Source organism: Dipodomys merriami, unplaced genomic scaffold, assembly GCF_024711535.1.
Source record: "Dipodomys merriami isolate MVZ:Mamm:240054 unplaced genomic scaffold, mDipMer1.0.p SCAF_37, whole genome shotgun sequence".
NCBI classification, from domain to species: Eukaryota; Metazoa; Chordata; class Mammalia; order Rodentia; family Heteromyidae; genus Dipodomys; species Dipodomys merriami.
In genome coordinates this window covers 6,592,873-6,664,961 of record NW_027205270.1, presented here as the reverse complement: position 1 = coordinate 6,664,961, position 72,089 = coordinate 6,592,873, and positions in this window count along the sequence as shown.

The window sequence follows — 72,089 nt, the reverse complement described above, 5'->3', positions numbered from 1 at the left end:
ATGTTTAGTACAAGGGAGTGGAGCTTCCACTCCCTTGCAGATCCATAATTATATGAGATATAAAGTAAGATATTGAGGCCTGTGATACATTGATAGTCACTACACACATACATATGGGTAATCTTCATTACTCATAAACATTTTATTTACAAATTTGTTTACTTTCTAGAATTTGCCACTCTAAAGTTAACACTCACAGTATGTTCACAGACATTTGTATATTTACATAGAGCTGTAAAATTAAGGAGCTGGCTTAAAGCCATGTTTCATGCTGGGGATGAATAGAGCAACATTCTAGCTTTTCTGTTTAAATATTATATAATCAACCAGCCATGTCTTTTACAAGGCTTATTTAATAACTCCATATGGCTCTTGAATATTTTTGGTAATTTTACTGTTGAAGAGTGCCTCCTAGTGTAGTGCTCAAGTATTGTTCTGTATTCTACTGTGTGAGAGGCTTATGATGTGATTAGCTGCTTGTGTTAGATCAGCTTTGTCGACACATGAGTAATACAACTAATGTGCAAAAGTTCAATGTTAGTTAACAATGTACTTTCTGTTGTCTTGATACAGATAAATACAGAAAATAAGATTGTATATTGATAAATTAGCAAATTGTCAATAAATCTGAGTAACAGAATGTCTTGGGAGACCCATGCTCTGCTTTACCAAGAAGCAATGGTTTAATCTTCACTCACTGACAAGGCACCTTCCCCGAAAATAAAGTGCCGATGGTGAAAAGAGACTGACCAGCACAAGCCAAATCTACATCAGTTGTGAATTCATTATATTCAGACCTCAAGTTAATAGAAGAAAATGCTTTCCGACTTAATAATACTAATAATCTGGTACTTTTATGTATGATTTCTATAACTAAAATGGAAATAAATAAACAATACCTGCAACAGAATATAACCAATTAGGAAAAATGGACACAATCATTTAGTAATTGAATTACTAAATTAACAGAGAGATGGAATAAATGTTCTATAAGAATATAGCACACATACACAGACAAAAGACAACCAAAACCTATGATAGGTCTATTAAAGGATATGAGGACAGAAAGCAATGTATTAGAGAGATTTAATTGATTTCTAAGGTATAAAAAGTGAAATTGAAGTCCTAAACAAAAAAAATTGCTGTCAAATGAAGAATTTTCTTGGAGTTTTTAATTATCAAAATAGTGAAGGCAATGGCAAAGCACTAAGTTAACCTGAAGAAAAATCAATATGCACTATTAAAACTTAAACATAAAGAAAGAACTGATCATCTGGAAGAATACAAATGCTTTGAATAATTAAGGTGTAAAGATGGCATTGTAAAGGAAAAGGAAAGAAGGTGATACAAGTAGAGAGAAGAAAAGAGTGGAAAGGAAGGAGAAAAAGAGAGAGCAAAAGAGAAAAGAGAACTGATTTAAATAATGATTGTAATTTTTTTCAAATTCAATTTGAAGGTAAATAAGTATATATTCCAGTAGCTCAGAGAAATCCCAGTTGGATAAAATGAAACTAAAGATACAACACTACACTGTGAAAATCCAAAATAAAATGAAAACCTTGTAAGCAGCTAATTAGAAAAGAAATTACTGAAAACTACAAATGACAAGAGACTAGTCTTCAGATATGAAATTGCATGATTACTTGCAAATAGAAGGAGGGAGGAAAAAAACCTGTAAAACTAGATATACATTATAAACTAAAATATATTACAGATTAAGACTTTTTTAGATGAACAAATAAAATATATTCTAGCGGCATATAAACATAATAAGGACTATTCAAGGTAATTCATCAGAAAGAAATTTACATTTTTAAATTCAGAATGATACCTCTCATATATATATATATAAATAGTGAAATTTTAGTCATCAATTATGAAGACTGACATTATATTATTTGTAAAGATGTGAAAAAACATGGAAAAATTATGTTAAGTGAAGTAAGTCAGACTCAGAGACAAAATATTCATGTTTCTCTTATATGTGGAAGCGAGACTTAGCTTATAAACTTTCAAGGAAATGCATTGGGTCCTACGTAAGTGTTCATAAATGTATTAACTGAAATATTATAGATTCAGAAAGGAACTCAAGTAGTGTAATTCCTTAAAAAGCAAAGATAAAAGTTCAAAATAAAATGCCTGGAATCAGGTACTTTAAAGAGGTATGGTGGAGTCAAGGGGAAAGTGGTTGATGAATGAAGAGAAGAGGAGGAGAATGTATTCAAGAAATTTAATGTATGTCCCACAAAATTAAGAAAAGTGAGAGAAAGGTTTGGTAGGGGAGGGATGGATAAGAATATTGGAAGAGGGGGCTGGGAAGATGGCTCAGTGGTAGAGTGCTTGCCTTGCATGCATGAGGCCCTGGGTTTGATTCCTCAGCACCACATAAGCAAAATGAAGAAAAAAAAAAGCCAGAAGTGGCGCTGTGGCTCAAGTGGCAGAGCGCTAGCCTTGAGCTAAAGAGCTCAGGGACAGCGCCCAGGCCCAGAGTTCAGGCCCCACGACCGGACCCCCCCAAAAAAAAGAAAAAGAAAAAAGAAAAAAAAGAATATTGGAAGAGGTAACATTTACCAAGATGCACTGTATCCAAAAACTGCTTTGTTAAATGGTAACTCCTTTGTCCAACAATGTAAGATAATAAAAATCATTAAAAAAAAAAAAAAAAAAAAAAAGCATGTAGGCACTGGTGTCGCATGCCTGTAATCCTTGCTACTCAGGAGGCTGAGATCTGAGGATGACAGTTCAAAGCCAGCCTGGGCAAGAAAGTCCCTGAGACTCTTATCTCCAGAAAACCAGAAAGAAGTGACACTATGGCTAAAAGTGGTAATGTGCTAGCCTTGATCAAAAGAGCTCTTGGACAGAGCCCACACTCTCAGTTCAACCCTCAAGATGAACAGAAAAGAAGAAGAAGGAGGAGGAGGAAGAGGAGGAGGAGGAGGAGGAGGAGGAGGAGGAAGAGATGACAATTAAACTATGTGTTATTATAACCCAACAAAATAAAATCAAATTGAATGATATTTTTATGCATTTACCATTTTGCTATTTCCTAAATCAAATTTATTTCCTACATTAAAATATTTATAAAATTATAACTAATATAAAACTTGAGTATTAAAGAAGGTACAATCCATACCTAGGACCCAAGGACAACATTGGAATTACTGAAACAGAGTCTAGTAATCATAGTGGTCAATTGAAGCAAAACTATAAATATGTTTTGAATATTCAAATAAAATGCTACATATGTAAAAGTTAAAGATGCATTATATTTTTCTGACATAAATGGATAAGTACCAGGGAAATACACATAAACACACACATGCATACATATACACACTAAATACTTAAGGAAATATAAATTGAGCCAATGGTCTATATTCATCAAAACTTCCAATATATGTAATATAATATAAAGTGCAGGGATAGTTCTTACCATAAAATTCTTACCATGAATTTCTTATCATGAAATTGCTTAAATAAAATAAATGTGAAACTCTCCTAAGAATTTATTAGAAAACAAGATTCAGAAAACAACAAAAGAAGAGATCATGAAATAATCATGGTAAATATGAAATGCAACTTATTTACATGATTTTACAAAGTAATAGCTGTCAGAAGGCAGTTCTATGCAGAGTTAATAAGGGTACCTTGAACCTTAAAAAACATTAACTGCCTGGAGTTGGTAGTTCAAGTCTAGCTACTCAGTAGGCTCCTATTCACTCAATAAACATGAGGGTTTAAAAATTGAGAGACTTAAAAAAATGCATTGTGTGTCAGCCATCATCCCAGAAAACAAAAATACAAAATAGAGATGATAATCTCAAAGATGTATGGATGTGATTTCCCTCAAATAGACTAAGTCCACCTGACCTTGACAGAGAACCTACAAAGTTCTTGAGAATTGCACATCAGCACAGATTTAGCCAACTTGGATGAAAACATAATGAGTGTAAAACAAAGAGGCGTCTGGACCTCCATAATTCAACTGGAAGAAAAGTTGGCTAATGAAAAACATGCAGCTGCCAAATTGTACTATGCTTCGTGAAATATTAATTAAGGTTTGGATGATTTAACAAATATGTTTATTTTATATAACATGCAAAGTCTAAGTAGCAATTATAACATATCTTTGAGAAATAGCTTAGGTCTTGGCCAAAATCTATCTGTAATCTCAGCTCTGAGCTTAGGCAATTACAGAGATTTTATATAGCAAACTTCAGGGGAAATCCTGCCCTGTCTTAGAAGATGTGATGTACAGCCAATAGCCAATAAATTGTAATTTCTAAAGATATTTGTAATCCAGTTTCAGTCTTTCTTGCCTACCAAGCTCCTGTGTATGGCTGCATTTAGAACCTATTTGCCTCCATTTAGAGGCATCCCTACTCAGAATACTGACTGTAGGCTTCTGACCTGGATCCTTTCAAGTGCTTATAGACAGCTCTCAAAATGTGGTGGAGACAAACATGCAAACAAGTTTAAAATTTCATCTTCTCCTCTTCCTTCTTCCTTCCCCCTCCTCCCTTCTCCCTCCTCTTCCTATTCTTCTTCCTTTACTTCCTCCTCCTCTTTCTCCTTCCTCCTTCTCCATTTTTTCCCTTCTCTATTACTCATATAAAGGGGTTTCATTTGACACGTCTATATATGAAAAACAGAACGATCAAACTCAGCCTTTTTGTCACTCTTGCTCTTCAAACTCTTCTTTGCAATTAAATTAAATGAGAATTACTGTTCAATTTTCCACACATGTACAAAAAATATTTTGGCCATGTTTTCTCTCCTTTATACTCTCCGTTCATTCTCTCCCCTGCCACTCATACCAACACCCCAGAAAGGACATTTTATTTTCTAATATTTATTTATTAGTTTGAAATAGTTCCACCTTGGAATTTCGCTCAAGCATATGCCATATCTTAATCAGATTGACAATGCATGTATTTATTACCCTGTGTGTTTTATGTGTATGCTTATCTTGTAGTACTAACATCAACATATGAGACTGTTGAAGAAAACTCAGTCATGAGAAACAAGAGAAGCCACCACTTAAGAGGTCAAAATATGAGTCTTGATTGGAGAGCCAGAGAACATCTGGTGGACTCTCTTCTCAAAAAGTGGCAGCCCCAAATGCAGCTAACACAAAGCCTATATAGGCCAAAACCACATAAGATGTGTGGAAATCTAACAAAAGTGTTACACAGGGGCTGGGAAGGTGGTTCAGTGGTAGAGTGCTAGCCTTGTATGCATGAGGCCCTGGGTTCGATTCCTCAGCACCACATAAGCAGAAAAAGCCAGAAGTGGCGCTGTGGCTCAAGTGGTAGAGCACTAGCCTTGAGCTGAAGAGCTGAGGGACAGCGCCCAGGCCCAGAGTTCAGGCCCCACGACCGGACCAAAAAAAAAAAAAAGAGTCTCATAGGGACTTTTCTGCTCTTCTGGCTTCAAAACATAATCCTCAGATCTCATCCTCTTGAGTAACTAGGATTACAGATATGAACCACCAGCATCTGGCTATATTCATTATGTATGAATAATACTTTATTCTCAACGCTGCTATGAGAGTCTTTTTCAGCATTAAAAAATTCGCCATTATGTAGAAGCAGTAAAATACCATTGACAAACTCAGCAGATACTAAGCAGTAAAATATGATTTGTAGCATTACCTACACAATGAATCATGTTAGCTTTTCAGGGGACTAGTGTTCTTAATGGCAATTTGTGTAGATTTGTGTAGGAGTTACAAATTATGTGTTAAGAACCAAGAACCTGAGGGAACAGATAGGAAAGGAGGAAGATGGGAATAAGGGAGTCTGTATGATGACCACAGGCACACAAAATACTACTATGTAAGCATATAAATTAAAGTAGGCTGATATCCTCAGGGATTACAAAGAGATAGAGAAGTTAAGACTAGGAAAGAAGAAATAGAGACAGTGGTTTGTGAGAAGAAAATTGAACAGAAGAAAAATAAAATGAGATAAAAGTATGCTACTTCTATTGAAATTTGGCAATTGATATGAAATCCTTTTAAAAAACACTTATTGTGTCTTTATTGTATTTCTATAAATTATTCTAAAGAAGTTATCATGATCATTCCTGTGCTTCCTATGATCTTATAAAATTTAGATGGACTATTTTATATAACTATAAATTAATGTGAGTATAATTCCTGTCACATGTAAGTATATAAAATCCTCAAGAAGTTTTATCTTAAAGATACATAAGCAAATAGATAGAAAGATATAGCTGGGTAATTGTACAGTTCTAAACACACCCATTAAAATATTTTTAGCTCTGCATTGTTGAGCATATTTCTAAAGTTATCTACTCCTAATTATCTGCTTCTAGTTTATATTGATAATTACCTAAAATTAACAATATGTCTTTGTTTTAGGAAAAAAGCCTTTTAAAACAACATAATTAGAATCCAAACGGCCCAGATATCCAACATATATATGTATGTATATTACATAAACATTTTCATAATCAAATCTACATGTTGACTTACATGAGAAAGACTTTTATGCTCAGAGATCATGTTACACAAAAGTTTGCAATACTGTTATAAATTGGAAAACTTTAATAAAAATTCAAAAAATCAAGTTTTGTTTTAAATTCACATAATGGAATACATTAGCCAAAAATTTACGTGGCTACTTTCACATTGAGTTTTCTTTTCTAGGGAATGAGATGTTTACGCATAGGAACATTACAAAGTTATAGTTTTATGAACTCAAACAAATGAATTGAGTCTTCATCTTACATTCCTAAGACTTTTACTTTACAAATCTCTATATTTACTCACCATTCAGGCATCATTCCAATTTTATGCAAATTTAACCAATAATATTAGAATGATGAAAAACTGGAATTTTTTTCTTTCCTTAAATAAGAATTCAGAAGCAAATTTATTTTTATCTTTAAAATGTGCATAACCCATTTATGAACATATTTGGCTGAAGTACAGGGAAAAAATCTGATTACCCTGACCACGAATGATAGCTTCCATTCAGCAATTGTGAAGGTTGAATCCCTGTGCATTAAGAAAGATGATTAACTTACAAATTTCTTTTTTATACCAACTAGACTTTAAAAACAAATCAAAAGACTTCCAGGAACAATACCATATTCTCATAAATGTCTCCTATCATCATATAAAAATTGTAATAACAAAGAATCATTGAGTTCAACAAGTAAAAATATTTAGGGTTCTATTTCAGAGTTATAAGATAAAATTTAGACATATTAAAAGATTAAAATTAAAATACTAATATTATAATATTGTTCTATAGTTTCTCTTGCTTTATGGGAAGTAGGAGAAAAATCTAAATTTCACATAGAAAGCTATTTCCATGATGAAAAATAAAATGCCTAAGTTTGTATAAAAATTACATTTTCTGCAAAAAAAATTACTAGGAATAAATACAATAAATTAATGCTCCAAACTCTTTTCCAACTGTTAATATAGAATTTATTAACCAAAAGACAAAAAAAAATGGTTTTTTTTTTGGTCGGCCATGGGGCTTGAACTCTGGGCCTGGGCGCTGTCCCTCAGCTCTTCAGCTCAAGGCAAGCTCTCGACGACTTGAGCTACAGCGCCACTTCCGGATTTTGTGGTGGTTATTGGAGATAGGAGTCTCACGGTCTCTCTTGCCCGGGGCTGGCGTTGAACCGAGATCCTTAGATCTCAGCCTCCTGAGTAGCTAGGATTATAGGCGTGAGCCACCAGCGCCCGACGCCAAAAGACAAAATTTATCAAAGACAGAGTAAGAACATCAACTTACTTATACTTTATACAGCCACCATCTTTGCACAATCACCACAGTTGTAGATTCTTTCCCAATTTCTTTGTTGTGAAGTGATTTCTAATGGGTGCATTGACCTCAGCCTAGAAAAATCAAGAAGCTAATTTTATCAAGTGGATTAATCATTCAAGGTATGTGAAATGAAAAACAAGCGGAGAGAATTCTAAAACACATACATGAAATAAGTTTTAGTATATAATGTGACTGGGTCTTTTCTTCTTCTAAAGATGCTGTACAGAGGGGTTACAGTTACATGAGAAAAGTTATGAGTACATTTCTTGTTGAGCATTGTTACCACCTTCTTTGTTTTTCTCATGACTGAGTTATTAAAATCATATTTATTATAGTTTTGTTTTTTCAAATGATGTATGTATGAAATTACTGTCCAAACAAAGATATAGAATATGTTTCCAAACATATGTGAATTTTACATATGTGAACATACATATTATGAAATATAGAATAAATAGTGGATTTCATGAACTAGTGCTTTCATGTTGACATAAAGTCAGTATTGGTGTTTATATTTAATGTGATAAAGGTCATTTGTGCAAGTTATGAGTAAAAATTTGGTATTATTTTTGATTAAAATATGCCACCCAAAAAGTCTGTTTATATGTCCTTTAATTTAAAAGGTGACTGATTTTTAACAAAACAATGAGGTCTTCAAAATAACAAGTCTTCGTGTGAACAGTGACCAAGAAGAATTATTACAAATTGCATAATAATTACATAATTACATTGGAAAATAATAATTACATAATTACATTGGAAGATAAACATATATATTAAATATTAAACATTAAGTAATAAATATTCAGAATTTTATTCATATTTAAGTATAAATAAATATAAAAAGTGATAAGATCTAAGTCTGGGTTTTTGGAGGAAGGGAAGAAAAAAAATCCAGATTCACAGCTTTTATGCCAATAGCAAGGTTAGCTGACCCAAGCAAAAAGAAAGTGCAATTCCCACAAATCTTGAACAAGATATGCTCTCTTTTTCTTGTTACACTATATTTTAGCAGACTTTTCAAAACTGAATTTTCAGGAAACCTAAATATACATATGCAGTTTTCTGATGTGTGGTTAGCACACATCAGAAGGTTTGAATAGTTTAAAGTTAAAAACAATTTTTCAAACATCTTGGCTAAGTCTCACTTGTTATTTTGAAAGCAACAAAGACTTTTTCGGTAGTATCCATATCATCTAATTTTTTTTCATCTAAGATCAAATATTTTACTGAATGAGTGAATCTAACACATACCATTCATGATGTCAAGATGTCTACTCCAAGTTAATGCAATCTATAAAACATTTTCTTTTGAGATGCTTTACCGGTGAAAAGCTTTGCAATGTATGTAAACAAATCTAAAGAACATTTTGCCTTAAAAAATTTTGTTGCTTTGCAGTTTCTGTGTACAATGCATCTTGATCTCTGTCACCACTTCAATATTTTCACCCCACCTCGACCCACCCCTTCCTTTGTGTTTCTTAATTCTGTGGTATATACAATGAATGCTTCTCTGTATTCTCTCCCTTCATTCTACCATCTTTCTCCTCTTAGCCTCACCCTCCCTTCTTGCCAGTACCCATTTTTTTATATTCTGTTGGACTTTTTATTTGTTTGTTTGTTTGTTTTTGTCAGTCGTGGGGCTTAAACTCTGGGGCTTGGGTGCTATACCTGTGCTCTTCAGCTCAAAGCCAGTGCTCTGCGACAGTGAAACAGTGCCACTTCCAATTTTTTAATGGTTTATTGGAGAAAAGAGTCTCATGGACTTTCCTGCCCATTCTGGCTTTGAAGTGTGATCCTCAGATCTCATCCTGCTGAGTAGCTAGGATTACAGGCATGAGACACTGGCACTCCACTTTCTGTTGTACTTTGAGTTAGTTTTCTTAAATAATTATAATATTTGTGCTCTCCATAGAGAATATGACACTTCAGGTAATTCATTTATAACTCCATGCTTACCACCCAATTCAATTACTAGTAGATTTCTAGGGACATTTTAGCTACCACAAAAGAGGGAAACCACATTCTATATTTCTCTGTTTCTGGACTTACTTCATTCAATATAATTTCCAAGTCTTTTCATTTCCTTATGAATGGGACAATATCTTTGTTAAATGGCAGACATTTCAATAAATAATCTAAAATTAAGTAAAGGAAGGGGTGGGTTGGGAAGGGTAAGTAATAATGTTACAAGATTGATCAAGATGAACTGTACTCATAAACTGCTTCACTGATTGTCAACCCCTTTGTACAACTACTTAAAAATAATAAAAACATTCCAAAAAGAAGTTTGTTATTTGGGAAATAATGAAGCCTTTTTGTAGACAACTATTCATGCAAACATGAACCAATAATACAAATGTTAGCTATGAAATAATCACCTTAATTTTATCTGACTAAACTGATGAAATTGGTTCAGAAAGCTAAAACAACAAACTATATATATATATATATATATATATATATATATATATATATATATATATATATATATATATATACCACTGTGTGTTAAAGTTAATTGGCCATAATATGCAGTTCAGCTAGGTAATGTCTTATAAAGAGAATAAATAAAAGATGGAAAATTGGCTCGATGTCTAGAATTATTTTACTTCCTAACTCTGAGCTAAAGCAGTGAAAACAACTCTCTGGCCATCAACCAACCAATAACTTGGTCTGTTTTCAAGGAGAAAACTGAACTCAATGACTATCTTCTCATTCCTATGACAGATAAGTGAAAGGTAGTATGTATTTATAGCTAAGTGGGCTCTTTGGGTAGTCTTTTGAAAAGAAGCACATGACTTGCTGCTAGTTACAGATAATCTAGAATGTGTCTAATAATGTGATAAGTGCTTATGTAACTTGGGAACACAAAAATAACAATACATTCTGCTCAAAATGCAGAGGGATATTTTGCTAATAATCAGTGAACTAGAATCAAATGGAGAGAATCTTGCCAGACATGGGATAGGAAGCATTCTAATTAAGAGAAAGGTATTTTATTTTTTTTATTTTTGTGGGGCTATTACAAATGGAGTTGCTTTCCTAATTTCAGCCACACTTTTCTCATTGTTGGCATACAGAAAAGCCATTGATTTTGGGGGGTTAATTTTATAACCTGCTACTTTGCCAAAGTTTTGAATCAGCTTGAGTAATTTGGGAGTGGAGTCTAAGGGATTCTTTAAATACAAGATCATGTCATCTGCAAAGAGGGAGAGTTTTATTTCTTCTTTCCCTATTTGGATCCCCTTTATGTCTGCATCTTGTCTTATTGCTGTAGCTAGGCATTCTAATACTAGATTGAAGAGAAGTGGAGAGAGTGGGCATCCTTGTCAAAAAAAAAAAAAAAAAGAAAGGGTATACAGTATACTTCGTGAAGGATCATAACATTTGTTGTATGAATACGTCACCTCTTTTGTGCAGACCCAGTTTTAGAGGTCTGAAGTCTTATACAAATTCTCTTAGTGAATTAGGATTTTAAACAAGGGGGTAATGCAGTCTAATGGCAACATTGCCAATTTCTTCCATTGTTCATGTAATAACTTTTACGGCCAACTACAAATAGATATGAAAGACAGAAGGTAGATTCAATAAATACTTATTCCCATAGAGATGGAATGGCTCTGAGCAAGCAACGCAGCATGACAAAACTGTGTCAAGCACATGAGAGCTTCAGAACTCTGGGGATTAAAATGTCTGGGATCAAATAAGGAGGGAGCCAAGATATATTCATTTGCTGCTGAAAAAAAAAATTTTAAACCATGAAATTTTAAAAAACCATGCATAAATTGACAGAGAATCACAAAGGACCACATTCTTAATCCACCAGTAAGAAAAAGCCCAGGACGAGAAGATATTATTGTGACACTTACTAAAGATTTAAGCTGAAACCAATACTTCTTAAAATTCACATACTAGAGAAATTGACACATATCCGGAAGCCAGTGAAATAAAGACATTAGGAGAAAATACCATTTACTAATAAAGATGAGTGCTATGATTTAAAAGCTAGCAAACAAAATTCAGGAAAAAATAAATGAATTATACAATATGTCAAGGAGCATTTGTCTTAGAGATAGAAGAATAATATGCATAAGAATTTTTGTTAAAGTACAATACCACATTTGAATTAAATGCAAATAACAATACACTGTAAAGAATGTGACAAAGTCCAAGATATTTCATGATAAAGAAGCGTTGATAACCCGGCATAGTTCCAATTTTCCTCAATAAGAAAATGTCCCTATTAAAAAACTCTTTTAACCAATATCATGCTCTAGGATGAAATACTAAAGTCTTTTTCTACAAGGTTAAGAAAGGTCAAGAAAAAAAATAATCATCTCATTCACCACTTGTTGGAGGCATCAGTCTGTGTAACCCCATCTGAGCATCTGTGTGCCCAGTGCCATGAGGATGCTTGCTGGCATGCATTCCTCTGGGGGACAAAGGGGAACGTCCCTTCCTCCAGGCAGGGTAAGAGTCCTGCACCCAGCGCCAGACTTAGGTGATGGTGTGCAGGTAGTGTCATTCGTTCTTCTCCTAGTTAACTTCGTAGAACCAATGGCTCGAGACCTCCCTTGTGTACTCACTTGTGCATTATCTACTTTTACAACCTTGATTACTGGAACCAGCCCACATTTGTTGACAAGGATTAACATTTCTTGCTTAAGGACTTAAAGTTAAACTCTTAATTGTCTGTTCTCCTGTAAAACTGTTTAAGATGAACTCTCTACCTCCTGACTGAAGATTTGCTTCTCCAGCTTGTGTGCTGTTTATAGGCATGTGATGTTTCAATAAACTTTGTTTATACCAGCATGGTGTAGTCCCTTCTTGCCTAAGCCAGACATCTCGTTCCCAGATCCCACTGTGGAAACAGCAACAACCACTCTTATTCGATATTGTATTGAAAAACTTGGCAAGGAAAATTAGATGAGAAAAATTAATGACAAAAAATTTGACAAGAACAAGTAAAACAAAGTTTATAAAATAGATAAATTTTTCCATATGGTTAAATTTTTTTAAAAATTCCACAAGAATACTAGTAGACTTAATAAATAAATATATATACATTAAATATATGCACTAAATTGCATTATATAAAATCAACACATGCTAATTAGGCAGATTCATACTTATTTGAAGTGAACAATCATCATGAAAATTAAATAACATTTAAAATAACATCAAAATGAACAAAATACCTAAGAATAACCTTAGCCAAATAGGTTAAAATAGTTGTAATCTGAAAACTACAAAATTTTCTTGAAAGAAGTTAAGGAAAACAGCTTTACCTGGCAAGGCAGCTCATGTTCATTTGGTGTAAAACAATATTTTAAAGATAAAATACCCACAAAAGTAATCAATTACAAAACACACAACAAGACAAAAAATGTTGATGGACTCACTACATGTCACTACATAGTTTATACAAAAGTCAAAAATAGAACAGCTTCAAATATATAGCTAAAATAATAAAATTCTTAGAAAAAAATTGAATAAGTGTCTTTGACCTTGAATTTGGCAATATGACATTATTTGATATGTTCCCAAATAAGCAAACAATAGATAAATCAAGCATCATCAAAATGCAAGACTTTGATGCATCCAAGAATACATGATGATGAACATTTATAAATTGCATAAATCACAACTACTAAGGGTTTACCATTTATTTCTATAATCCAATAACAAAAAGAAAATCCAATAAAATTATTAACAAAGAGGGTCTTGTATGACTGGAAAAATATTTAATTAAACAAATCTTTAAAGCATTTGTTCTAATATTTATATATTAAATTTTAGTGCTTTTATTTTGAAGGATCTCAGAATCATTGTGAAAAATTCATGAAATTATTAAAATATAAAATTCTCTCCATCTGTGGTTACTTATCAATTCCATTCTCATAATTCTAAACAAGCTTCAATATGAGGATAATATTCATGTAATCAAATTCATAAAGAAATTGTTACATTGACAGAATCAGTTACTGAACTCGGTTTAAATTGGAAAAAGTAGCCTATATTGTGTTTGTCAGTTATATCTAGAGAATAAACCCTAAGAATAATTACTGTGAGTTACAATGAATCTATCCACATATCACATTGGAACTAAAGGTTTCCAGCTGTAATGACACTATGATGTTTTAACTGATGTCCCATATATTACATGGAATCCATTCTTTGTGATAAATTGTTGATTTGAAATAGTTACATGTTAAAAATGCCTTTTCCAAAGCCACTGACAGCTAGAATATAGCAGAACAAACCCAAAGGAAGGAAGAGAGATTCTTACTCAATATATGGATCAATGGACTTCATTGGCAGGGACAAAAAATGTATAAGTGGCACCCAGTAAAAGTAATAATTTTAAGTTTGACATTGGTGTCTCACATCTGTAATCCAGCTACTCAGAAAGCTGAGATCTGAAGATCACAGTTTGAAGCCAGCCAGAGCAAGAAAGTCTGTGAAACTCATTTCCAATTAACCTGAAAGAAAGAGTCAGAAATGGAGCTGTGGATGAAGTTTTAGAGCACTAGCCTTGAGTGAATAAAGCTGAGACAGGGCCCATGCCATGAGTGCCAGCCCCAATACCACCACAAAATAAATAAATAAATAAATAATACGCTACAAAATATAGATATTCAAAGGAAGTAGTTCGTTTACTCACTAGCAGTGGTCTTGCCAGGCAAAAGCAAGAATAAAACAGAAATTATAGTAGTTTTCAACAAATCTTGTGATACCCCTTGATACTAATGATATCTAACAGGATGGTACAGGGGTCAATTTGAAGTAGAAATGTGGAGTGACATAATGCAAACTGATCTCCCTGGATCTAATGCTGAGGATTAGAAAGATAGACAACTGTCCCATTACACTAAATAACAAAGGTATACTTATGAACTTATGTGACATCTACATCTGGCTAGCTGTTTAATTGGCGTCTCTCTGCCTACAAGAACAGCCTAGAGAAATATTTCTTGCAGATTGACTTTGTAGGCAAAACAAAATAATTGTATAGTACTGCTATGAAAATGAGGGTGGGGGAGTAGTTCTTTATATTGTTAAGCCTGATTACTGTCTTTACTTGTTGTCTTTTTTATTTTTTGATCAGGCTACTGTTCTACTACTTGAGCCACAGATCCACTTCTTCTTTTTTTTTTCTTGCTTGCTTTAAATGGTTAATTAGATATAAGAACTTCAAAGACATTACTAGTTGAGCTGGTTTCTAAACTGGATCCTCATATCTCAGCTCCCTGAGTAGCTAGAACTACAAGTGTGAGCCACTGATGTCCAGCAACCTGATCACTTTTTCCAATATACTCATACATGTATGAGGCATTATTCATTTTTAACTAGTGTAAGCTTTGAAATTGATTCTACTTGCTCACTTAATCAATATTTCCAATAATGTTATTTAGTATCATAGTAAGACATAAAAATTAATAGCACATGCTTTTTTTCAGAAATTAGGCAAGTAAAAAATCACAGGTCATATTATTAACAAATTTTGTGGTATTTTCTGATATAATCTAAAGGAAATTAGTTTTTTTATGAAAAGATGCATAAGTTGTACTTTTTAAATCTTAATCTCACATATAATGAACACACAATCTTATGCATTCTGAAAAACTGTACAATTAAAAAGGTTGAGAAATTTAAACATGAACCTTAAGAGTATCATATACATATATACATACATTGGCATATGTACTGCATATATACACATGTGCCTATATGTATATATATATGTGATACATATATGTATATATGTATATAAGTATATATGTATATATACATTTATGTACATAGTTTATTAATGTACATATAACAATATATACATATATAAACAATACATATAACATATATAGAAACAATATACATTATATATATGTAATGATAAATAAGTCACTATTGGTGGGGTTAAGCAAATGACAGAACTTCTCTACATATAATTTAAAGGGATTACCCTGGGTGATCTTTTTAAATAACTGAGACAAGTGCAGAAGTAGATACCTGTTAAGAAACAAGTGCAGACATAGGCACGTGTTAGATGTCTATGTCTATTCCAGATGACAGGTGAGGGCAATGTGAAGCACCGTAGGAAAGAGGTTCACCTAAGTTCTTGGAATGTTTGAGAGGCTGAGCTGACAAAAAGAAAGGAGTCATGTTGAACTGGAAGGTACATGGGTTGACACTATAGAAGCCTGGTATATACTCATAGACACTTGGGAAAGATTCTCGAAGGAGAAAGACTAGAAGTAAAAATGATACATTTTTCAATGTGTGTTTTTCAAATAGGTTTGAATGTTATATTATAACAGAGAAGAGTTTGGTGAAAAGTGAAGATGTAAAAAGTGTTAAAAGTCTAATACAGCCGGGTAGTAGTGGCTCATGCCTGTAATCCTAGCTACATAGGACAGGAGATCTGAGCAACCGGTAAGAAGCTAGCATAGGAAAGAAAGTCCCTGAGACTCTCATCTCCATGTGATCACCAATAAAACATAAAACTCCCCCCACTAAAAAAAAAACACAAAAATACAAAAGCCAGGACTGAAGCTGTGGCGCAAGTGATAAAGAGTGTGAGCCTTGTACAAACAGCATCTAGGCAAAATAAAATAAAATGAAATAGTTAAATAGAAGTTATGTGAGAGAGCAGAGAGAAAACAGGGTGAAAGAAAATAAAACAAATATTGCAGCATCTATAGAACCAGGGAAAACAACAAGAATAGTAGAGTAGACTTACCAGCGTAGTCACAAGACATAAAAATAATCTTTGTTGTTGTTTTTATTATTTTAATGATGATGTTTAAAGCAAAAATTGAAGACACAATAATTTCTCACTGACAGATTAATTTTCAGAAAAGGATGTAGTTAGTCATCTATATTTAAACATCTTAGAAAACAACCATAATTGGAGTCTTTGGCATATGGATCCCAGATAACTCAATATAACATTAGTCAGTTGATTTTGATGAGTGTATGAAGATAACCTACTGGATAAAAATAGTCTCTGCAATGAATACTACTTGAAAAATGATATTCTATGAAATAAGAATGATGTTTGATCCACAATATTTCCATTCAGTCAGTTCCAGTGGCTCACCCCTGTAGCCCAATCTAGTCAAGAGGCTGAGATCTGAGGATCATGGTTTAAAGTCAGCCTGGGCAGGAAAGTCTGTGAGACACTTATCTCCAATTAACCACCAGAAAACCGGAAGTGGTGCTGTGGCTCAAGTGTTAGAGTGCTCGTCGTGAGCTGAAGAGCTGAGGGAGAACACCCAGACCCAGAGTTCAAGCCCTATGACCAAAACCTACCAAACAAACAAACAAAAAAACCCATCACCACCAACAAAAAACCAACTATATATATATACATATACATATGCATATATATGTTTAACTAAATTATGAATTTAGAGGATTCGTATTTACATAGTTTCAAACATACTACTATGTAAATATGAGTTCTCCAAATTTACTTTTTTCATATCTCTTTTGGCTTTTTTTTTCATTTATAACAAATAAGAGCTTAGGAGTTCTAAGAGAAATTTTGATGACTGTGCAGAGCACTTTGGAGGTGGTGAACAATTAATAATGTTTTCCAGCACATTTGCTAATATTCTTTTAAATTTCATGTCTTTTCTTCCAATATTTTGTATTTCAACATTTAATCCTTGACATAAAAATTGATTATTAAATATTTTAAATAAAATTATTTTCTTAATATGTGCTCTGATTGTCCACTGCTACAACTAAGAAATGCAATGGATTTGTGTGATGAATGTACCTTGAAATTTTGCTGAATTTGTTTTTTCAAACTAACAGGTGTGTGCACATGTAAACAGGGTGCTTTGTGTGTTTTCTTTTATGTTTGTATATATACATACACATATATAAGTTCATATAAATGTACACATATAGGTATATATATTTATATATGTACTTGTTTCTTTTATATAAGAATGAATTTTATTTTGTTTTCTTGTTTAATTGCTCTTGTTGGCATTTCAAATATGATGACCAACAATAGTAAAAAATGGCCTGTTGAAGATATTCTCAGACAATATTAGTCTTTCATCATTGAGTAAGATAGCTCTGGTCTTTCATAAACACATTAGACTGAGGAGGATCCATATATTTCAATTAGCTGAATATGTTTGTCATGAAATTCTATACTCTCATTTGATAATGGAGATTTTTATGGTAATGATGTGTTCATTGTATCAATGAGCTTTCGTATTTTGACACAAAATATATTGCATATGTACAATTAATAATCTATTTGATATATTGTTAGTATCAGTTGGAGAGTTTATGAGATATTTATATATCTGCATTTTTGGTGGAGATATATAAAAGGGATTATATGTTAGTCATCTTCTGTTTTGTGGTAAGAGTTTGAGAAGAATTTTGTTAAATCTTGCCTTAAAGCATTTATTAGAATTGATTAGTGATTATATTTCTTGTGTTTCTCTTTAACTCTTCTCTTTCTAACAGATTTGGGTTAGTTTATATATTTAAAAACATGTATTCATTTGATTTTCACACTGGCAGTCAAATTGCTATAATAAATTATAATAAACATTCTTTAATTTTGTAAAGCCTAATAATTTTCCAACTTATTTCTAAAGTCATTATTTGAGTCTTTTCTCTTTTCTACATAATCTCAGTAGATTAAAGCTGAGAAATTTCACTGAATATTTCAATGGACCAATTTTTGTGTATTGCTTTTGTCTATTTTTTATTAGTTAATGCCAATCTCATTGATACAAAAAAATTCAAACCTTGGACCAGGAACTTTGACTCTATCTCAGGTCTTAAAGAATGAAGCCATACAATCCAAAGATTCATATGGAACAATAAAAGACCCCGAATAGCAAAAACGCTCCTCAACGGAAAGAACACTGCGGGAGGAATATCAATACCAAATTTCAAACTCTACTATAAAGCCATAGTAATCAAAACAGCTTGGTATTGCATAAGAACAGACTTCAGGACCAATGGAATAGAATTGAAAATCCAGAAATGAACCTACAGAACTATAGCCATCTAATCTTTGATAAGGGAGCTAAAAGAATAGAATGGAAGAAAGACAGCCTCTTCAGTAAATGGTGCTGGCAAAATTGATTAACTACATGTAGAAAACTAAAGCTAGATCCTTATATATCACCCTGCACCAAAATCAACTCCAAATGGATCAAAGACCTTGAACTCAAAGCAGACACTCTGAAAACATTACAGGATGGCATAGGAGAAACCCTAAGTCTCCTTGGCTCAGGCCGAAATTTTCTGAATAGAGACTTGGAAACACAACAAATCAAAGAATGGTTGGACAAATGGGATTGCATAAAGTTGCAGAGCTTCTGCATGGCAAACGACATAGCTAGCAAGATCAATAGAAATCCGACGGATTGAGAGAAGATCTTCACCAGCCACACAACAGACAAGGGTCTCATATCTAAAATATACTTGGAACTCAAAAAATTAAATCCCCCAACAACAAATCCTCAAAGGAACAACTGCCCAATAAATAAGTGGGCGAAAGACTTAAAGAGAAACTTCTCTGGAGAAGAAAGAAGGATGGCCAATAGACACATGAAGAAATGCTCAACATCCCTAGCCATAAAAGAAATGCAAATCAAAACAACATTGAGATACCACATCACTCCAGTTAGAATGGCAAAAATCAAGAACTCTAACAACAACAGATGCTGGAGGGGATGTGGACAGAAGGGAACCTTACTTCATTGTTGGTGGGAATGTAAACTTGTTCAACCACTTTGGAAAGTAGTATGGAGGTTCCTCAAAAGACTCCACATAGAGCTCCCCTATGACCCAGCAATCCCACTTTTGGGCATTTACCCAAACAATCACAAACAAGGTCGTACCAAAGCTACCAGCACAACTATGTTTATTGCAGCATTATTTACCATAGCTAAGATATGGAGCCAAGCCAGATGCCCCTCAGTAGATGAATGGATCAAGAAAATGTGGTATATATACACAATGGAATTCTATGCCTCCATCAGAAAGAATGACATTTCCCCATTTGTTAGGAAATGGAAAGACTTGGAAAAAATTATATTAAGTGCAGTAAGCCAAGCCCAAAGAAACGTAGGTCCCATGATTTCCCTTATTTGCAATATCTAGTATATATGTGAGTCAAGCGGAAAAGGTCAGATAATGTGATGTTAAGAGAATGAACCCTTAAATATGTATTTTAATGTTTTTTTTTCTTTCATGCATGTGTTTCTAACGCATTTATAAGATTACTTCCTTGTTGCCTTGTATGTCCCTCCCCCACAGTATAACCCCTGCTTTCACTATATTTGATGTCAGTATAACTTGTGGAGGAGATGGGGAAAAACAATTTGTTTAAGGATACAGGTGGACCTGTTGCAACAATGAGAAATACAAGTTGTCATGTCCAAAACAAGCTTTACAATGTCTGTGCGGGGGTGGGGGTGGGATGGGGGGAGGGGAAGGATTGGGATTGGGATTGGGATTGGGATAGGGAGGGGGGAGTCTGGGAAGGGATGTGAAGGGTAAACAAAGGAGGAGGCAGCAATGCTTGGTAAGAAATGTACGCATTATCCTGCCCATGTAATTGTAACCCCTCTGTACTGTATGTTCACAAATAAAATAAAATTTAAAAAAAAAGAATGAACCCATAGATAACAGGAGAAGAAAACAACAACAGCTATTAGAAAAGAAGCACAAATTAATCCAACTAGACAGGGTTTTCAAGGGAGGAAATTAATGGGGCATGGATTGCTCGGATTTAATAAGATGCATTTTAGGACAGAGACCTCTGAGATCATTTAGAGCAAAGTGGGGCATATCTATCTATATGAGACTCACTTAGAGACTTCCTGAAACCTTAAAGTGGTCTTCATGGTTGCATAGACTTTCTGACTGGGATTATAATCAGTCCACTGTTTACATTCTTGTCTTTAAGGTTAATAGGCCATGACAAACTAGAGGCCCATCATGGTCAAGGCCATGGTGAGGGATGCAGCTCTTTGCAAATGGGGTAGTCATGTGATGGTGGTAGTGATGATGGTTGGTAATGTCTTTGACCTGATTGCCTAGGCAGACTTTATTTTTTCTCTATTACTTTCTTCATTCAAGTAGAGCTATATTGAGTTTGTCCTTTTTTCTAAGGTGATTCATTAGAGACCTTTTTAATTTCAATGGAGACATTTAAAGCTGTAAATTGCTTCTGATGTCTACATTCTCAACATTGTGTAAGTTTTGCGGTGTTGTTTTTGTTTGTATTTGCATCAAAGTACTTAGAAAATGATTGTTATACTCTTTTTTGCTTGATAATTGTTCTTTAATTTTCTCATATTTGAACATTTGACAGTTCCACATTTGCAGTTCCACTGCATGTTGGGATAAGTGAGAACAGGACATCAATGAGATGTATATCTTTAAAATATGAAAAGAAAAATGAGACACCTCTCTTTCCATTTTTCTTCTCTACGTTCTGCCTGCAGGTACACATGGGAATACATATTTTCTACAGAATTTAGAAGAGGTAACTTGTTTTGAGTTCTCTTAGTGGTATTTTAATTATTGCTTGCAGAATTTCCTTGTGGGAATTAAAGAGAGCATAATCACTTGAACAATGAAACCAGTTGAAATTGTTTTAGGAGGTGGGACAGGAGCAGGCTGATGACAGAGGTGGTGGTATAATTGATTAGAAGACATTGCAAACCTGTGTGAAAATGTATCAATCCCCTGTATAAGCTAACAGAAACTAATAAATAAAGAGAAAGAGTGTGAACAACCCTTGTTTTCATATAAATATACAGAATGGTAGAAAGTATGTAAATACCTATAAATATAAACAAATATTCTTAAAGTCATGGGGGAATTAAGATGGCTGGCAAACGAACATAGGGAAGATAAAATATGGGAAAGACAATAAGTGTTGAACTTAAAATATTGTTGTGAATATTAGAGACTAGAAGATTTCAGGAAGAAGGTGATAATTTTACCTAAAGCACATGCATTTAGTGTCTTTTTGTTGTGTTTTGAGTTTTGGTACCTTTTCCATTGATTTCTCAAAAGAAATAAGAATAAACTGGCAACTTTTTCCTTCTTTACCCTACCCTCAGAGCAAGCAACTTATTTAAATTACTATCATGCTAATACATTAATACATTGTGTGTGCATGTGTGTGTGTGTTTGTGTGTGTGTGTGTGTGTGTGTCTGCACGTGGGTGCGTGTGTATGTGTGGGTATGCTGGTCCTGTGGCCTTGAGCACAGGTCCTGTTCATTTCCCTAGGATATTGTGCAGAAAACTTGAGGGCACACCCTAGCACTTGAGACCACAGCTCCATTCCTAGCTTTTTGCTGGTTGGCTGGAGGTAAGAGAGTCCCATGGTCTTACCCACCAGGGCTTTCTTTGAACCGTCATCTTACTCCTTCTCAGGACATAGGTAACTTGTGACCAGATAATCTGAACTTTTAATATTTCTTAGCATTAAAAGAAGAGTGATAAAGTCAAAGGATTGGCTTTGACCTCAAAGCATAAATCTCTTAAATTAATGAATTTTCCTTCTAGATATGTTGGGGACCAGCCAGATCAAGTACTGGCAATTTTTCTTTTCTAGTTGCTCCCACAATCTGTTTACATTTTCCTCTAAGCAGCAAGAAGAAACAAGATCACACCTCAACTCAGTGTTTACAGTACTTTTGGTCTTAATATCCAGACTTGCTTCTTAAAAATTCTGTTTTCTATTTAACTGCAGGGCATATTTATATTACACTTTCCCCCAAGTTTCACTGAAAAATTTCATACCCTCTTCTGAGGGACATCTTTACAGCATATGCTTTTTGGTCTATTCATGATGACACCTACATTTCCTTAAGGCAATCAAGTTTCCTGTGCTTTGCTACTTTCTTTTGATCCTTTAATAGCAGAATTGCTATTAGTACTAACAGTTTGCCAAAGAAATCTAGGGTTTTCATGTTCCTCAGAATTCTTTTAGGCTCTGTCCATTTTGCTGATTTCCCATTGTTAACAGATACTACAAATTCTTGTAGCAAAATAGAAGTTACTGTTCTGATTTTTGTCTTAAATATTACTAATTAGAAGGTTGTAATAATGAAGCTTAGTCTCACAGTGCTATTTAACTACAGAATTCAGGGTGATCTCAAATTTGACATTGAGTTAGGTACTCAGCAAGCATAAGTTCTTACCTGAAGACTGTGGGGGTAATATCCATGCCAAAGTTTATTCAATGTATTGCCACAATTCTTATGCTTGTATAATTCAGACCCTTATTTTTTTGTACTAATTATTAGTCAAGAACTTCTATCATCTCCTTTTGCTATATCTTTATGCTTTCTTCTTCAAAAGAGCAATGGTAAATTAGTCTTTTCCAATCTTCAAACTCTGTAATATTTCCCTTCTTCTGTCCTCACACATTGAAAGTTCTGTGTGTTTAAGAGGCTCATGTGATTGAAATGGGTTCACACAGATTATTGAGAATAGTCTCCTTATCTTAGTGTCAACAAGCATATTTATATAGGCAAGCTTCTTTTTAAGATGTGACCTAACAGAAATAAATTTTGTGGATTATTGTATTGTGATCTTTTGGAGTGCATTTTTCTGTGTATATATTGGAAAATCTAACCTCTCTCTCTCTCTCTCTCTCTCTCTCTCTCTCTCTCTCTCTCTCTCTCTCTCTCTCTCTCTCTCTCTCTCTCTGGCTCTCTCTCTCTCTTTCTCACCTATCCATTATCTATCATCTATCATCTATCTATCCTCTGGTTTCTGCCTTCATGACAAAGGACAGCTGTACTTAGGTGGTGAGTACAATTAGCAATTAATTTTTAAATCTATCTCAATATGACCAAACTGAGGCACAATGATTGGTTTCATTTTTTCCCCTTGGCATGATATTTCACTTTAAGACTTATCACCATCAGTATTATTTTCACTTATTCTCTCCTAATGATTTAATCGTAGACAGCATACCACCTCAAGCCCATTCTACTACTGACCTGTTGTCATGATCTCTTAACTGAAGGATACATGATAGGAAATTTGTAAAATAGTGAACTCAGAAAAAAAATAAAAACCCACCAAAAATAACTAGTGGCTCATGCTGGTTTTCCTATCCGTTCAAGAAGGGGAGGTCAGAGGATCAGAAGTTGAAGTAAGCAAGCCTGGGCAGACAAGTCCACTGAGAGTATATCTCCAAATAACTAGCAAAAATCTAAGCTGGAAGCATGGTTCAAATGGTAAAGCACCACCCATGTACAAGACAGTTAAACAAGAGCATGAGTCTCTCATTTCAAGCCTCGGAATAGACAAAATGAAAGACAGTAAACTAAATGAAACAGCACACAAAACTTTAATTATACACAGATGGAGATGTAAAAAGTAATTCTGAGATTATTTGACAAACCATAAGACTGGGATGACGGTGATGTATGAAGAGGAAGCTCTGTACTATGCTACAGTATAAACTTACTTTTTCACACATTAGAATTTAGTCATGTCAGCTTGTAGTTACAAAACAGATTTCCATTATGGTGCTTAAGTAAGTGTGGGAATATCTCTCATATTTTCTCAGAAGATTTTGCAGTTGTTTAGTTTTCAATATATAATTAATAAAAAGGACACAACTTTGGTTATTAAGTGTGTTTCATTTGGTTGGTACTGTTGAAAAAAGTTTATAAAATATATGGTTTGTATGTACCATATTTTATGTCCCATAAAACACATATATGCTTAACTGCAACTTAAATGAGATAAATTTAATCTTTTAAAAATCAGTTTACCTAGAGTCATACAAATACCATTACATAGAACTTGAGCCCCAGATTTCCAAAATTCACATAACTAATTCTTAAATTTTGTGATTCAGCTGGGGGGTAGTGACTTATGCCTATAATCCTAACTACTCAGGAGGCTGAGATCTGAGGATCACAGTTCAAAGCCAGCACAGGCAGGAAAGTCTTATCTCCAGTAAACCACTAGAAAACCAGAAGTTGTGATGTGGCTTAAGTGGTAGAGCCCTTGCCTTGAGTGGTAGAGCCCTTGCCTTGAGCTGGACAGCTTATGGACAGCACCCAGGCCCAGAGTTCAATCCCACCACTGACCAGAAAGAAAGACAGAAAGACAGAAAGGAAGGAATGAAGAAAGGAAAGAAGGAAAGAAGGAAGGAAGGAAAGAAGGAAGGAAGGAAGGAAGGAAGGAAGGAAGAAAAAGAAGGGAGGAAGGAAAGAAAGAAAAAGGGAAAGAGAGAGGAAGAAGAAAGTATTGTGACTCACAGATATTATGTTTTATTTCTTTCTAACTTGTGCTTATTACAGATTTTTTAAAAAGTGTATATAACGGGCTTCTAGACAGAGATCACCTTGAGCCTGAGGAAAAGTTGCTAATAAAAAATAAAAATGAAAATCTTGCTAAACAAAAAAAATTCTATGTTCTCACTTACTCGAATAGTCTACCACAATAATGAAGACATGATAAATTTTGGGGCTCAAATCTATAATCTTATCTACTTGACGATTGGGGATAAAATGCAGGCAAGCTGAATAAATAAGTTTGTGAGAGACTAATTCAACCAATGGTTTGCTGCTGGGGTGACTATCTGCTATTCCAACTGCAAGGAAAGCACAATGACTATTTCAAGGGAGATGGGCTACATGCCTTTTCACCCCAGCAACATGAAACACACACAGACACACACAGACACACAGACACACAGACACACACACAGACACAGACACACACACACAGACACACACACAGACACACACACACACACACACACACACACACACACACACACACACACACACACACACACACACACCTAGGAGGATTGCAGTCCAGAATTGCTCAGGAATAACACAAGACTTTAACTCAAAGCTAACCAATGCAAAAAAAAAAGCCAATATAGGGCCCCAAGTGGTTCAGCACATGCCTGAGTTCATTTCACCAACTGAAGAAGGAAGAAGAACCTGGAGTTAATACAGGCTACAAAACTTTTGTGATCCAACAGTCAGTGTGCAGAGAGCTATGGGAAATCAGAAGAAAAAAAAGGTGTAATAAATGAGATGCAGACAGGGAGGATGTTATATATGGAAGGATTTCAGAACATTTTTACTAACTACAAATAATAATTTTGAACCCCCAGAAATTCTCTACATTTTCAACATTATATTTCATTATCTTCAAGTAGTTGTTACAATCCAACATATCAATTTATGAGTATAATGCATATTGATCTATATCACACTTTTCATTGTTTGACCAATCCCTCCCAAACACACCTACCGATTTTCCTAGTTTTGTAGGATATACATTTAATATTATGACTGCATAATTTACTTTTAACGTTTTGTGCCATAGGTTTAGCAGCTTAATTAGAGCACTTTATGGAAGCAAAAGCTATTTATTATCTACAAAAGTGTTTGTAAACTACAAAACCCTTTCCATCACCTACCTAAAGTTTATCAGAGTCAAACTGTCATGGAATTGGACAATAATACCTACCTACTCAAGAATATTTTCTTTATAAATGTACAGTAGAGTGTGAGAACCACACAGTACAACTATTTGCTTGCAATTGTTGTAATTATGATTAATGCTACCTAGCATTAAATATAAATTCAAAAACATTATTTTAGTTATTTTGCAGGTGTTAGACCCTAAAAACCATTTTCAAAGAATAATGAATATATTAAAGTCACAAAATTGACAGACTGGATAACTTTTCATCACTTGAATACTGACATGCCCATTGCATTTTTAATACACATGAGGTGTGGAATTCATTTTCTTTCTTTGACTTCACCTGTGGTAAGCCCATGAGAATTTCTGAATTATCAGCTCCCCAGAGAAACACTGAATTCTGCCACTGGCAGAATAAAATATCTCAGTCCTCCTGAGAAAAATAATTGACAGAGTATGGTATTTATAGTTGGAAGTATCTTTTATACCATTGTAGTTTGGGTAAATTATTATTGTAAGTCAATTAGATTATATTCCAAAAAGATTCTAGCTCTACTCATAGAGTTGACATGAACACTCATATGGAGCTACTCCAAAACAACTCTACTGAGAAATGTAGTTTTCTACTGAACTCTGCATTTGGTGAAGATGGAGGCTGGGATAATGAGTCATAAGTGAAACTAAATGTTGCTTCATGTAATAGTCCCTATCTTATGATTCTCCTGCATGAACCTCACTCTGGAGACTGTATCTTGGTAAGGGGAAAGCCATTCTTAACTACACGACATGTTTCCTGTAGAGGTGAAACCATGCATCTCTTCTATTCCTCGTGCTCAGACATTCTAATCTATTCAGAAGAAACAAAATTCATGGCCTAAGACAGGAAAGAGTATATCAAAGTAGAATATTGAACACTCTATTGGAAGACTGCAATATAAAACTCGAAGCAGCCAGGCACTGGTGGTTCATGCCTATAAGCCTAGCAACTCAGGAGGTTGAAATCTGAGGATCATGGTTCAAAGCAAGCCCAGGCAGGAAAGTCCATGAAACTCTTTTTTTTTTTTTTTTTGGAGAAATAGGTTGACTTTATTTTTTTTTCTTTTTTCTTTTTTGCCAGTTGTGGGGCTTGAACTCAGGGCCTGGGCGCTGTCCCTGAGCTGCTTTTTGCTCAAGGCTAGCGCTCTACCATTTGAGCACAGCACCACTTCTGGCATTTTGTGCTTATGTGGTGCTGAGGAATCGAACCCAGGGCCTTGTGCATGCTAAGGCAAGCGCTCTACCACTGAGCCACCTTCCCAGCCCTTATTTTTTTTTCTTATCTCCAATAAACCATCAGAAAACTGGTAGTGATTCTGTGGCTCGTGGTACAGCGTTAGCCTTGAGCTAAAGAGCTGAGGGACAGCTCTCGAAGCAAAGACAACTACAGCAAGTGTCCTTCATTGTAATACTGAAAGCTACAATACTGAGTACATTCATATAGTATAGCTACAATCCAATGTTAGGGTTAGAAGTTACCTTTCAATGAAAAAGCTTCGCATTGAAACACATAAAGAAAATTGTTAAACAAGGCCAACAGCTATGCTCATTAACCAGGCCCACAACTTATTTTTGAGAGAGAAATTCCAGAATCAACTAGTAGACAATAAGGAACACCACAACCCTTAAATTTAGGAAATGCCCACATCTAGAAAACTATTTTCATATTCTTTATGAAGAAAATAGCAACTATGTCTACTAGTTCACATTCCTTTAGTATCCGGTTAAGTATGTAGACAGTATTTGCATGTCTTAAACTTCAGCCAAATTCAATATGTATCTTCTCTCAACTTAACTGGTACAAGTAGACTGCTGACTTACAAGTCATTTCCATTAAAGGGATTTTTCCAAATTATGATTTCATTTCATATGAGAATAAAGCAGTAAGGAAAAATCTTTTTCTATTTATCTTGTCCAGATTTCTAGAGCTGTATCCTATTTCTTAACTTGAAAATACTTCAGTATATATGAAACAAGTCATATGTTGGCATTTGCTAATATTACCTATTACAACACTGATGTTTGTTACTTTGTACACACATGCTTCCTAGCTCAGAGCATGTTTAAGCTGTAATGAACTTCACTGATTGCACTAGAATCAACTTTCTCCTTTCCTCTAAAGCAGATTTTCATCCTCATCCTGACTAACTAGTTGTTGAATTCATCTACAGCACTCACTTTCTGGGTTGTTATATATCCTTTTATCATGTTGAAGATAAACCAATATTCCTAGCTAATTCTAAATGTTTGTGGCAAACAAATAGGAACTTTCCTAGTTTCTACATTTTTTAATCACTAAAGCTATGACCCATGTTTTTACTATTTTTTTGGTGAACATTAAAGCTAGAATTAACTAATTTGAGAGTCAGTTCTTAAAATCAGTTTGTATTGTGATAACTTCTTCATTTTCCTACCTCTGTCTCTACCTACCACCTTTTCTTTTATTTTCAAGAAGCATATAAGTATTTCCAATATATATATCAATATTTTAGTTGGAAAATTCAGGGAGTTCTTGTATCCTCATGATCACTAACATATTTCCATTAACTATCAGAGCCAGGTCATGCTTTAGACATGGTTAGCTCCCTGGCAGCACCTCTTCATCTTCCAGATACAAGGGAGGAGGATGAATCAATCAAGAAAGAATTTAGGTCATGACAGTTGACCAGATGTTTTCAATTTTGTGGCAATGCCAGCACTCTACTTGGATTTGTCTGAAGTAATCGACTCAATGAACTTTCAAAACTGGTTCCAATTTATCATCTTATTGCTTAGAGCTAGCATACTTGTCACATAGGCCGAAGATTCCCACTCACTGGTGGAGAAGCTTTGTATAATTCATGAGTATAGGGGAGGACCTGCAAGTATTGTTGGGATTGTCGCTCTGAGGATCAGGTTACATTACAGTAGAGTTCATTTCAGCAGATTGGAAAGCCAAGCTCATATTAATTTTGAAGAAGCAAACCTTAGTTTGTTAGAAGACCACTGGAGTTTTATGAGCAATGGGCACTTTACTGGGGCTGAGAGGTAGACCCTCACTTGATGAAAAGGAAGAGAGTGTCACACCAAAGGCACATAATTCTATTAGAAATAATGTAAGCTCCAGATATGTAAGTGGTTGATGGCAAGACCCTGAGCAGAGGACTCTTTTATGCTACGCCCATATGCTCAACTTGGAAAAACTGAAAAACCTATGCCTAAACTACATAAGGTATTAGCAAAAATATATGTATTATTTCAAGCCTCTGCAATTGTTACAGTATTTTATACAGTAATACAAAATACTTACTGCATTTTTCAAATACCAAATTATTAGATCAATTTCTGCCTCTGCAGTCTGAATGAAGTACTCCATCCCACACAGTCAAGTCACCATTGGTTTGTTTGGAATATTTCTCTATATATGGCATTACCATCTGTAATTATAATTTTCTGGTTGAGCAATAAGAAAACTAATGATAGCTGATAATGATTAGATTTTGTTAGTTTTTAATGCATTACTCATTTAAACCTATTTCTTACCTATTAGAAGGCAGAATGATTTATGTTTTACAGATGTTTTCTGGAACGTTGATAAATTAAACAATGTGATTATGCAATTATTGATAGAAAGATTGGATTCTAATTCAACTTTTCCTTATTTTTAGTAGCTCTCACTTTATTATGCTTTAAATATTTCACATTTTATAATATTATAAGCTGCTGGCAACTTAATATTTTGATTTTTACTGTAACCTTTTTGCATTTTCACATGTACAAAAGAAAATAACAGGGACTGGGAAGGTGGCTCAGTGGTAGAGCGCTTGCCTTGCATGCATGAGACACTGGGTTCGATTCCTCAGCACCACATAAGCAAAAAGGAAAAAGCCAGAAGTGGTGCTGTGGCTCAAGTGGTAGAGCGCTAGTCTTGAGCTGAAGATCTGAGGGACAGTGCCCAGGCCCAGAGTTCAGGCCCCACGACCTGACCCCCACCCTCCCCCCAAAAAATAACAATGAACAGCTTTTGGTCTCATGTAAAATTGAGTATTTTCTCTCTCTCATGACAAAGTATCCTAATTTTTGGCATTTGATTGAAATACCCCAAGCAAATTTTTCTCATGAAAAGAGCTGATATTAAACTATTAAAGTAATAAAAAAAAAACCTTCAGAGACTTGAACAACGTGAAGATCAGTTGCAAAATTGTTCTGCTGTCTTACATTGGATTCTCAAAGGGTTTTATTTGATAGTTACAACATAAAATATCAAGTGAAACATGGGCAGAAACAAGCTATACTCTATTATGCATGCAAATTGTTTTTCTTGTTGCAAAAAGTAATACATATTTATTGTGGAATATTTAGATAATCTTAATTAGGAAAAAGGGAAACATCTATTTCATTTTTAATTATAGTAATTAAAAGTTGCAATTATAAACATGGGCTGTAACATTTCAATACTTTCAAATGTGCATTTATACAAAAGGGTTCACTCCTATTATACATGATTTTATGGTTTCATACAATTAATAATATATTTTAAAATATATTACATTTGTATGTATATTATTTTTACTGATAAATATACTTTATTGCTGAGATCTGGAAGTATTTTGGAATGTGTCAATAATGTATGTGAATCAAAACTCTTCTTGATAAATCAGTGATAATACATTTTCTTTTTCTTTGGTAATAAATTGCTATATATGAAATTGTTATATCAAATGAAAAACACACATGTAATAAACATATAAAAAGCATATGGAACATTTTCTTCAATTTATTTGTATGCACATATTTTGAGTTTGTACATACTTTAAATATTTGTAAATTTAAACATTTTACACATCCATGTATAGCTATATTGGCCATTACTTTTTGAACATTTCTTCCATTGCTAAATACTCCCTTAATTATATTTAAATATTTACTGTTGTTCATTCATGTGAATAAATTTTTCTTCTGTATTTTTCTTTATTATTTTATATGCTTTACATACATTGAAAAGCATTTTTCTTTCCCTTTTATACCATCAGTCTTTATTATTTAAACCTAGATGTTAATATATATATGTATTAAAATATTGTGCAATGGAAAATATTTCAGTTAAAAATTCATTAACCTATTAAATGTGTCACATTTATAAAGAAGTAGTATGGAAAGTAAGCATAAGCTCCATCTACCTTCTCTCCATATTTTATTGATAATGTAATGACTGTAACTATTATTATTTTTCCTTTTAATGGTACTGAGGTTTGAACTCAGTGCCTTACACCTAACAGGCAAGCATTCTTCCTCTAGAGTAATGACTTCGGGTCATTTTCACTTTAGTTATTTTGCAGTTAAGAGGGTTATATTTTTGTTGTGTCCAGTCTCAGACAGGACTCTCCCACTTACAGTCCTCTTGCCGATTTGGATCACAAGTGTACACCTGGCTTATTGATTGAATTAGGATTTTTCTAGCTTTTTGTACTGCTTAACTATGATCTTCGTTTTCTCACTCTAACTTTTCACTCAAGAATGATACTTTACTACATGAGTTGTATCCATTTTTTGCTTGAGCCACATTTCTGCCTGAAGGAAGGGTATTCTGGATTTATCTGCCTGGGTTTGCATCAACCCATGATTCTCAGCTCTCACCCTCCTACACAGCTAGAATTATAGATTAAGCCACTGGCATCCAGCTCCTGCTAACTTTTGGCAAAGACTGATGTCAAAATGTGATCCTCCAGATCCCAGATGCTCATCTCCTGAGTAGCTGGGATTATAATTATAATATATTGACCCCAATTTACTATCTCAGGTTAGAATCTGTGACCTATACATTCTCACGAACATTGCTTATGTTATTTCACCCTGTGATCCCATAGGTACGAAACATCCATAAATCCATTGTCTCTAACATTATATTCATATTAAATTATAGAAGAAGCAAAGTTAATGTATAGTGATGAAAGTGAGCATTCCTTGGTAATAGTGATGGAGAAGGGGATGTTATAAGCTTAGAAAAGACATTAAGTGACTGATAAAGGTATAATTTTCAAAAAAATGAATTCATAAGCATGATTGGAGCTCAGAAATGATGCTTGCATAATGCTGATGCCATTCAAATATACTATTGTATTTATAAATATTCATTTATTTTCTCTTTAATTCATAAATACTAATATGTATTTATATGTATGTATATTCATACTCTAAAAATCAATATGATTATTTGATACTAGTGTGACAAAAGTACTCAAGATAACTTCTTCAAGAAGAGAATGTGATTTGTAATATTTGCAGCAAGAAAGTGATGTTGCAATCATTATATATTTTGCTTTTGTTTGGTAAGATTTTAAGTAGAGTACATTCAAAGTTGTATTTTGCTCAGACTATAAAAATATAGTAACCAGAATACATAAGTCAACAGTGTGACATGAGAAAGATAATTTTATTGTACATGTATAGCATTGCAACTGTCCTAGAAAGTCATAAAATTTATCAATACATAGATATAATTTTGAGTTGTATATTTCAATATATAGCTATACATCTTATTTATACATCTATATATTATCTCTATATGTTATCTATACATGCTTGAGTACAAATGCAAACAAACACACAGGTCTTATTGCTTTTAATCTTAGCTCAAGGTGTGGAGTCCTAACACAGTGCAATAAACTACTAATCTTAAACAATATAAATTGGTTTTCTCACAGTCTGGAAGCTAGAAATAGAAGACCAAGTTGGATCTGTGTCCTAGTCCATAAATATCCACAGTCTCAGAGTCCTCCTTTGCTAAGGAGAAGACAGGAAAGGAATGAAGGAAAGAGAGAGAAAAAACTCATGGTATCTATCATAAAAATGCTAACTTCATTAAGGTATCTCACACTCATGACCTAAACTAAATCTAATTGTTTCTGAATGGTTCCATTTCTGAATATGATCAAACTAAAAATTACTGCTTTAATGTACACATTTCAGTCCACTGGACATATAGCACTATTTGAAATTCCTATTATAGTAACTAAGCTTCATAATCAATTTTATTTGTTATTAAAATTGTGTTTCTTTTGAGCAGAACCTACATTGTAATAGAATTCCATTTACCTACAATCTGTCTAGAGAATAAAGATGATGCCAAACTAGACCTGATAAAGAGACGTTTCCATTATTACACAGATTTTCTCTCCATAGCCACTATCAGGTATAGCCACATTCCCTAATAAATTTCCAGGTTTGACTTTGTCTAACTAATTTTAAATATGCATACAGAATGCTGAAGAAACAGAATAGGTTTCTGAGTGACATGTATAAATTTAGAAAATATATTCAGATTCACAAAGAAAATAGCTAGTGATTACTCAGTGAAGACTTTATTATTCCTGTTCATCCCTTATCTATCACTCTCCTAGAATAATAGCTAGAAATAAAACATGTACTTTCTTATCTGTGTTTTAGTCATTTTTAAAATTTTTGGTCTCAAACTTTAAATTGTATTCAATAGGTTATCTATCTATCTATCTATCTATCTATCTATCTATCTATCTATCTATCTATATGTCTATCTATCTATATACATATATAAGCATTGTTATCATTAAATTTTAAGCAGCAGTAAATTGAAATGTTATAGTACATTAAGTTTTTTATATGAAAACATTAATTTTATATGAAACCATATATGCAAAGATAAGAATGTGGTAGATTAGTGAATGAATATAACACTTATACACATACATACACAATAATAACAATTCAAGTTTATTTATATAATCATTCAAGCCTCAAGGGCTAATGCAAAATAATTGAGGATAAAAGGCCCAAATGCATCTAAATCTTAGAAATATTTATTTGAAATTGGAATGATCTTATACAGGCATACTGCCATGACGCAAAGCAGTTTATTTGAGACATTAATTATCAATACAAATTTTCCACCCTTACTCTTGATTTATTGCAGGGCTTACTATCTATATGACCAGTAAATGAATTAAGTTTCAGTGAATACATACACACACGCACGCCTCCCCACACACAAAGATGTCTTTTCCACCTAAATAAACAACATTCCTACATCAAATTAATCTCTAAAGGCCTCCCCATGTTTTTTAACACAGAGTAAGTTACAGCTAAGTGCAGCTTTTCTATGAGACACAGTTCAGAAAAACCCTCTGTGTTCATCCTTACCTTAGGACCATAAATTTGAGACCATTCTATTTTATGAATGTAATACTAAGGAAGTACACCATATTTAAAAATGTTTCCATCTATCTTATTGTCCAAATTTTATTTTTAATATTAGGAATGCTGGTTTATCTCATATGAATCTAATCATCTTTAACAAGCAATACTTCATAATATCACATTTCATTAATGTCACCAATAAGTGCCTAAGAGTTGGGGCAGTCATTGCTCATTCTCTTGTTAGAGAAACTACTGATGACTTGTTTCCTAATCTTTTGTTTTCCTTAAAATAGTTCATAGCCAAGCACTGATGGCTCACATTTTTTTATTCTAGTTACTAAGGAGGCTGAGATTGTAGTATAATAGTTTGAATGCAGACAGATCAAACAAATAAATACAAGATATTTCTCCCCAATGAACCAGAAAAAGTCAAGTTCTTAAACTATAAATGGAAAGCAAGTGTGCTTTACTTTAGGACAAAGATTGGTAATTTCAACAAATAAAAGTAAAGTGACTACTTTTGTACTTACATATATTATAACTAAATATGTAAAGAGAAATACAGATTTTGCTAAAATAGTTATAAAGAAGCACCAAGTTTTCTTTCAATGAAAGAAAAAGAAATGTTTTCTACTGAAATGCTATTATTGGTGTTTTCCCATTAGGAGTCTGTGAAAATGTGTATGTCGATGAAATGTTAATGAGGACAATATCTAGTTTGGAAACCAGGAAATTTACTGGTAAGAATCTAGTTTAATGATTTTCTTCAGTTGTATTTAACATCACAAATTTAGATTATTGCATTTTCTCTTTTTTGCCCTTTTGTCTCTTTTTTTTCCTTTTTCTGTATCTTGGTGTCTAAAGTAAGGTATGTAGTCAAATTAGCATGCTGCAAAAATGATATAATTGTAAATTCTGAAGGCAGATAGAATGAAACTTTAGTTGGCCAATATTTTCAGGAATATGAAAAAGAGAGTTCGATTACACAAAGTCCAAAATCCAAAGGTAAAATTAATAACAGATAAAGTAAAGTATAAAGTATAAAGTATAAAGAACAGATAAAGTATACTCTGGCTGTAGCCAGAGTATAGTTAGGAGTTTAATATTGACAGGGTAAAGTAACATTTTGAGGTGAGAATATCTAGGTCAATGCTGATCAAAGTGTAATTAGAAAAATGAATTTAATAAGAATTATTAAACGAAAGCCAAGCACCATTGGCTCATGCTTGTAATCATAACTACTCAGGAGAATGAGATTCCTGAGTATCAAAGCCAGTCCAGATAGGAAAGCATGCAGAATTCTTATCTCCAATTAACTACCACAAAGTTAGAAGTGAAACTGTTGCCCAAGTGGTAGAGAACCAAATAAGCAAAAATGCTTAGGGACAAGGCCTAGACCCTGAGTTCAAACCCCAGAACCAGCACACACACACATACACACACACACACACACACACACACACACACACAAGCACACACACATATGTGTATATGTGCAGATACACACACAAATTACTTAGCGTTTTTATTACTGTTCAGGTTTCTAGGTTCCTACTAGATTATTAGGCTATTGCCTGGTCATCACAATTATGAACAAAGACACAAACAGTTTGTATTATTGAAAAACATAACCAATGAGAAAATGATACGTTTTACAATTTGGAACTACAATATCTCTAATTTTATATGCTGAAGGTTTTATGGTAACCTGGTAGGCTTTGTAGAAGTTACTGAATCATATGGATTCATTCCTTTCCCTTCCCCAATCTTCTTTGCCCTCCCTCTCCTTCCTCTCATTCCCCCCTTCTTTCCTGGCTTCCTTGTGGTGACTAAGAATTGAGCAGCTTTACTGTACCAGAAACTCCTCAGTATTATGATCTGTCTCACTCAGGCACCCAAACAATGGAATCTAGTGACCCCTGACTTTAAAGTTCAGAAACAATGAGATAATAAACATTTCCTACTTCAAGCTGATTTTTTCCAGGTATTTATTTTTTTTACAGTTAATGAAAGCTGGATTATGGCAGAAGTTGAGGTGCAGTCAAGTGGAGCTTGGAAGTTATGAATTAGTGAGGGTAGGATTCTCCAAGATAGAAACTTAGGCATTAATGGCAAATGTTGGAAAGAAGAGAAAAATTAAAAAGAATAATCTCTTTAAGCCATCTAATGGTGTAGGTAGGCACAAGAAGGCATGACTTTCTTTAATGATATCTGTTAGTCTCAAGCAGGTGACCAAATGAAATTAACAATATGTGTAAAAAATAGGAGAAAAGTACTCAGAGATCAAAGAAAAGCTCAAATGCAACAGCTGAGATTTGCAGAGCAGCCCCTGATTTAGTGAATAGACCTAGGTCGAATGGATAAGACAGAGTTCATGACAAGTTAAAAACCTAGCATGGTCTTGAATTTAAAGAATTTCCTTCAGAATAATCAGATTAGGACCAATTGTTATTTAAATAACAATGTATTAGAGAAAGGGAGACTGAGATTAGTAGCCATCAGAAGACAGGATCCAGGCATTCTCAATACTATATGGAAAAATTGGATTATTTTCTTCATTCCAGTTGCTTTTGTGAGAAAACTCATTATATGATCTTTTTACAGAATGAAACTAGGAATATGTAAAGCTAAACATCATGATTTGGGCTGTTATCTTCTCATTTGGAAGTGCTATACAAATTCACAGGCAGATCTATTTAACTTTCAAATGAAGCAACAATTGCTGTTAGGCTGACCTTAAAATTTTCCAATCCTTTCTGGTGTGGAAGGAAGTGCAACCACTGTAGAAGCAATTTTGCATAAAGAAAACATGAGGTGACTTAGCACATTATGTAGCCAAAGGGAAACTATTTATAAAGAATTTAACCAAACAGCAAATAATGAAGAGGGACCTAATATCAGAGAACCTCAACGTCATTAAACAGTGTGTAATGAACAAGTTTTATCGATAGATAGATAGATAGATAGATAGATAGATAGATAGATAGATAGATATCGACAGCATTGGGGATCCTTTGTTGTTGTTGTTTTTTTCTTTTGTTTGTCATGTTTTAGTTCTTTACTAGTACAGTCATCCTGATATAAAAGGAACAATGATTGAGACAGCTAATTGGTTTCCTTCAATTTGGTTAGAACATTACTGTTCTTCAGAGTTTCAGAGAACATTAGACCAAATTAAGAAAAAAAAATCCCTTCAGTTTAAACTTCTGTGTATATAATTCTCAGTAGATGTGTCTATGCTAACTTACAATTCATAAATAAATGAAAATGCCCTTTGTTTCAAAGGTGACAAAGAAAATGAAAGTAATTAAAATGTATAAAACCAAAGAAACATAGAAATACTGGAATTTCTCTCTACCCTGACTCTTGTGTACTGGTTAAATGCATCTACTACATATTTCCTTAACATAATGAAACTAAGAAATCCAGCAATTACATTCCTTGGATAGGCAAAATCAAATATAGCAAAATAAAGCACTAAGAAGATGGTATGGGTGAAGGGTACAATGGAGTCAAGGGGAAAAAGGTAGATGAATGAAAAGAGGGGAAAGTACAGTCAAGAATCTATTGTTTATCTTACAAACTTAAGAGAAGTGAGAAAAATGGAGTGATGGGGAATATTGAAAGAGGTGATACTGATCATGATATATTGTATTCATAAATGTTTTTGTTAATGTCCAACTCCTTTTACAAATACCTAAAGATAAAAGAAATCACTGGTTGCCAGAGGCTCATGCCTGTAATCCCAGCTACTCAGGAGGCTGATATCTGAAGATTACAGTTCAAAGCCAGCCCAGGTGAAAGTAGCATTATGGCTCAAGTGCTATAGTGTTCGATTTGAACACAGAGAGGCTCCAGGGATAACCTTTGGCTCTGAGTTCAAACTCCAAGACAGGCAATAAATAAATAAATTAGTAAAGAAAATTTAAAATTAAAAATCAAGCGTGTAGCAATTCAATCTCATTATTTTTATAAATATAAAAACAATATTTTGTATTTTATGTATGGTTATAAGATATTATTATCAAAATAGCTTGATGCACAGTAAAATTGGGGGGGAGGGGTGTTCTTTTTGCAGTACTGGAAATTAAATCAAGGATTTTAAGCATGCTAGTTAAGAACTCCACCACTAAGCTACATCTTCACCATTGATTTTAACACCACCAACACCTGCTGGAAATCCTGAATTTTCATTACCTGGATTACTCTGTTTTGCTAAACTGGTCTTCAATTGTTAATTGATAAAATCTACTGGAAAAATATTGCTACTCAGATACCCAGCTGGTTATAGAGACAACTCATTGATTCAGCAAGTAAAACATTAATTATTGGAATAGATTTCATGTTCAGGATTGTGCTCCAGCTGTAGGGCCAGAGTCTGCTGTGATATGCTGCTACTGCAAAAAAATGCTGAATATTTTAAGCAAGACATCTTAATGAAACCATGATCAACTGAATTTAGGGACTTTTGGTCAATGCATCTGAATATTTGAGAGTCACAAAGGACAGTTTAGAAAAAAAATCAAAGAACTACATTTAAAAAATATAATTTATGCTCTAAACCTCAGTTTGAGGGCCAGACTGACGGGCAGAAATGTGGTTTTTGGTAAGCTCATTTGGATGAAATAATTTCACATAAAAACACAAGTTTTACCAACTGGAAGAGAGTACATTCAGTAATAGTAAGTAACAAAAGACATGAAGACTTCACACTTATCTGCCTGTTGATAATCTGGCTCTGCTTTTTAGACTGCAAACAATAGACTGGGAAAATTAGCAAATTGATCTCATTCAATTTGATTAGATTTACAAATAGAGGGATTGTACTGTGCTCCAGAGCTTCAGACTACACTAGGCCCCAATCAAATATATCCCTGTGTTTCATCTCACTGTTGGCTGTCAGATGGGAGGAAGGAAAACAAAGGAGACAGCTGTGCCTGCACACAGGGGGCATGCTTGGGGAGACATTATGTTTATATAACATATGTGTAAGGCAGAAAGAGCGCTTTAAAATCACACCTGGATTCCATCTTTTGAACTACAGCACCACGGTGGGTTTGATCGTTGGCTGCAATAAAGAAAGTCACCTCCAGGAACATCATATTCCACACCCTTTTATCCTGTCAGTAGATAAATCACTAACCTGCTATTTCTCACTTGGTACTAGTATGTGAAATTTGATTTACAAATAAAGGATTTGACATTGTTATTCATATTGCCACATGCTGTAAGTTTAAATGTACATATTTCCATACATTTTGTACAGAATCAAACTCATTTTTGTCTGTTAAAGGTGACTGTGTAGAGATTTTTTTGTTAAGAATAAAGGGCACTTGATAAAAGAATAAACTCATAGAGAAATAGAAACTTCATGATCTGCTCTTAATTCTTTTATTAATTCACCTATACACTTGTAGGTATACATTCATGGGATTCAGTGTGATAGCTAGATGCAGATAAAGAGCTGTAGAACAAATAGAGATTGTCAGCACTTGCTCCTTTTATTCATGATTGTCTTTTATTGTGTGTTGGAAAGCTTTAAACTCCTCTTGTGTAGTTCCGTTTAAAGAATATATCATAATTATTTTCCAACAGATATTTATTTCCCTTGCTATATTTAAAAAAAGAAGTCTTCAAAAGAATTGTGTGTAATTCTCTTACATTTCCATTCGAGTTTTATTTCCTTAAATTGAACCATAAGTGAGAATTGATTTGTTTATATACTACAGAGACTTCAGGTTACTCAAAGGGTGTTACTTGAATATCATTGGGAATAAGATCTGTAATTGATCAGACTTACCACTCTGTAAAGATATGTTTGCTATACAGTTCAAAGTATTGTTGTGTAGAAATGTTGTGCAGAATATGTGGAATCAGTGAAACATATCCTGATGCTCCCAGTCAAAAGTAACTTTTATTGATTTATCGTATTCTCTTCACAAACTTACTCATATTCAATTCATTTGATTTTAATACAACTTGAAGCTTACATACCAATAATCCTTTAATAAAATTCTTGCTGTCATTTATTTGCAGAATATATATTTTGTTTCTTCACTTTCATGTATAAGAAAGCATAGTTTTTTATATTAGTTTTTGAAGCTTGCTCTTGGGTCATTTCATATTGAAGCTGTGAAAGAAAATTTCTTTCATTCCAGAGATTCCAACAGACTTATGGACTGATGTTTTAGATTTCAATATGTCTACTTACCAAATTTTATTTCATTGCTTATATTTTATACATGACATTTATTATTTTCTAATTTTTCCCATGGTTAGATATTTTTTCACTTACAATTGACCACATTTTTAGTCAACTATCTTATTGTTCTCTTCAAATTCAGTAATTGATCAGATAAATGAGGGACTTCCATTATTTGGCCTAAATTGTGTAACATACTCAATCCCAAGTCTTTATTTTTAAGGGTTTCTTCTACCCACATCTATAGTCATCCAAAATTCTGCAGTTCTGAACCCTTGAGATCATTCTTTCCAGTTTTCTTCTTCCACATTTCACAAATGTGATCACCAATTACATTTGCTTTAAAATTTCACCAAAATATTGTTTATTACTACTATAAAATTTCTGTTTCAATTCATTTGCCTCCCAAATTCCAGTATGCTACTTTTGCATGTGTTATTTTTTAAACCTTATGGCATGTCATTTTAATATTTCTGTTGCCAGTACTCTCAAATTATTTTCCTTGTTCACATTCCTTTTACATGTTGTGGATAAACAAAATTTTGAGAGCCTAAACTTTGCAAATTTAATTATTCACTTCTGGAATTATTTACAGAGCTTTTAAGTACTGTTGCAAAAAATCACTATCTTAGGCTGATTGGGGGCATCATGGCATCACAATCCCTGTGAATCATTCTCTATTTACTGAGCCATGTAAATAGTCTCTGAATTCCTCAAAGCATGTGTCCACATACCTACCCCATATTCAAAATACCATAGCAGAATACAAAAGACTTTTCTCAGGAGTATTATTACATTTTCTCCACTACAGCACCTAGGAATATTGTTTTCTTGTGACAACAGTTGTTAATGGTAATCATTCTCTCCTATATTTCAAGTATTCTCAAAATATTTTGAAATGTCTTAGGGGTTCATTCATTTCAAACACATATTCTTCTACTATTTTTTATGTAAAATGCAAAACAAATGTTTTGTACACTCTTTTTATATGTAAATTGCTCAAAATAATTTTATGTTTCCTGCTTCTAATTTTACCTTCTCTCTACTCTTAACATAGGCAACATGAGCTGCCATTCCATAGAGCTATTGTAGCTATAAAAGGGATATCTGAGCCTAGCTTCAAATAATACTTGTTTAAAGTATTATTAAAGTAGGTATTAAAACATACTTCTTCCCAGGGAATCTAGAGTGCTATACTCTCCCTGTAGGTCTCCAAATAATTTCACAACCTTTATCAGATGTCAATTGTCACACATTATATAAATATTGATCTTCCCAAATTTTTCTTTCTGATTGCAATATTTGCCTTTAACATATTTTCTAATCTTTATCTTCAAAAGGTCATTTTTTCTCTCTCAAGCTAAACTAGAACCATTTGTTTGAATATAATTATACTTGTAATAATTGTATATAATGATTTTGGTTTAATGGTTGTTTATTATTAACTATAAAGAGTCCCTTCAAATTAACATTCTAAAGTAACCATAAGACTTGCTAATGAAGAAAATGTACAAGATAAATGAAGTACCACCACTGTGATTGCAAATAGTATTAGTTTATGTGTTTATTATAAATTATAGGTCCACATATTTAAATCCTTATCGAACACAGTTTATATTCCCCTCAAATATTTCCTCTACTTGAAAGTTAATTTGGAAAAAAATGCCCATCACCTTTATTGCCATTACAATAAACAACCACTAAATCTCCCGCAAAAATATAAATACATTGTGACAGGTTGAAGGAAGGCATACATGTTCTAATACCTGTATCAATAAATATTTCCTACCTTTTTAGACAATAAAAGCATTATTCAGCTGTGATTAAGATAAGGGTTTCAGCTGAGAACATTTATCTGGATTGTCTTAGAGGGCCAAAAGTTATCCCAGGGTTATTATGACACAGAACAAGAATTCAAAGATAGAGGAGATATTACATTGGAAATAGATGTAGTAGTGAAAAACAGAGAGGTTGGAAACTGCTACACCAACACTGGCTTCAAAATGGAGAGGCCAATGTCCAAACAACATGTGCAGCTTCTAGAAATCAAAATATACAAGGGAATAAATCCTATTTTGTAGTTACTAGAAGTAATAGAACCCTACCTACTTGATTTTCAACAAAGGCACATTTTCAACTTCTAATACATACACACACACACACACACACACACACACACACACATATTTTTTTGAATCACTGAAGCTACTTCTTAAAAAAATCAATCCAGGAGAAGGTCTCCTTGTTTTGTCTCTTCCAGGTGAAACTGATTTCTGGTATTTTAAATGTTTAGGTAATATGCTACTGCAAAAAAGGGAAAGAGAGATGCTGGGCTAACATGGTAGAAGCTTTACGACAAAGCATGGCAATAGAATCTATTTTATGCACCTCTTCCTATGCTAAGAGAATCTATGACAAATAGTTTTCAAGAATGTATACCTGGACATATATATATAGCATATATATGTAGTATAAATAGTATAAATATATGTATTGTATGTATATATAGTATAAATATATAGTATAAAACATTTATAAAGTATACATATATGAAGTGTATAATATATATACATATACATACATAGTACATATTTGAACTTTATTTGTTAGATATAGGAAATTCACATATGTACTTGATTCTTTGGAACACTATATGTAACCCACAATCAATCTGTAACCTGCTTCTCTTTCCATGATAATAGTTATTGAGGAGAAAAATGAACTTCAAAAAGCTTTGCTAAATTGATAATATGCTAGGAGTCACTGGAGAATTCCCTTATTCTAGATATTTTCCTATATTTATAAATTATTCTACCAAGCATATTCTGTTTTGACACTGCTTATATTTCCAACAGAACTATGTAAACATGTTCAAGTTCTTTCACACAATGCATTAACATTGAGATCTAAAGGTGATGAGAACCAAAAATACAAAAATAATTACACTATCCTCCTTATGCCAATGTAAATAGAACTCAGAACATTGTATTATTTTCACTACAACTCTAGTTCCAGAGAATAACTTCCCTTTTGCTTCTGTATATGAAAGTTTGTGTGTCTATTTGAATGTGTTCAAAACATTTTCAATTGCAGTGCTCTTGACAATGCTTTTTTTTTTTTTGTTCCTTATACCAATTAGAAAACTTAGGGTTCTACATTTGCTCATAGCCTGAGGAAAATAGATCATACTATCTAGTATTACACTCAAACAAAAAAAAAATCTGCTTAATTTCAACTAAGAGCTTAACATTGAAAAATTACTAATAATGATTCCAAAGAGAAATTGACAGACATAGTAGAGTCAAAAGACTTTTTTCACTCTCTACTTATTTTTCCCAGCCTGAGCAGAGCTGGTAGTAGATAGTTATAATTGGAGCTATTGCATTTTTTCCTCATGGCTTTTGTTGAAATGACTTGATTGGCATGCACCCATCAGACTTCAGCTATTGAATTTTAGTACACAGCAAAGAAGGATGAATCAGACATGTGATATTCTTTAAAATCCATTTCCTTCACACACTCCCCATAATCAGATGTAAACACCAAAAGAAAGTGTCTATAGTGAAGAACATTATAAAGGTTATAATAAATCTTTATCTTAATATACTCCTGAGAGTTTTCCCCTTATGCATACATGAAAAGGGCAATGAAAATGAGTCTCTCATTCTTAAGTGCTCTGAACGAAAATGTCCACATTGATTCCAAAGTCTTTGGGGGAAATAGCTTTCGAACCAAGTCAAAACTCATCCCCCAGAGTTTTCATCTCATAAGTCAATTAAACTGGAGGTGAATAACTGGTGGTAACTGCTTTCCAGTTATCTCCTTTCCAGGATAGCTAGCATAGCTCTCGCTCTCACAGTCATTATGCTGGTCAATCCTGCATACCTGCATATGGATGCTTTGGGGGTCTAGGTTTTAGAAAGTACCATTCTGGTATGTTAACTATAACTCTTCTTATATCCATTGTGACAACACAAGGTGACATGTGTTCTGAAAAAAAAATGTAATTAAAGACAATGAGTGAAAATAAGTTACCACAGCCAATGGTTTTTAGTTTGGGCATCAATTAGTAGAAGTTGTTCATTATTATACCACTTTCTCTCTTCAGCTCAGGAAGTCCAGAATAAGGGAGATGAAATCAGCAGCAAAGAAATAAAGCAAATTCATATTTTATTTACCTGTAATATAATATAGGATTACATCTATGGGCATATTAAAATTATATAATGGTTATTCCCCGAATTGTAAAAAAATTACATAAGAAATTCTATTGCTTAAGTTTTAGTTTCCTCATTGACAAAAGGAAAGCATTTGATTGTGTCTTTCCTATCCTACACTTAAACAAAGTTTCTTTCATCTTCAAACATTCTGCTTCCAAATGTCACTTACACATATTATTGACCTGCAATCATCTGATGCTTAATAAATTGTTGCAGTTTTACTCAACTTCTTACCCTTTTCCTAGCCACAACTTTATCTAAACCTAATTAGAAACATAATAATCTCAGAGTGAAGGTGAGGAGAATGCTGGAGTTTCTTTAAATTTTGCCTGTATTTACTTCTACCTGTTAGTAGAAAACTCAATTCTCCCCTAAAGTTTAACCTTCCCTAACCCTAACCATAAACAGAACTAGAAAACTAACACTAATCCTAACACTAATGACCTTTGAATGCTAAAAGTAACACTAACACACTAGTTTCTTTTCATCCTGAACTGATATCAATTGATCATGGGTAAAATTGGTGGCAGTTTTATCCACCATGTTCCTCTTTTCCTAAGCCTCATCCTACCCAAAAACATAATAGGAAATCTCACCCTACTGAGCCCTAAAACATTGTAATGTCTTTTAAATTTCACATGGATTTTACTGCTAGTTGTTAGCAGAAAAGTCAGTTTAACCTTCAGGATCATTAAAGTTAGATTTCCAGTTAGGTTTAGGCATAAGGGTAGGGATAGAAAAAGGATACGAAAATTGGTAAAATGCACCTTATTTTAACAAGTATCAGTTGATTCAAGGTCAGGATGAAAGAAATAAAGTGTATTTATGGTCTTTTATCATTTGAGAGTCATTAGTATTAGGGTTAGGGTTAGTTTTCTGGTTCAGGTTATGTTTATGTTTAGGAAAGGCTAAACTTTAGGGCAAAACAGTTTTCTACTAACAGTAGTAATATACATGACAGTTAGTAGTAATATACATGTGAAATTTAAAAGCTCCTATAGTAGTTTCCTTATTTTAACTCTACAAGATTATTAGGGTTCAGTTTCCAAATAGGATTAAGGATAAGATTAGGGTTAGAAACAGGGTAAGATATCAGGTTAAAATGTAAATTTTTAATATGTATCTGTTTATTCTAGGTCAGGATCAAGGAAAACTAGTTTATGTTTGCTCCTTTTAGCATTCAAGGATAGTTAGGGCTAGAGTTAGGGTTAGTTTTCTAGTTCAGATTAGGGTTAGGGTTAGGAAAGGGTAAGTTTTAGGGTGAAACTGAGTTTTCTACTTACAACTAGAAGTAAAATGCATGCAAAATTCAATAGAAACTAGTATTTTCCTTTTCAGGATCATTAGGGTTAGGTTTCTGATTAGGTTAGGGTTAGTGTTAGGGTTAGGGTTAGAAAAATGGCAAGGTATAGTGTAAAAGTGCAACACATTTTAAAAGTGCAGGTTGGTTCCATGTCAGGATGAAGGAAAACTAATGTATTTGTGTTCCTTTTAGCTTTCAAGATCATTGGGATTAGGTTTTCAATTAGGTTTTTGTTTAGGATAGAATTTGAAAAAGGGTAAGATATTGGGTAGAGTTGCAAATACTTTCAACAAATATCAATTGAATCCAGTAAGGATGAAAGAATACTATTGTATCTGTGCTCCTTTTACCATTGTGAATATTATTTTTAGAGTTATGGTTAGTTTTCTTAGAGTTTGGGTTGAGGAAGGATAATCTTTAGGGTAAAATTGAGTTTTCTGCTAAAAACTAGAAGGTAAGTACATGTGAAATTCAAAATAAACTACAACATTTTCCTTGCTTTTGCTGTTTAGAATTACAGTTAATTTTAAGATTATGTTTAGGTCTAAGGCTAGTGTTAGAAAAAGGGTAAGATATTAGGTAAATCTGCAGCTTATTTTAGCAAGTATCATTTGATTACAGGTCAGGAAGAATGAAAACTAGTGTATTTGTGCTCCTTTTACCATTTGAGAGTTATGAGTAAAGGAGAAAATGTAAACCTGAGTAGGAAGTAACCCAAAGAAAGAAACCCAAAAGACCACACAGACAGAAGTCAAATAGAAGGAAAGTTTTTTTGCCAGCAGAGCTGACTAGGCCAAGTTCTCATGAGGAAAGGGAGAAAATGGCACCGTCTAGCTCCTTGGAGGCCCCTTTTATATTGGAGGCGGAAGTGGGCGGTGCCTCACCTACTGCTCATGTGCTGCCATGGAGGGCAGAGATTAGGCCTGCGAACTGGGCGTTTCCTTACATTTCTCCCCTTTTTGGTTTAATATGTACAGTACTGGGCAGGGAATATGGGCAAAGGCCTTTTCTTCTGGAGCTATCTCCTGCTGAGAGGGGCACTGTAGTGAGTGAAGGGGAGAGGGACGCCAGGCACTGTACATAAAGCTGGCCAAGGTCATGGTGGTTATGAAGATGTTACTTGTCCAGAGCAGGGTCCTCTGGGTCCTCAATGACTGGAGGAAGACAGAGTCCAATCTGTTTTATCTGTAGAGACAGGGGTTCACTTGGCACAGATGTATGTGAGTGCCCATCAGGCACCTGATGTTTAACATGCCGGATGTGAATCCAATGTGGACAGACCTGAACCTGCATGGCTGTGGGAGTAGAGAGTTTCTGAGTAAGGTCTTTCCCACTTAGCAGAGAGCTTGGTGGAACTAGGTGCCCATGGCAGGTAATTTCTTGAAATGTACATTAGGTCCCTGGCCTTGATGGAAGGCTCGGGAGAGCACTGTGGAGGGCTTAGGTTCATATTGGTCCACATACTTCCAGAGGAAAGTGCGCAGGTGCTGAAGGAGAGAGGACAGCATTGGGGGGGGCAGGGGACAAAGGGGAGTCTGAGATCTAAAATATGGGAGGCAAAGGTGGGCGGCCATACATAACTTCAAAAGGACTTAATGTTAGGGGTTTCTTTGGCAAAACCCTTAAGCAGAAAAGAGCTGAAGCTTTAGCTAATCTAGACGTAGTTCAAGGGATAGCTTGGTTAGAGTTTGCTTAAGGGAGCGGTTGGCCTGTTCCACTTTTCCCAAGGACTGGGAGCAATAGGGAATATGGTAAGACCAGGAGATATTTAGAGACTTAGCCATTAGCTGGGTCATGGAGGAGACAAATTCTGGTCTGTTGTCCATCTGGATGGAGGCAGGCAGGCCAAAATGGGGAATTGTTTTCTGTAAGAGATGCTGAGACATAGAGGTGGCTTTCTTGGTGGTGGTGGGAATTGCCTCTATCCATTCCACAAAGGTGTCCACCAGCACTAGTAAGTATCTGTACTTGAGGACAGTTTGCATATGGGTGAAATCAATTTGCCAATCTACTCCTGGGAGGTTATCTCGAGCCTGATGAGTTGGGAAGGGAGGTGGCTGCATATTGCTATTTGGATTTGCCCTTTGGCATACTTCACAGGTTTGTGACAGCTGCGTGAGGAATTGTGTGTCAGCTGGGGTTAGGGGAAGGCTCTGTTTTAGGAACTGCTTTAAGGCCCCTATTTGGGGGTGGAAAAAAATGGTGAAGGTATTTAAGGATGTCCTGCCTAGAGGGAGGAGCAGGATCCTCTGTTATTGGCAGTGTTACTGCCCATTGTTTTGATGATATAGCAGCTTGCTTGGCAATTTCGTGGGCCAGGTTGTTTCCTTTAGTTATTACTGAGACATCTGACCTGTGGCTCCTGCAATGAACTATGCCAATGGCTGAGGGGGGGAAAGAGGCCTTTAAGGGGTCAGAAATAAGCCAGGCGATGGTGGCTCACACCTGTAATCCTAGCTATTCAGGAGGCTGAGATCTGAGAGTCGCAGTTCAAAGCCAGCCCAGGCAGGAAAGTCTGTGAAACTCTTATCTCCAATAAACCACCAGAAAACTGGAAGTGGCACTGTAGCTCAAGTAGTAGAGCACTAGCCTTGAGCTGAAGAGCTAAGGGACACCACTTAGGCCCAGAGTTCAAGCCCCACGACCGACAAAAAAAATGTCAGTAATATAAGAGCCATTTATTACTGAGGTTCCCTTCACTGTTAGTAGGCCGTGTTCCTTCCAAATAGCTGCATGAGAAAAGACAGTACAGAAAGCATATTTAGAGTCTATGTATACCATCAGGGAATGTCCTGAGGCCAGGTGGATAGCCAATGTTAGGGTTACTAATTGAGCCTGTTGATTGGTAGTATGGAGAGCAGAGAGCCAGACTCCACGACACCAGAGATTGACACAACAGCATACCCAGCTACCCGTGAGCCTTCCCAAAGGAAGGAGCTACCATCAGTGAACCAGGTGAATTATAGTCCTTTAATGGCCCCTCACTAATATGGTCTGGGTGAGGTGGCAGGTCCTCCAGAGTCTCCATGCAGGAGTGTGCTGGTGAGGAATCTCTATCTGGAATGGGTAATAGGGTAGAGGGATTTAATGGAAGGCAGGACTGGAAGGTTAGCATGGGGTCCTCTACCAGTGACACTGAAGGGAGACAATATGGGAGGGAGTCATAGTTTGCAATCCCTTATAGGTTAGTGACTCAGAGAGGTGCTGGTAGGAGAGAATGGTAAGGTTTGCAACAAAGGTTAGTTTATTCAACTCCTGTATTTGGACAGAAGAGGTGGCTAGAATGCGAAGGCAAGGAGCCCAGCCCCTAGTGGTGGGGTCTAGGCATTTTGACAAGTAAGTAACCAGTGCAAATGAAGGTTCAATCTATTGACCTAAAACTTCCAATGCAAAACCCTGGTTTTCAGTTACATACAGAAAGGACGGGTGTGAAAGATCTGGCAGCCTGAGAGCCGGAGCCTGTAATAAGGCCTGTTGCAGTCTCCTGAAGGGAAGAATATGAGAGGGGGATAAAAGGGATTCTTCATATAAGGGGCATGTTAGGAGTAATTAGGAATCTAAGACCTGAGATAGCCAGCTAGACCCAGGAAGGAGAGAAGCTCAGACTTAGTGGAGGGGGTAGGTAGTTAGTAATCAGTTGTTTCCTGGGGATAGTGATGGCCTTGTGTGGGGGAGTGAGTTGAACACCCAGATAAGTCACAGACTGTTGAATGACCTGGATCTTATTGGAGAGACTCGATATCCCCGAGAGGCCAGAAAGGTAAGAAGTATTACTGTATGGTTGTAACACAATTTCTTGGTGGGACTGCAGAGGAATATCATCCACATATTGGATGAGGATGGATGGTTCTAAAGTCAGGTCTTTTAAAGTCCCTTGCTAAAGCTTGGTCAAACAGATGGGAACTATCCCAGAACCCTGTGGCAGCACAGTCTAGGTGAGCTGAGCTGACGTTTGGGTGACAGGGTCAGTCCACATAAAGGCAAAAAGGTCCTGGGAGAAGGGGGCTAAAGGGATAGTGAAAAAAGCATCTTTTAAGTTCAATACTGAGTAAAAGGCAACCATCACTGGGATTGTGGAAAACAGCGATAGGGGCTGGGCACAACAGGGTGTAGGGGGAAAATAGCAGCATTTATAAGGCAAAGGTCCTCTACCAGGCAGAATGAACTGTTAGTTTTGGCTACTGCTAAGATGGGAGTATTATAGGGAGAGTTAGTGGGGCATAACAGCACTTTTCTTAGTCTTTTATAATTGGTTGCAGTCCCAGAAGACTGTGGCGAGGGAGAGGGTACTGGGGTTGTGAAGGGAAGCCTTGGGGGTCCCCCAGAGAGATATGAATAGAAGGGTAGTTTTTAGCAATAAAGAGGTTGTGGGTATCCCACACCTTGGGATCCACCTCAGAGGGTGGAAAAGGGAAATCTGAGGTCTTGCTGGGTGTGCCTTCTAAAGCCATCAACAAGGAGATTGTGGGGGAGGCCGAATCAATATTATTCTGTGCCAACTGGGAAGGACATAGAGGCTCCAAATTTGGCCAAAAGGTCTCTGCCCAGCAGTGGAACTGGGCAGTGGCAAATAACAAGGAAGGAGTGACAGAAGGTCACTCCTGAAAAAAGACAAATGATGGGGTGGGGTTGGGGAGTTTGTAAGGTTTTCCCTCTACCCTGACTATGGAGGTATCGGCTAGGTAAGTCTGGCCATGGAACTCAGTGAGCACCAAATACATAGCACCTGTGTCCATCAAAAGCGAGGTCATCCTACCTATAACCATGATGGTCACCCTGAGCTCCTGCTCTGTGATGGGAGAGGTTGGGGCCAGGAGTCCAGGGCCACCTCAGTCTTCTCTGGCTGCCAGTCTTAGAGTGCCAGGAGGGGGCATCCCTAAGAGGATGATGGACAGTCCACGGCCCAATGCCCTGAAGCTTTGCATCTGTGGCATGGTTGGATTGGCTCACATGGCTGTGGGCAGGCTGGGCCCCTATGGCCTGGCTGGCCACATCGGTGGCAGAGCTTCTTCAGGGGGCAGGTTTCCATCCAGTGCCCTTTTCCACCATAGACATAGCAGGGCTCAGGTGGACCCTGTAGGGAAGGGGTTGGTTGCAAAGCTAGAGGCTGGTAGATTTTGGCTAGCATCTGGTACTTGAGCTGTTTGGCCTTTTCCTCCCTGCCAGGATATGCCTTAAAGGCTGCCTCCATAGCCTCACTAGTGGGTGTTAGTGGCTCCCTGTCTAGTTTTTTTTTATTTATCCCAGATGTTTAGAGTGGATTGATTAATAAAATGAGTCATTAAACAGTGTTGTCTGTCCACAGATTCGGAATCTAGGCTAGCATACTGAAGGAGGGTCTGACTCAGTCTGGCCCAAAAGGCAGATAAGTTTTTCATTTATGTCTTATATGACCATGGCCAATTTGTCATAGTTGATGGCTTTGTGGCCCGCCTGTTTGAGACCCTCCATTTTACAGGCAATAAATTGGTTTCACCTTTGGTGACCACCTGGGGAATTTTACTCTCAGTGAGGCTCCTGGTTAGGCACTGCCACCGTCCCAATTGGTGATGGGGGTCGTCCTGTGGATCTCATCTGCATAGCAGTGGGCCTTTTCCCAAACATCCTGCTGTTCCCCTGGTAAAAGGGAATTACTCAAGATTAGTATACATCACACCAGGTTACTCAGCCATAGGAATACATGCCACAGCTCCTTGATGTAGGCGGTAGGATTGCTGGAGAAAGATCTCAGGCGTGTCTTGATCTGTGCTCGGTCATTTAATGAGAACGGCATGTGCACTGTGACTATACCATCAGCCCCTGCGACCTCAGGTAATGGGAGAACGTGGGCTGAGGTAGAACTCTGATCTGTAGCAGGCTCTTGGGCCTGGGTAAGGATAATTCTCAATGTTTCTGAGACAGCTGGTTCCCAGTGGCCAGGCCAGGCACGCTTTTGTCCTGGGGTGGAAGAAGGGGTGCTGATGGAAGGGGGCCTTGGCCTTGGTTGGTGCAGGAGCAGAGGGTGCAGTAATGGGTGACTGGCAGGCTGGGGGCTGCCGAATCAATGGGAAGAGGGGGCTGCCACCTCCCGCAGAAGTCCCACCCCCTTTGACAGAAGTCCCATCTCCTTTAGTGGAAGTCCCGCCTCCTCTGGCACAGCAGGAGGGGCTGTTGCCCCACATGTTTAAAATGGTGGCAACTCATTCACCAGATCTGGAATAGAGTCTGTATTATAAGCCGGTGGCCAGGAGGAGTTGGGCAGAGAACATAAGGACTCAGGAAGAAGTTCAGTTTGGAGGAAAGAGAGAAAGAAAGAGAAGGCATTTTGCCCAACCACCTGCAGAAGTAGGATAGATTCTGTATGATATCAGGATCCAGTGTCCCATGAATGGGCCACGTGGGCTGATTGTCCAGTGGATATTCAGGCCAGATCTCAGTACAGAAATGTATGAGCTCCTGTGAGTCAATGACAGAGTCAAGATTAAGCATTTCTAGATTATTTAGGAGAACCCACAAGGGGGAGTCCTGAGGAATGTCAGGAATATTAGATTGTGTCCTGCCCATGGTAAGTGATCTGGAACCAAAAGCAGCTGTGAAGGGTGCAATTTGGCTCAAAAAGGGGGAAACAACCAGTGGGAAATGTCATCATGTTTCTCCATGGAGTCCCTCGGCCATGGAGGTTCTCAAAAATGTGGCTTTTTCGGGTGTGGGGGCTCTGAATCTCCCTGAGAGAGGCATGGAACCTGCACAAGAAATCTAAGCCTCTAGACTTCACTTACCTGAGTGGTAGGACTTGATCCATTGCTGGAAGACGTGTAGGAGGCATTTGAACAGTAGGAAACAAGCTCAGCGGTCTTTTGGGTCTGCCTAGAATAGTGGGTTAGGTCCCGGGGGTCGCTGGCAGGGCCCTCCCAGTTGTTGGGGGAAGCGAATCCATCAGGGAGCCTATCCCCATACTGGCCACCAAAATGAAGTAGAACATGTAAGCCAGGGTAGGAAGTAACCCAAAGAAAGTAATCCAAAATGATCACTCAGACAGAAGTTAAGTAGAAGGAAAGATTTTATAGCCAGCAGAGCTGAGGAGGCCAAGTGCTCATGAGGAAAGGGAGAAAATGGTGCCCTCTGGCACTTTGGAAGCCCCTTTTATATCGGAGGCCAGAAGTGGGAGGAGATTAGGCCTGTGAAGTGGGCGTTTCCTTACAATGAGGGTTAGGGTTACCATTACTTTTCTATTTCATGTTAGGGTTGAGTTTAGGGAAGGGTAAGTTTTTGTGTAAACTTAGTTTTGTCCTAAAATCTAGAAGTAAAATACATGTGAAGTTTAAAAGAACCTATAGTGTTTCCCTTGTTATAACTCTTCAGGCTAATTAGGATTAGGTTTCTCATTGGGTTTAGGGGTAGCTGTACGGTTAGAAAAAGAGTAAGGTACTGTGTAAAACTGTAACCTATTTTAATAAGTATGAGTGGATACAGGTTCAAATGAAAGGAAACTAGTGTATTTGTGTTCCTTTTAGCATTGAAAGTTCATTAAGATTAGGGTTAGAATTAGTTTTCTAGTTTAGGTTAGGTTAAGTTTCGGGAAGGTTAAGCTTAAAGGTAAAATTTAGTTTTTTAACAACTAGATCTAAATTACATGCAAAATTTAAAAGTACCTACAGTGTTTCCTTACTGTTCCTCTTTAGGATTATTAGGGTTATATTTCTGAGTAGGTTTAGGGGTAGTAATAGGATTAGAAAAAGCATAAGATACTGAGAAAAGATACTACCTATTTTGAGAAGTAGCAGTTGATTCCAGGTTGGTATGAAAGAAAACTAGTGTATTTGTGTTCCTTTCAGTATTTCAGGGTCATTAAGATAGGGGTCAAATTTAGATTTCTAGTTTAGGTTAGGGTAACTCTTAGGGAAGCAGTAGGTTATGTTATGTTAAGGAAACATAAACTTTAGGGTAAAATTGAGTTTTTTAAGCAACCAGAAGTAAAATGCATATGAAATTTAAAAGTAACTCCAGTATTTCCCTTACTTTTACTCTTCAGGATCATTAGAGTTTGGTTCCTGCTTAGGTTTTGGGTTAGAAAAGTGGTACAAAATGGCATAAAACTGCTAGGTATTTTAAAAGTACCAGTTGATTCCAGGTCAGCATGAAAGATAACATCTGACTGTCATTAGGATTAGTGTTAAGGATAGATTTCCAGTTCAGATTAGAATATGTTTTAGGGAAAGGTAAACTCTACTGTAAAAGTGTTATCTGAATTAGGGCAGGGAAGAGGAACAAAAATTTGTAAGTAAAAGGAAAAAAAAGGGCAAACTAATGCAGCAGGGATACTCACAAGACTATATGTTGGAAATTAACTGTAAAACTTGGGGTGGGAGATTGGAAGAGAGGGAAAGTGGGAGAAAAATGAGGGAGGGGGTAATATGATAAGAAATGTACCTTACATTTGTAACTGTAACCACTCTGTACATCACCTTGACAAAAAAACCCAAAATTTTAAAAAGTGAATTTTCTTATCTTGGGGTTCATTTCACATAACAACTTATCTGACTGTTTCTGCTTGTCTCAGCCATATACTAGTTCTTGCAAATAAGTGAAATCATAAGACCTATGTTTCTTTGGGCCTGGCTTACTTCACTTCATATAATTTGTCCAAGTCTTTCCATTTCCCAACAAATGGGGCAATGCCATTCTTTCTGATGAAGGTATAATTTGGGGAGGGGAAGGGAATAAACAAATTGTTTGATTAGGGATACATGTGAACCCATTGCAACAATGAGATCTACAAGACATTATGTCGAAAAACTAACTTTACAGCTTTGGTGTGTGTGGGGGGGGTGGGGGAGACAAGAAGGGATGGTAATTGGAAATAAAGGAGGGGGCGACAATACTTGATAAGAAATGTACTCATTACCTTGCTCATCTAATTGTAACCCCTCTGTACGGTATTTTCACAATAAAAAAAAGTGAATTTTCTGCTAGCAGCTAGTAGTTATACACATGGGAAAGATTCTCTAGTATTTCCCTTACTAATCCTTATGGATCCTTAGAGTTTGGTTTCAAATTAGGTTTGGAAGTAAGTTTAGAGTTAGGAAACAATGGTAAGATACTGGGTAAAGCTTCAAATATTTTAACAAAGAACTTGTGGATTCCAAGTCAGGATGAAAGAAAACTAGTATATTTGTGTTCTTTTAACCATTTGAGATTAATTAGGCTTAAAGTTAGGGTTAGTTTTCTGTTTAAAGTTACAGTTGAAGGGTAAGTTTTAGGGTACGCTTGAGTTTTCTCCTAATATTTACAGATAAAATACATCCAAAATTTTAAAGAACCTATAGTATTTTCTTTGGAATTGTTAGGACTAGCGTTCTAATTAGGTTTGTGAGTATGATTAGTGCTAAAATATGGGTAAGACATTGGGTAAGACTGCAACCTATTCTAAGAGAAGTATCAGTTGATTCTAGGTCAGTATGAAAAACAAATATGTTTGTGGTTTTATTTCTTTCTTTTTCTTTTCTTTTTGTTAGTATTCCATGTGTCTAAATTGCTGTTGAGGTCAAAACTTCTCAACTTTGTAACCAAGTCTTCAAATAAGAGCCTACATTACCTTTGATGTCATGGAATAATATAGGATACATTGGAGTATTCAGAATTTTCACATTCCTGTACTTTGCCTCACAGGGTTCTTTTTCCAGGAACCTCTTTTTCTCTATTAAACCATCTAGAAGTTTAGCATTCTTTTAAACATTGATGATTCACTAGGCTCAGGGTTATGGTTGCTTTTCTACTTCAGGCTAGAGTAAGCTTTAGATTGGGATAAGTTTTAGGATAAACCTGAATTTTCTTACTACAACTTGAAGAAAATTACATGGAAAATTTAGAAAAAAAAAGTAGTGTATTTTCCTTTTGTTTCCTCTTTGGGATCATTAGGGTTAGATTTCTGATTTGATATAGATGTAACATTATGATTAGAAAAAGGATAAGATATTGGATAAAACTCCAACTTATTTTAACAAGTATCATTTAATACCAGGTCAGGATGAAAGGAAATTAGTGTATTTGTATTCCTTTTGGCATTCAAGGATCAGCAGGGTTATCTAAGTATTAGTTTTCTAGTTCAGAGTAAGGTTAAGGTTAGGGAAGGGTTATCTTTAAGGTAAAACTGATATTCTACTAACAATTAGAACAAAAATACTTGCAAAATTTAAAAGAAACTACAGTGGTTTTTGTTTGTTTTGTTTTTTGTTTTTACATTTTTGGGATCATTAGGGTTAAGTTTTAGATTAGGCTTAGCTGTAGGGTTATGGTTAGAAAATTAAAAGACATTAGGTAAAACTGGCACCTATTAACAAGTATCAGTTGATTCCAGATCAGGATCAAAGAAAACAAATGTATTTATATTATTATTACTATCTCAGAGTCATTGGGGTTTGGGTTTAGGGTAATTTTCTAGTTAGGTTAGATTTAGAATTAGGAAAACTTAAACCTGAGGTTTGTTTTCTACAAACAAACTTGAAAATACATGTGAAATTTAGAAGGAACTACTTTTATTCTCCAGGATTAGGTTTATTTTTCTGATTATATTTAAAGGTAGGAGTAGTGGGGTTTTTTTGTTTGTTTGTTTTGTGTGTGTGTGTGTGTGTGTGTGTGTGTGTGTGTGTGTGTGTGTGTGTGTGTGTGTGTGTGTGTGTATTGGGTAAAACTGCTACCTAGGGCAGCATTGAAGAAATCTAGTGTATTTTCATCCTTTTAGCACTGGAATATCATTAGGCCTATGGTTAGGTTTGGAGTGCAGGGTGAAAGGAAAATGTAACCCAGGCAGAAAGCAACCCAAAAGACCATGCAGGCAGAAGTCACCTAGAGGAAACTTTTTATTGCCATCAGAGCTGACAAGGTCAAGTTCTCATGAGGAAAAGGAGAAAATGGTGCCGTCTGGCTCCTTGGAGGCCTCTTTTATATCATCAGGTGCCGGAAGTGGGAGGTGCCTCGCTACTGCACAGACATTACCATCAAGGGAGGAGATTAGGTTTGCAAGCAGGGCATTTTCTTACACAGGATAGGGTTAGAAATGGGTAATCATTGGGGTAAAATTGAATTATCTACTACAGTCACATGCAAATTAAAAGATACTACAGTATTGTCCTTATTTTTACTTAGCATCTTCCTCACTTTTTAAAATTTCTTACTTTTATGCTTCCTTTTTTTTTGTTATTGGTTTCTTACTTTCCTTCTTCAAGATCATTAGGATTAGGGAAAGAAAAAAAGGTAAGATATTGCAGAAATCCACAATGTATTTTAATAAGTATCATTTGATTTCCAAATCAGGATTAAAAAATGTATATTTGTGGTATTTTTAACATTTGCAGCTCATTAGGATTAAGACACAGGTTAGATTTTTAATTTAGTTTAGGGGTTTAGAGTTAAGTTTAAGGAATGGTAAGTTTTAGTAGAAAAGTGAGTTCTCTACCAAAATACAGAAGTAATATGCATGCAAAAATTAAAAGAAACTACAGTCTAGATCTTACTTGTTTTTCCTCTTCTGGATCATTAGGATTAGGCTTTCAATTAGAGTGAGGCATATGGCTAGGGTTAGAGAAATGGTAAGGTATTTGATAAACCACAAACTATTTTAAGAAGTACAAATTGATTCCAGTTTAGCATGAAAGAAAACAAGTACATTTGTGTTCTTTTTACCAGTCATAAGTTATGAGGTCAAAACCTTTTCTATTTCATGTTAGGGTTAGGATTAGGGATGAGTAAGTTTTCTTCTAACAACTAGAAGAAAAATAGGAAATTTAAAAGAAACTACAGCATTTTCCTTGTTTTTTCTTCGGAATCATTAACGTTTCAAATTAGGTTTTGGGGTAGGCGTCAGCAAACCATTATGCAATATGGAACTGGAGTCTACTTTATTTGCCTGCTGATATCGGCAGCTGTCCTTGTAGCCAAGATCTGGGCAGCACTGGAGTATTTTTTCAGGCACAGGTAGGAGCCATCACTAATGGCCGGAGTCTGGACTCTGTGCTGCTTAAGTGCTGGTGGCCCTGAGGTGTAATTGAATTCTGAAGCCTTCCTGAAAGCTAGATTCCAGCTCTCTCTACAACTGGAAAATAAAGAAGGTTTTTTTCAAGTCTAGTCTCTAGATCACACATGAAAGACTAAAGGCGAATTATCTAATCAGTTTGTTTAAGGCACCTGGGCTGGGAGTTAGTTAGTTAGTTCTCAGGTAGGGGGTGGATCTTATCTGCAGCTTAGATTCTGTGGAGCCTTGGGTGTGGACAGGGCTGAATTATAACAGTATTCTGTAGAGTTCCCAGATAAAAGGTGTGGCTAGTACCTGAATTCCTGATCTTGGTACAGCCTGGAAATAAAGTAGGATTTTAAGATCTGTCTGATTTTCTGCAGTGAAATTTTGGGGACTTCATGTTTTGTAATTTCATGATGTTCAGCTGTAGAATCCTTTAGCCTGCTGACCTTGTCACTCATTGCTGATATTGGTCTTTTGTCCATAGTCAGAGAGGAGTGGTGAAAGGTATCAAATACCTTTGCCCTTTGTCCAATATGGCTCCACTTCAAGTATTGCCATTAAGGTACTCTAGAGAACTATTTGCCATTTTCAAAAATGGCTCATTTCATGGGTGAGGGAAGGAGTTCCCAGCCAAGTTCCCTTATCCAGAGGGAGATGCCATTGGTGGGGTACCCACAGTTCCTGGTGATGTTTCTGACTGTCCAGCGGTGTGGTTAATTTCCTCTGATCTGGTTGTGGCCAGTTCAGCTCTGCATTTCCACTCCTGCTTCTTTTCCGTATGGGTTGTTTAAATTCCCTATATGTTTGACTTAGCTGGACCCCATAGCCACTGTTGTGTGCCACCAAACTGGACACCTCTTTGCAGGTTTCTGCTTTCTTGTGAAGGCGGTATAAAATCTTCTTTTTAGGGTATATTTCTGTATAATTAGAACTTACTTGGTATGACTCTTGAGGTGGAGTGCCTGCTGGGATGCTAAATCTCAGCTTGGTCAGAGAGTGCTTAGATTGTTCCCTGTTCTTACTCAGCCATCTTCAGGTGACACTCTTCCTTTATTCTTGTTTGTACATTTGTCTGTTTTCAGAGGCTGAGGGACACAGAAATGGTGGGACAAAGAGTGAACAAATGCAGCCATAATACTCACTAGGCACTCTGTTGAAAATGAAGTGTACAACTTATGGGTTGAGATGGGAGGGAAAAATTGGGAGAGAGTGAATGAAGGAGTGACAGTGTTCAAAAGGAAATGTACTCTGTGCTTGACTGATTTAACCTTTACAAAAGAAAGAAAGAAAGAAAGAAAGAAAGAAAGAAAAGAGAGAGGGAGAAGACAAGAGAGAAAGAGAGAAAGAAAGAAAAACAGAGAGAAAGGAAGGAAGGAAGAAAGGAAGGAAGGAAGGAAGAAAGGAGGAAGGAAGGAAGGGAAGGAGGGAGGGAAGGAGGGAGGGAGAGGGGGAGGGAGGGAGGGAGGGAAAAAGAGAGAGAGAGAAAGAAAGAAAGAAAGAAAGAAAGAAAGAAAGAAAGAAAGAAAGAAAGAAAGAGAGGACAAGAGAGAAAGAGAGAAAGAAAGAAAAACAGAGAGAAAGGAAGGAAGGAAGGAAGGAAGGAAGGAAGGAAAGAAGGAAGGAAGAAAAGGGAAGGGTGAAATGTTAAAAGGTGGATATTGATCAAGTGACACTGTTGAATGGCAACTCCTTTGTACAATTACTCAAAGAAAATAAAAACATAAAAAAAAGAAAAATAGTCATTCTTTTTCAATACTTTTTTAGATGTTATATTTGTGACTTTCTAATTGTATGTTTTATTGGCAAGTATACAATGAGAAAGATGTGAAGTTGATTCTGCTAGAAAGAAAATAAATGCCCTCAAGTTTGGAATAAACACATTTGCTAGTGTGAAGATTTATACCATCTAATTTGCATAATGAACATTTTATGCCACATTATTTGCACCTGGTTTACAAATTTCACAACAATTATCAGTGATCACATCAAAGTCAAATGTCCCAAACTAACATTTAACTTGACAATTATGAAAGAGGTTTGTTTTCCCTTTGATTGTTTTTGACAGTTTGAGGTGACTTATTATATAAGAAAATCAAACAAATATAATAAAGCAAAGAATGTAGTAAACAACCTACAATTCAACTTTCTCACTGATCTGTATGTTTTCTTGACCAATCTGATCAAACAATAGTGCAAGATAAAAATGTAAAACATTTTAAGCTATGTTGTTTTGACCCATAGAGCTTGTTACTATAAAGGATACCTTCAGAAATTGTTTGACCATATTTGGATATGTCTATTTTATATACTTTATATAACAGACATATTTTATAAGACATAATTGATATATTGACATATAAATATACAAATGTAGTGAGAATTACTAAAAATTTAGTCAAAATAGTTTTAGAATATGTCAGAATAGAGCAATAAGTTCTTTATATACATACATGGCAAAACTACAATGATATTGAAATACTATAACAGATAAGTAAGAAAAAGCATGAATGTCCATTCTGTTGACAAGATTTGGGCAGTTATAAATGGAGTATACTGATACAAATAAAAGATAACATCCAACATTAATGAATAATAAAGTCATTAAGTAGGAAATTAAATATGCTCTGATACAGTGACAAAAATTAATCAATTATTATTCCTTGGGTAGATTTTTAATTTTGGAGCTAATCAAATTTTGAAATGCTTCTATGTATGTAAAGTCAACCCAAATTTAGTAGTTGTCAAAATTTTGGTTCTTAAAATGATGTGGTTGTGTTTGATGATCCTTATCTTCCAACTCTGAACTTGGTGCCAGACATATGTCCAAGTCCCATTTTAACACCAGATGGGTTGTTTATAGAGATTAGAACCAACTTTGCACCTGCCATTTCTTCTTAGAGTTCACAAGCCAAAGTTTGAAGTATCCAGGTCTTCCATGTCTGTATAAATTCTACCCTAATTCCTTAATCCAGAACTTCGTGACTTTGTTTTTTTTTAAGATCCATACATGTATGTGCACATGCATATGCTCACACACACACACACTCATACACATATATGTATTTCTCAAGTTTTGAAATGTTAACTTAAGATTTTCCAGAGTGTATTAGAAAAACAAAGCAGATTATATCTGAGACATATTACCACACCAATTACCAAAGCTTGAAGACAAATATTTGTATAATTAAATATGATTTCAGTTCCTTTCTTTACACAGAATTTATTCACCAACAAAAAATATTCTAGACTGTTCCTACTAGGTTACTTACATGCACTTTACATTTACTCAGCATCAATTATAGACTAAAAAATTTGTTTTATTCTTTAGCTAAAGTCGTGAGGACCAAAAAATGTTCCTATATTTAAAAACTATTAAGTCACCCTCAAAATTCATCCTGAAGTAGATAAGGAATGAAGTATTTGCTGAGAATCGTGTTTTGAAGTAAAGCTCTTGAACCAAACTGAAATAATTGATGACATTTGTGATTGCAAGTGATCTTACTAATGATCTTAATGATCGTTTTTACGGGAACCTTAATATTTGGACAAAATCCATTTTTTCTTTTTTTTTCCTTTTAGCTGATTCAGAGCCTGTAAATTGTAATAGTGATCATACCATTGATTTTCTGTCTGGCACCATGAAAGGCACTTAATAGCTGTCAGTTACTACATTTGAAAATATAGAGCTGAATATACTCAAGATAGTGTTTTGACAATTTAGTGGTAAAATGTCAAAACAATCACAAATCAACATTTTCTAATAATGTCATTTTCATGCTTTGCTAACATGGATGCTATTTCGTAGTCACATTTAGTCACATTTTAAAAACTGCTAATTTGTCCAATTTTTCTGTGATGCTGTCATTTCAGAATTGCTATAAGTTACAATTATTCAAAATTACAGTAAGAAATCTATTCAAGGCTAAATTTCAAATAATTTAGGTTGATATATTAAATCTTCCTATAAAAATGTTACTATCATCCTTGAAGTAGTAAAATAGTAAATATTTTCTCTCTTCAAAACATGTTTTTGAAATAAGAATCTCAGAGAATATAGGAAAAACATTACATGCCATTTAAGAAATTGTATACAATTACTTTAGAAATCCATTCATTCCTGTGGGAAGTGAACATGTTTGGCACACAGATGGGCCAATAAGATTTTTATTTTATTTGGAGGGCTACACTAGCAGTGCACGATATCATAAATGAAGTACTGTGCACTAATAGTGAAAGTCATTAAGAAGGTAGTCTGTAGTGGAAAACCTCAGAAGTTTGATCACATCATTTATATACTTTCAGGGGAACATGGATTTGAACTCACAATGGGAAATTTGTAATACTAGAAAATCAGAAAATGGTGAAACAAATTGGTTCACAATGGGTGAATCAATGCAACAGCAATACTCTCAAAGACACTATGTTGGAAATGAACTTTACAAATTTGGGGGAAGGCAAGTCGGGGGAGAGAAAGTGGAAATTACTTATGTAACCTTAACCCTTCTGCACGTCACCCTTAAAATAAAATTAAATTAATAAAAAAAAAGAAAATCAAATTGAATACATTGTACTCAATGGAAAATCCTGGTTGCAGAAAGGTTGATATTTAACATGGGTTAAGAGACATAAGTCACAAAAATATATAATTTTCACAGATAACATAAAGTTTAATACTAGACAATAATCACTAATTGTCACCTTGATGTGACATACTTTTTCCTCATTTAAGAAAAATTATGGGCTGGGAAGGTGGCTCAGTGGTAGAGTGCTTGCCTTGCATGCATGAGGCCCTGGGTTCGATTCCTCAGCACCACATAAGCAGAAAAATCTGGAAGTGGCGCTGTGGCTCAAGTGGTAGAGCTCTAGCCTTGAGCTGAAGAGCTGAGGGACAGTGCCCAGAACCAGAGTTCAGGTTCCATAACCAACAAAAAAAAAAAGAAAGAAAGAAAAGAAAAAAATTATTCCACAGGCTTATGTTTTTCACATAAAATGACTCATTATATATTGATTTCCAGCTACTGTGTTTTGAATGTAGCATAATGCTGCTACAGAGGTAGCAAGGTCTATGTATGATAATGTTTAAATTTTATTTTTAAGTCAATTGCTCTATGTTAAAAATAGAAGATAAACCCTTAGAACTCAGATTTTATTTAAGACCTGGTTTTCCTCTTTTACATGGAAATACTGATATGTCAATATAATGATGCTAGTAAATGTATGAACCAATGACAATATAGAAAATCATTTATTGCCGGGAGCTGGTTGCTCACGCCTGTGATCCTAGCTACTCAGGAAGCTAAGATCAGAGGACCGCGGTTCAAAGCCAGCCAGGGCAGGAAAGTCCATGAGACTCTTATCTCCAATAAACCACTAGAAAACAGGAAATGGCGCTGTGGGTCAAGTGGTAGAGTGCTCACCTTGAGCTGAAGAGTTAAAGGACAGCATCCAGGCCCAGAGTTCAAGCCCTAAGAACGACAAGAAAAAAACAAAACAAAACAAAAAAAAAAAAACATTTATTACTATGAAACTCTGTTAGTGACATGCTCTCCTAATATTTCACAAAAGTTCCTGAGATAAATTGTATACAAACTGTAGTATCTACATTTGTGAATATTGTTTAATCTGCCAATTTTAAGAAGTTTAAAAAAAGAAAATTGATTAGTGATTCATGAATATTATGTGAAGCCCACAAAACTATGCTCATTTATTTACACATTGTTTCTGTGTACTTTAGTTATATCCATGCTGCTGAATAGTGATAGAAATCATATATAATCCAGAAAGCCTAAGAAATTTAATATTTGAAAAATATTATGGGGAAAAGAATTGTTATCCCTTATAATTGGCTATTTCATGTTATTTTTCTATTTCTTTCTGATATTACTAAATTTTCTAAATCTAATTGAAATGGATTTTGTAAAATTAATTTTCATCCACTAATAATTGTAAACTGATTTTAAAATACCCTCAACTGAGTTTCTATCAAAGTAATTTTAAAGTAAATAGCTTTACGTTATTTCTTTGTTTTAATTCAACTTTTTGTCAAGTTCAGGATATTATGCATGTATTTGTGTTTTTCATTGTTTGTTTACTTTGTAAGGTTGAGGTAGTCAATTAAAATTTCTGTTTATAGAAATATTTGGCAATGCTTTAAAGCTAAATAGTCCAAGTGAGCCCAAAGATTATTACACATGGCTGGAAGCCAAAAACACCTATCATAGAGAAACATCCCAAGAGGATCATCCATCTAACCTTTCAAATATCAAATGGCCCATTGCCATTATAATTACTGCCTACTTTCAAAAACACACTCTCACTGGGAACACATCAGAATAAATTGCAAAGGGATGTTTACTCCTGTGAAATATTGTAATCAAATTATGTTCCTAAAACAATAATTATGGATTGGTTTTCTATCTATATATTTTCAAGTAAACCATGTGAAAGGTTGTATGATTTGTATGTGAAAGGTTATATGATTTCTCTAAGTGGGAGAAAAGACATTTTCTCTCAGTGACTCTCCTCCTTAGGTAATGTACTGCTGAAAATTAATTTTGTAATGTGCATGAGTCATGTAATATAAGGAAACTCAAGTTGTATCGTAATTGCAATTGTAGAAAGAAATTAATTTTAAAACCTTATAGCTGAACGACCCACGTTCTTGTTGGTTTTGGATATTTATGTTTGGAAAAGAGTGAGGATAGTAGGCTATGCATAGGGATGATTTAATGTACTCAGAATATGCATATACATTACATCAACTATTATATATAAGGTAAGAAAACACACATCTACAGTTTTCCTCTGTCCCACATTCTGCTTTTCATAACTAGCTTTTGAAAGAACAAATGTTTTCTCTAATCAGTGCTTTTGATTTTTACCTTTCTAGCTACCTAGACAGTTTTAATACACTGTTTTTATGAATGATATGTAGTTTAATTATGTTTATTCTTAAGGCAGCTTGTGCAAATTGGCTTCTAAAAATTTAATTACGATCATCATTGTAACTTCTTCCAGGAGTTTAATAGAATAATTTGACTGCTAGTTTCAGGTACCCATAGAATCAACTTCTCCAGATAAGATTTCCTGCCATTTCAATTTTAGAATTATTAACTGGCAAGTAGGACAACTTAAATAATTTGTTCCTTTTTGAAAATTTGTGTTTGTGTTTTTCCAAACATCGCTAAAATGAAAATGTAAGCATCATCATTTTTTATTAAATTTGCCAAGCATCTTCAAGGTATGAAGCAGCCAGTTTATGCAGAAATTAAAATTATAAATGTACTTTTGGCAATGAATTTTTTGTTACCGTAGTTACTGTGTTTGAGAAATAAAGGGGATTTATTTTTTACTTAAAATTACTAGACTTCTATGTCAAACTCAGTCTTCATGATGGGCGAATTTTGCAATGATATCTTACCCTTAGATTAGAAATAAACATGTAAGCAATGCCGAACAGAGGAAGGACCACTGAGAAGTAGAGTGGACTTTGAGAAGGTCAGGAATAAGACATATCCTTGTTTTGAGCAAACACTTTTTTAGTCAATAAAAATGTTGACCTACTTCTCTTTACTGGTGTTTCTTATTATTACTGTATAAGCATAGGGAAAGAAACAACAGGACATTCAACTGTAGAACAGTTACATATTTAACAGATAATTTAAAAATAATAATTTGTTTCCATTGATGGAAATACTATGATTGTCCCAAGCAAACTCATGAGTTGATCCATTTTTGTCTGAATTCTTGTTTTCCATAAAAACATTTAACACGTTATTAGTTTCACTATTATTTATGCTATTAGGGTTTGAACTCAGAGTCTGGTGCTTCTGTGTGTTGCTTGTTTGGCTGGAACACTATCACTTGAACCACATTCTCAGAATGACTATTTGCTGGTTATTTTGAAGATAAAATCGCTTGGTCTTTTTTTTGCCCAGGCTATATTCACACTGTAACCTTCAGATCTCAGGCTACTGGGTAGCTAAAATTATAGGCATAAGGCACCAGGAGTCACCACAATATATTGTTACTAGAAGGAAAATTGTCATTTTACTATAAAGATTTGAAGCAAGCAAGAGGGAGATGTTTGGCGGATATTAAGAAATGGAATCCTTTGTATGTCCCTCCCCCACAGTGTAACCCCCGCTTTCACTATATTTGATGTCAGTATAACATGTGGAGGAGATGGGGACAAACAAGTCGTTTAAGGATTCAGGTGGACCTGTTGCAACAATGAGAAGTACAAAATGTCATGTCAAAACCAGCTTTACAATGTCGGTGTGGGGGGGGGAGGGGGGTATAATTGGGTGGGGGGAGGGGGGTAAAATTGGGTGGGGGGAGGGGGGAGGCGGGGAAGGGAAGTGAAGGGTAAACAAAGGAGGAGGCTGCAATGCTTGGTAAGAAATGTATGCATTATCCTGCCCATGTAATTGTAGCCCCTCTGTACAGTATGTTCTCAAATAAAATAAAATACAATTAAAAAAAAAAAGAAAGAAATGGAATCATACTTGGCTAAATTCTTTTTTTCTCATTTATTTCTTCTTTCTTCTTGTTTTTGTATTCTTTCCTTTATTAATCCTTTTATCTGTTCCTTCCTTCCTTCCTCATATTGTAAAGTTTTCTTTTACTGTTCTTTTCCCTCCCCACATATCTATTTCCTTTGTCAAAATGGTAGATAATTTTCAATGTGTTCATTCTAAAAAAGAAGAATAAGACTTTTTTTTCATTGTGAAAATACTGTACAGAGGGGTTACAATTACATGGGCAAGATAATGAGTACATTTCTTATCAAGCATTGTAGCCTCCTCCTTTGTTTCCCCTTCCTATCCTACCCCCACACCCCCAATATCCCTCCCCCCACCTCCCCTCCACCAAAGTTGTAAAGTTCGTTTTCGACATAACGACTTGTACATCTCATTATTGCAATAGATCCACCTGTATCCCTATTTAAATGATATTACTATAATTAAATTCAAAGAAATACTTTCAGCTGGACACTGGTGGCTCATGCCTGTAATCCTAGCCAGCCCGGGCAGGAAAGTCTGGGAGACTTTTATCTCCAGTAAACCACTAGAAAACCAGAAGTGGTGCTGTGGCTCAAGCGATAGAGCACTTGCCTTGAGCTGAAGAGCTGAGGGATAGAGCCCAAGCCCAGAGTTCAAGCCTCACTACTGATAAAAAAAAAAAGAAAGAAAGAAAGAAATACTTTCACCATACATTTTAAAAATCAGAAAAACTTAGCAGTATTTTAATTCAAAATTCAAAAATGAAATCCCATGAAGTTATTTTGAATTATTTTAATAACACATAAAATAACACATGAAGTTATTTTGAATTATTTTAATAACACATAAAATATAAATACTGTTTAAAACCTGTATTTTTTATTCAAGTTTTACATCTTTCTTTTCTTTTCTTTTTTTCTTTTTCTGTCATGGGGTTTGAACTCTGGGCCTGGGCACTGTCCCTCAGATCTTCAGCTGAAAGCTAGTGCTCTACCACTTGAGCCACAGCGCCACATATGGTTTTCTGGTGGTTTATTGGAGATAAGAGTCTCATGGACTTTCCTGCTCCAGCTGGCTTTAAAACACAATCCTCCTTAGTAGCTAGGATTACATGCATGAGCCTCCTTAGTTGCTAGTATTGCTGGCATGAGCCACCAGTACCCAGCTTAATCAAGTTTTCATCTTTCAAAAATATCTACCCATTTTTTTCCTTTGGAAAGAAAGGAGCCAATATGGAAACCACCTAGATGTCTCAGAGTTTTATATATAAACAAGGGAATTTTACTCATCCATTAGGAAGAATGATAATACATCACTTGCAAAGGAATGGATGAACTTGGAAATAATTTTATTAAGGGAAGAAAGTCAGGCCCACAGAAACAGTGGCCACATGTTTTGTTTCATCTGTGGAAGCCAGAGTTAATTATAAATGTACATGTGCATGGTTATATGTAACTGTACACAAACATATCAACTGACAAATAGCATGGTGTAAGTCCTTAGAAAAATGAACTCATAGTCTAACAAAATGAATACCAGGACTACCTACTTGAAAGGTGTGTATGAGACATCAAGGAAAGGGAGATAGACAAATGAAGAAAGCAAAAGGGAGGAAAATGCAATATTCAACAAATGCCCTATAAATTATGAAAATTGAAGGGAAGGTTTAGATTAGGAAGTACAGGGAGGAATTATGAAATGTGTGACAGCTATCAAGATTCATTCTACTTACAAACTGATTTATTGAATAGTAACTCCTTTGTTCACATATTTAAAGATATTAAATTAAAATTAAAATGAATCAATCTTTTGTCATGAATTAATGTTTGTATTCTCTTTACAAAGGGAGCACTCATTTCTCACTGCATTCCTCAGGCCAACAAGGAGACATACAATGTTGATTATTTAGCATCAGGAAAGCTATGTGGATCCAAGAATAATAGATGCCACAATTTTCAGATGTTTAAGTGTGCTTCAGACATATTACTAAGTCCACAGTGTAGTACCACTATTTTCCTAGTTAGGAATATATTTGTTTTAAATCTGGACAGGTAGTACATTTTAGTACTCTTTCTTCCTTCAATATAACCAAATACACAGACAAAAATTTCTTTGAAGTGGTATTTTTTGTGACTGAAAAATATTCTTTGATATTTGAAACCTCACGTGGAGTCATATCTTCTTGAATCCAAAGAATCTGAGGCCGAGTTTTGTTATAAATGTTGAGAGTATAATGCTTATCTATTTATTGATGAGAGAGAAGTAAAGTTCTCAATGAAATATGGAATGCTATCCTATTTCCATACAACTCTGGCTCTCATTTCTTAAGGCCGTGTCTTTAGAAGATACTTGTAAAAGGCACCTGGAACCTATTTAGACAATTCTATGGGTTGAGGTCTCACAATATATTTAGTTTCTCCGGAAAAAAATATGAATATATAGAAGCAAAGCATGTCCCCCACTGAATTAAAGAAGAACAAAAAGTTAATTCATTCACATTCAATAAAAATAACTGGGTTATCTTTTCTACCCAATTTTATTCTTCCTCCAATATTCATCTATCCAACAAGCCTCTGTTGCCATGTGGCTATGATTTCAAGATAAACAGTGATAAGAGTTCTTAGGAGCTTGTCTTCATGATACTTAGGATTTGATGGAGACTACAAATTGAAAACAAATACGTAAATACAGTAACTTGGAGTTATGTTTAGTTCTTGGATCAACAACAATGAAGTATCTCCCTGGAATAAAGGAAATACCATACATAATAGTGGACTCTTTTCAATTAAGTGTAAATTTGAGTTCTGTAATTTTACAGGCATTTTGAGCAAAGAAAAAGCATGCATAGTCATTGATAAAATGATCATTACTTTTCTAAACCAATATAAAGAACATCATAGAAGTAGGGGAAAAGTAGCAAGAAGAAAAAGGGTTAAAGGAGAAATAAAATAGGAAAAACACAATGAGGAGAAAATACCTATGGCCTATAAAACTCATGTGACTGTGTTCTTATGTGGAAAAAGTTATTTAACTCCTTTAGAAAATAGTAATCAGTCAAGATATATATGGAGATTGAATACACTAAATGACATTAAAGGACATTTGGAACTGAACAGAATATACTGCAGGACCTAAGACTTCAGATATAACTTGCACAAAATTAATTAGTACTGTCACAGGCTTTGATATTAGTTTTCTCTGAGCTTCACCAGTTCAGAATAAACAAACAATAACTAAGAAAGAGAATTTATTGGACACATACTCAAAATTAAAATCTATTAAAAAGGCAGGACTGAACTATAAAATCTTGTACATCTCCATGTTTACCTGGGCAAGTAAGTAATAGAACTCATCGCTAGAACTTAGAAAGACTTCTCTAAAAAGGAAATAAGAACAGCCAATAGACACATGAAGAAATGCTCAACTTCTCTAGTCATAAAAAATGCAAATCAAAACAACATTGAAATTCAACCTCACCCCAGTTAGAATGGTTATAATAAAAAACCTAATAACAACAGATCCTGGAGGGGATGTGGCCAAAAGGGAACCTTACTGCATTGTTGGTGGGAGTGTAAACTTGTTCACCCACTTTGGAAAGCAGTATGGAGATTCCTCAAAAGACTACATAGAGCTCCCCTATGATTCAGCTATCCCACTTTTGGGCATTTACCCGAATAATCACAAACAAGGCCATACTAAAGCTACCAGCACATCTTTGTTTATCACAGCATTATTTACTATAGTTAAGATATGGAACCAACCCAGATGTCCCTAAGTAGATGAATGGATCAAGAAAATGTGATATATATATGTACATATATATTTAAAAAATGGAATAATATAATTCCATTATATAGTATATTATATACTATATAATGGAATTCTATGCCTCCTTCAGAAAGAATGGCACCACCCCATTGTTAGGAAATGGAAAGACTTGGAAAAAATCATATTCAGTGAAGTAAGCCAGACCCAAAGAAACATAGGTCCAATGGTTTTTCTTATTTGCAATAACTAGCATATATCTAGAACAATCTTACCAGACAAGCAGAAAAGGTCAAAAGCTATGTACATATGACCATATAAGATTATGCTAAGTGAAATGAACCCCAAGGAACATAAGAGGATTTTTTCATTGTTGTTGTTTTTAGTATACTATGTTTTTGTTGTTGTTGTTGTTTCTTTTGTATGTTCTTCCCACATGGTATAACCCTTGTATTTGATTCTATTGCCTGCATCTTGTATATACACTTTTGTAATTTGGGGAGGGGAAGGGAAATAACAAAATGCTGAAACAAGGATATAAGTTAACACATTGTAACAATGAGATGTACAAGGTGCTATGTTGAAAACCACCTTTACAACTTCGGGGTAGTGGGGGCAAGAGGGAGGTAGGGAAGAAAGAGATGGTAGGGGAAAAACAAAGCAGGTGGTAAGAATGCTCAATATTAAATGTACTCATTTCCTTACTCACTGTAGCTGTAACCCCTCTGACAGTATCTTTACAATAAAAATACATACTGAATAGAAAAAAAAGAAATAAAAAATTGTGTATGTCCAATGTCTTTCTGGAAGACATTAGCATTTACATCATGAACTTGGACAAAGAAAACTACCCTAACCAAAGGGAAAGACAGCATCAAATGCACTCATCCCTGAATAGGTCAATCTGATGGTGGAAATGCATTTTGGATGCATTTTTGTCTCTGCTTCTAAAACTGGGACACATAAATCCTTCCATCATGCATCAGGGTTCTAGCTTTTATACTCCAAGATGTACAACAATGTCCCTGCTCTTTGCAATGTTGTCATGTCTTCAGTTTCAAACTGAGTTGAGTTACCACTTTGGCTGGTAGGCCAGCCTCTACTGATTCTCCAGCAAAGAGACAAAAGATTGTGAGACATGCTGGCCACCATAATTGAAATAGCTAATTCAATTTTTACACTGATGTCATATACTAAATATTAGTTCTAGTTCTATGTATTTACATAACTCAAATGCAATCTTATAAGATATAACATGAATGCCAGAACATTTTTAATAAATAAAAGGAATTAGGCATAAAAATACTTGTGGCTACTTTCTACTTTCAAGTATGGAATCGTAGAAATAAGGTATATTTCCAAAAATTACCACAAGGTATATTTCCAAAAATTACCACACATTTCCTTGAGTTTCTTGCTGTGGCCACAGCAAGAAACTCAAGGAAATGTGTGGTAATTTTCTCTGTGTAGAAGAGAAATTTCATTTGCTACAAAATGCCATAGTTTACAATTCTTTAAGGTGGATTAAAATAATAATTGTATTAACTCATGCTATTTTTATTAATTGATATCATATTTAAGTATATTATTAAGAACTGACTTACAATACTTTAAATCTCAAACA